At 42.8% G+C, this 71,004-nt stretch overlaps 4 protein-coding genes across 13 annotated transcripts in view; all 4 read left to right on the top strand.

The window, feature by feature from the left end:
* Positions 1–8,968, top strand: part of ALDH2 (aldehyde dehydrogenase 2 family member) — a 23,421-nt gene extending 14,453 nt beyond the window's left edge. Inside the window, exons 8-13 of the mRNA XM_059676357.1 lie at positions 678–780; positions 1,337–1,521; positions 4,501–4,665; positions 5,350–5,507; positions 7,110–7,224; positions 8,601–8,968. Coding sequence (XP_059532340.1) covers positions 678–780; positions 1,337–1,521; positions 4,501–4,665; positions 5,350–5,507; positions 7,110–7,224; positions 8,601–8,633 — 759 coding nt within the window. The 3' untranslated portion in view covers positions 8,634–8,968. The remainder of the gene's footprint in view (positions 1–677; positions 781–1,336; positions 1,522–4,500; positions 4,666–5,349; positions 5,508–7,109; positions 7,225–8,600) is intronic.
* A 9,339-nt stretch (positions 8,969–18,307) lies between these two features.
* Positions 18,308–41,210, top strand: MAPKAPK5 (MAPK activated protein kinase 5). Of its 10 annotated transcripts, none has more exons than XR_009450088.1 (16): positions 18,308–18,442; positions 18,724–18,844; positions 24,221–24,294; positions 24,751–24,826; positions 25,717–25,814; positions 27,265–27,373; positions 29,053–29,142; positions 29,860–29,955; positions 30,749–30,829; positions 32,799–32,986; positions 34,797–34,917; positions 37,441–37,571; positions 38,005–38,120; positions 39,172–39,276; positions 40,786–40,933; positions 41,021–41,210. XR_009450088.1 is itself a non-coding variant. In XM_059676363.1 (15 exons), the coding sequence occupies exons 2-15, from the start codon at positions 18,746–18,748 to the stop codon at positions 41,113–41,115; spliced, it is 1,479 nt and encodes a 492-aa protein (XP_059532346.1). In that variant the 5' UTR covers positions 18,308–18,442; positions 18,724–18,745; the 3' UTR covers positions 41,116–41,210. The 10 variants fall into 10 exon arrangements, 7 of the variants coding, with proteins under 7 accessions (XP_059532346.1, XP_059532345.1, XP_059532350.1 ...); XR_009450087.1 differs by having other exon boundaries at positions 38,005–38,126; positions 40,786–40,918; XR_009450086.1 differs by having other exon boundaries at positions 38,005–38,126.
* A 3,182-nt stretch (positions 41,211–44,392) lies between these two features.
* Positions 44,393–55,346, top strand: LOC132221852 (disintegrin and metalloproteinase domain-containing protein 1-like). Its single transcript, XM_059676360.1, has one exon. It carries the CDS (start codon positions 45,285–45,287, stop codon positions 47,874–47,876), a length of 2,592 nt encoding a protein of 863 aa, XP_059532343.1. The 5' UTR covers positions 44,393–45,284; the 3' UTR covers positions 47,877–55,346.
* Positions 55,347–55,350: 4 nt separating this feature from the next.
* LOC132221853 (disintegrin and metalloproteinase domain-containing protein 1-like) lies at positions 55,351–58,563 on the top strand. Its single transcript, XM_059676361.1, has one exon. It carries the CDS (start codon positions 55,873–55,875, stop codon positions 58,405–58,407), a length of 2,535 nt encoding a protein of 844 aa, XP_059532344.1. The 5' UTR covers positions 55,351–55,872; the 3' UTR covers positions 58,408–58,563.
* Positions 58,564–71,004: the final 12,441 nt, after the last annotated feature.

The raw sequence follows: 71,004 nt of genomic DNA, 5'->3' as shown, positions 1-71,004 counted from the left end.
CCACACTGCACAGATCGTGGGAGGGAGGCAGGGTAGTGGGTTTGAGCTCTGCTAGACATGGGTTGCCTGAGTGTGAATTCTGACTCCATGTTAACCAGCTGTGTGACCTTGAGTAAGATGCAGCCCGAGATGCAGCTCCCACACTTTTTAAAAAATATATATTTTTATTGACCTCAGAGAGGAGGGGAGAGGGAGAGAGAGATAGAAACATCAATGATGAGAGAGAATCACTGATAGGCTGCCTCCTGCACGCCCCACACTGGGGATTGAGCCCGCACCCCTTCAGACCGCAGGCCAATGCTCTATACAATGACCCAAAGTGGCTAGGGCAGCTCCCACACTTCTAAATCAAGGAACAGGGTCGCGCCTACCTCTGCGGCCATTGTGAGGATTGAACTCAGTGCACACAAAGCACTTAGCACAGTGCTTGGTATGTAGGTGGCGCTCGGTATAAAAGCCACCCAGCAATAACTGCTGTGTCATTACTATCTCTGTCATCCTAAGAGCTCAGGGTGGGGCAGCGATGGTACGCGGATGGCCAGATTTGGCGACATTCTCCAGGTCTCTTATAATCTAGCTTCTCACCTGAGTTGTGGGGTCCTCTGTTGTGTGTCTGTGAGAGCATCTGGTTGTTTCTCCCGCACTGAGAGCTGGTCTCTCTTTCTGCTTCCCGGCAGGTTGGCCGCCTAATCCAGGTCGCTGCGGGGAACAGTAACCTCAAGCGAGTGACCCTGGAGCTGGGTGGGAAGAGCCCCAACATCATCATGTCAGATGCTGATAGTGAGTTCGCAGGGCGAGGAGGTTTGGCCATGAATGGAGCCACTAGCTGCCATGCTGTGTTCCTTCCCTCTGGCAGTCCCCGTCGTCCATCAGATCCATTTCCGGGCCAGGGCCTCGGGGTGAAGGCCAGGCTCCAGCCAGCACGACCCAGCCTCTCCCGCTTCTCTCTGCTCCCTGTAATCCAGCCAGCTGAGCTGCTAGTGCCCAGCCGTGCCCACGCTTTCTCAGACCAGACCACTCTTCTTCCATGACATCCTTTCTCCTGGTCCTACTGAGGAGCTCCCAGACCTGCCCTTCCCGAGGGAGCCTTCCCTGCCCGCCATAGGCTGGCTGGGCTGGTCCCCCAGCTGCCCCTGGTTCCGTCACCACTGTGATCATGGCTGTCTGCCACTTGGTCTCCACACACAGAAGGGAGAGCTCTGGTCCCTCTTGTCCTGGCACATGGTCTGGCACCCAGCAGGCGCCATGCTGTCGGTGGCATGAAAGGGTTGAGGAGGTAGGCAGCCACTGGGGCCAGGGTCCTCCTCTCCTAAGGGTCGTCTCTCTGCCTCCCCAGTGGACTGGGCCGTGGAGCAGGCCCACTTCGCCCTGTTCTTCAACCAGGGCCAGTGCTGCTGTGCGGGCTCCCGGACCTTCGTGCAGGAGGATGTGTATGCCGAGTTTGTGGAGCGGAGCGTTGCCCGGGCCAAGTCTCGGGTGGTTGGGGACCCCTTTGACAGCCAGACTGAGCAGGGGCCGCAGGTAAGCCGCAGCCACAGGTGCGTCTGGGTGTCTGGAACCAGCATGGAGAAGTAGAAAGGGCCTCGGGCTCAGAGTCAGGCAGGAATGGCTTAAAGTCTAGGCAGTGATGGCGAACCTATGACACACGTGTCAGAGGTGACATGCAAACTCATTTTTTTGGTTGATTTTTCTTTGTTAAATGGCATTTAAATATATAAAATAAATATCAAAAATATAAATATATTTTTTTTTTACTATGGTAGCAAATATAAAAAAATTTCTATGTGTGACACGGCACCAGAGTTAAGTTAGGGTTTTTCAAAATGCTGACACGCCGAGCTCAAAAGGTTCGCCATCACTGGTCTAGGCTTTGCCATGTACTAGCTGTGTGTCCGAGAAGCCACATGCCCTCTCTGAGCTGCCGTTCTCCCATCCTTAACACCTGCCCTTCATAATTCAAGGTGGCTGTGGAGTGGAAATTAATGACAGAAAGCACTTTGTAAATTACATATACATAGTAAGTACTAGCAGTGTCTGTGCAAAAGGAAATGCTTGCTTCCTAGACCTTGGCCACCTATGAAATGCATCTACCGGGACACACGGATCTGTTAACCATGGTTATTTCTGGAGAGTGGGGTCGTGGGTCATGACATGAGAGGGGAGGGTCTTTACTTCACTTTATACTCTTCTGAGCTGTTTGATTAATTTTTTTTAACCAGGAGGATGTGTTCATTTTAATCAATAAAACTCTAGTCAATGATAATTATAAGAAAAAGAAAACAGCACCTCTCTACCATTTCCTCTGCATCCTGGTCCTTTTCCCAGCGTTGTCCTTAGACCCAACCTGCCCTGGGCTCACTCTCTACAGGGCCCTGCGCTGGCCTCCTCCAGCCACCCTGCTAGGGACAAGGAGTCTGCAGGGTCTGGGACGCTCCCTGCTCCCGCATGGCCCTGAGCCTACTTCCAGGGCCCATGGTGCCTCTCTGCAGGCTCCATCCTCCTGAGGGAGGTGTCTGTGCTGCAGGTGTTCACTCCCCAGGCGCCAGGACGGCCAAGGAACCTTTCAAAAAAATTAACAGACTATAAAAAAACTACAGAAAAATGAGCAGAAACTATAGAGTTCCCATATGCCCCTTAACTCCCCGTTCACCCCCCGCCCAGTTTCCCGTTACTAATATCTTGTATTAGTGTGGCACATTTGTTATAATTGATGAGCCCATATTAATGCGTTATTATTAACTAAAGTCTAGTGTACCTTAGGGTTCACCCTTGATGTTTCACATTCTGTGGTTTTGACAAATTATAAAGATGTGTCCACCATCACACTATCATACAGGACAGTTTCACTAAAAATCCCCCGTGCCCCTGCTCATCCCTTTCTCCCGCCCCCTACCTCTGGCAACCACTGATCTTTTTTCTTCTCTACAGTGTTGTCGCTTCCAAAGAATGTCATGCAGTTGGAATCATACAGTATATTTTCTGGTGGGCTTTCCCCCTCAGATTGGCTCCTTTTACTTAGCAATGTGCATCTAAGGTCCTCCCTGTCTTTTCCTGACTTGATAGCTCATTCCTTTTCATGGCTGAATAATATTCCATTGACTGGATGTGTACCACGTTTTGTTTATCCACTCATCTACTGATGGACCCTTGGGTGGTTTCTATTTTTTGGCTATTTGAATAGGGCTGCTAATGAATCTCAACATCTCTTTTTCTCTCATTTTTTTGTGTGGTTTGTGGATATTTAATTATTTAGTATTTACTATGTATATGTAATTTATAAAGTGCTTTACAAATTTGTATACAAATTTAATAAAACAAATAATAGGGGTGGGAGCATATGCTGGGGAGGGGGGCAGGAGCAGGCAGGGAGAGGTCAATGGGGGGAAAGGAGACATATGTGAAACTTTCAACAATAAAGAATTAAAAAAAACAAACCATGGTACATTTACACACACACACACACACACACACACACACACACACAATTTAATAAAGTATTTAAGTAACATGTAAGATCCCCCTCCTCCTTGTTCCCTTTCATGTCTATTCTCCATAGGTAACCACACTCACACAGTTAGGTTTCTATATGTTTTAACAAAAATAGGATTATGTAATATGTATTGTTCTACAAGCTTTCTCCCCTCTTTACAAAATACCTTAGGCCAGGGGTGGGCAAGAGGGCCACAATGGGTTCTTAAACTGGACCGGAGGGCCGGAACAAAAGCATGGATGGAGTGTTTGTGTGAACTAATATAAATTCAAAGTAAACATCATTCCATAAAAGGGTACGGTCTTTTTTTTTCAATAGTTTTATTCATTTCAAACGGGCCGCATCCGGCCCTCGGGCCGTAGTTTGCCCACGGCTGCCTTAGGCTATCTTTCTATGTCAGTCAGTTCACAGATCTATTATTAATGAAACACAATATATGGATGTACCTGAGTTATATTAACCTGCCCCTCTACTAATGTATACTTAGGATTATTTCTGTTTTTTGCTTTTACAAAATGCTCCCCAGTGAATGTCCTTGTTTAGGTCCCTTTGTCCTATATAGAATGAATTCCTAGAAGTTTAAATAGTTGGGTCAAAGGGTATGAGCATTTAATTTTTGACTGATATTAATAAACTCCTTGCCAAAAGAGCTATGCCAGCTTATAGTCCTCCTTTTTAAAGATTGAGATATAAGTGACATAGAACATATTTATTAGTTCTAATAATGTATGGATATTAGTGTGTTTGACATATCTTTGCCATCAACGTATTTTCTCACTATTTTAAATTTTTAGTAATTTCATAGTTGAGAAATAAAACCAGAGGGTTTGCTGTGCAGTTTGAGGGCCAATGAGGTTGTTTGAACTGTTTTCTTATATTTATTGGCCTTCGTATTTCCTCTGAGCCTTGCTTATTCATTCCCCAGTTGTCTCCTTGTCAGTGTGGTTCCAAGCCTGGAGCTAGGCGGGTATGGCTCTAGCATCTCTGACTCTGGGCTCCTTCGCCTGCAGGTGGACGAAACTCAGTTTAAGAAGATCCTTGGCTACATCAACTCTGGGAAGGAGGAGGGGGCGAAGCTGCTGTGTGGTGGAGGGGCGGCTGCTGACCGCGGCTACTTCATCCAGCCCACTGTGTTCGGGGATGTGCAGGATGGCATGACCATCGCCAAGGAGGAGGTTAGCACGGGGCCAGAGCTCTGGGGAATGTTCTTGGAAGTGGATAATTCAGTCTAACATCTTGACACTGTGACTCAACAGCTGGCTTTGGCCAAATCCTGGCTCTGTTCCTAGGACAAGTTATTTACAATTCACATCCGATCTCGTCACTCTCCTCTCAGGGCCACTGATGACGTTTTGACCACGTAGATTCCCCAGTGCTTCCCCCTGAGAGGGCTGAGCGCAGCCACACCCGACAGCAGCAAGCGCACTTAGCTCCCGCAGCTTGGTTTCTAAATCCCATTCTTCACACAAAGGAACAGGATTCCTTGAAGAAATGGCTAATTCCAGGGAAAGTACAAGATAAACCTGGAATGCCCTGAGAGCAGAGACTGTATTTTGTTCAGTTGTTTCTTCAGCATCTAGTGTGTGCCTTGCTGAATGATTGACTTAAATTTTAGACATTAAGTCTATGTGTAACATGCCAGTAATGCAAACATTGCAGAATTGTTTAGAAATAGTGTACATATGTCAAGCACGTGGCACATGGAAGGTAACTGACCCCATTAACTTCCTTTTGGGTTTCAGTCAGCTTGGGAGCTGTTGTCTCTGGGACTATCAGGGTGCCTCCGGGGACTCTGTGAAAGCTGGATAGCAGGTGGTTCCATGTCTGCCACGCCCTCCCACTCTGCTCTTTCACCGCAGATCTTTGGGCCGGTGATGCAGATCCTGAAGTTTAAGACCATAGAGGAAGTCGTTGGGAGAGCAAACAATTCCATGTATGGGCTGGCTGCAGCTGTCTTCACAAAGGACTTGGACAAAGCCAATTATCTGTCCCAAGCGCTCCAGGCTGGCACTGTGTGGTAAGAGCCTCCCAGCAGCCCCTCACACCCAGGCAGGGGTTCCCAAAGCCAGGGTCTTTCAGAATCCAGTGCCTAGATCCCAGAATTTGGGGTACTGGGCTCAGTTGCTCTGGGCTCAGGGAGTGTGTGTACAGCAGACAGTTGGAGCTTCCCTGCCCCGCTCCAGGAGACTCAGCTTCCCTCCAGTCCACATGCTCATGCAGTCCTTCTTGGGCAGCAGATGCATGACCGGGGGCTCGTTACCACACTGTAACAAGGGTGGGGGACCAGAGCTAGGTGCCCTTCACAGGATCTTAAACGTTTAGCATCTCCCTCACACTCATTAGGATGGCTGAAATTTCAAAATCCAGAAAATACCAAGTGTTGGTGAGGATGTGGAGAAATTGGAACCCTTGCACATTGCTGGTGGGAATGTAAAATGTTACAGGCACTATGGAAAACAGTCTGACAATTCCTCGATAAGTTAAACATAGGATTACCATAGGACCCAGCAATTCCACTCCAATGTATATACCCAAGGGAAGTAGAAATATACATCCACATAGAAAAGTGTACCCAAATGTTCATAGCAGATGGTTCACAATAACCAAAAGGTGGAAACATCTTAAAAGTCCATTAGCTGAACAGGTAAACATAATGTGGTTTGTCCATACAGTGGAGTATTATTTGGCCACAGACAGGAAGGAAGTGTTGACAAATGCTACAACATAGATAAATCGTTAAAACATGAAACTAAATGAAAGAAGGCAGACACAAAAGGCCACATCCTATATAATAAAACCCTAATTTGCAAATTGACCGAACAGCAGAATGACTGGTTGCTATGATGCACACTGACCACCAGGGGGCAGACGCTCCATGCAGGAGCCAGGCTCACAGCTAGCGAGCGCAGCAGTGGTGGCAGGAGCCTGTCCTTGCCTCCGCTGCAGGCAGGCAGTAAGGAATGAGGGGTCCTGGACTGCGAGAGCCCCGGACTAGGAGAGGGCACAGGCTGGGCTGAGGTACCTCCCGCCCCCCGCCCCCCCGGTCATTGCACCAGGTCTCTACTACTATGTGATTGCACTTATAGGGAATGTCTAGAATAGGCAAATCCATAGAGTCAGAAAGTAGATTAGTGGCTTCCAGGAGTTGGGAGGGGGGATGGGGACTGACTTCTTATAGGTACAGGGTTTCTTTTTGGGGTGATAGAAATATTCTGGGATTACTTAGTGGTGATGGTTTGGACAACACTGTACATATGCTATAAAACACTGAATTGGACCCCTTAAAATGGTGAGTTTTAAATTCAATTAAAGTTTTAAAAATTGCAAAAAAAAAAAAAAGCTTAGCATCTAATTAGCAAAAAAATGGGTTAATAAAATGAGATGCTGTCACGTGGTGTTCCCTGTTACACTGACATCCATCTGTGACCATGTCACGAAGGATGAAGATGGCGTACGGCTTTATGTCATGTAGCTTGCTTTCAACTCCTACGTGGCTGGTTATTACTATTCTTCTTCCCATTCCTTTTTCCTCAGTGAAATTTTAGAGCAACAAAGGAGGTCTGATGGGTATGACACATATCCCTGAAAAGTTATTTCTGAAATCTTTTTTCAATTATAGGATCAACTGCTATGATGTGTTTGGGGCCCAGTCACCGTTTGGCGGCTACAAGATGTCTGGGAACGGCCGGGAGCTGGGAGAGTATGGCCTGAAGGCGTACACTGAAGTGAAAACCGTGAGTTCGGGCACCTTCTCAGCCCTCTCCATCATGACAGACCGTCAGTGTTTATTATTAATTTCTTGTTTTAAGCTAGAGAAGCTACAAAATAGGATAAAGACCCATGAGAAAGAACTAGAGACTGGACTACTAGACTACTACTCTGCCTATAGTCTTAAAAAAAAAAAAAATAAGGGAGAGAGAGAAACATCAATGATGAAAGAGAATCATTGATTGGCCGCCTCCTGCATGCCCCCCACTAGGGACCAACCCCAAAACCTGGGCATGTGCTTTTTAAAACAAATTCATTATCTTCTCTTTGGTGGTGGTGGTGGGGGGTGCATGTGCTTTTGTAGAAAGAAGCGGCAGCACTTGGTTCATCAGCCAGCACTCATACTGTGCCAGGCACTGTGCTTAGTGCTTGTGATAAACAGTCCTCTATTTTGAATTTGGAACTCAAGTGATGATACTAACAAAAATAGGGATTTTTCAGGATAGGAGTCAAGTTTGCAGGGAGGACCAACGAGAAAAAAATCTTCTTTTAAACTCATTTTTACTAAGTGCTTATGTTGTGCCAGAGTCTATGCTAGACTTTCTTAGGTACGTCACCTCATTTAGTGCTCACGGCAACCTCATGAAGTAGATACTGTTATTAGCCCATTTTACAGATGAGAAAACAAGGCATGTAGAAATGAAGTACTTGCCCAGTAGGGGGTAAGGTTGGGCTTAAACCCCAAAGCCATCTGAATTTAGAATCTTCCCACTTAACACACTGAGACAACTGCAAGCTTCAGCACATTGTTTTTTTCCCTTTGATTCTTTTGGGGAAAATATGGATCTAGATTGGGGTCTCTCAACCTCGGCACTGTTATATTTGGGGCTGGATAATTCTTTGTCGTGGGGCTGACCTGTACAGTATAGGATTGTTGGGCAATATCCCTGACTTCTACCCTCTAGATCAGGGGTGGGGAACCTTTTTTCTGCCAAAGGCCATTTGGACATTTTTAACATCATTCGCTTACTATAACTCACTCAATATAAATTTCTATTGCTATGAGGAAAGCTCCTAGATTTACTGAATTTCGAGTCCCACCTGTGGTTGCCTTGGCAGAGTCAGACCAAATGATTTTGCGGGCCTTATGCCATGGTTCCTCCCCTCTCCCTTCCCTGCCCCATCTAGATGCTAGTAGGAATTCCCCCTCCCCGCCTCCCATGACAATCACAGATGACTGGGTTAAGGAAGGCAGAGTGCGATCTCATACAGAACACAGCCCTAGTGGATCCTGGGTTTGGCCAGATGGTCGTTCAGATGTTAGAAGGAAGGACGCCCTGCCTTCTGCAGGTGCCTACGGGTCAGCATGGAGATGTAACAGCTTCTCTGCATCCCCTTACAGGTCACAGTCAAAGTTCCTCAGAAGAACTCATAAGAGCCACACTGGCTTCCTTACTTATCCAGTGACTGGGCGTTCCATGGAATCAACAACAAACCAAGAAAAGTGACCCTACACCCTAAGTCTCAAGAGAGAAATTCTCCCACACAATCTCTTGGATCAACAAAGGCCCAGATTTTGAATTCCTTTTGGGTGAGGGTGGGGTGAAGAGGTTATAGTTTTTCAGAAATAGCCGGAAATGTCTCATCCCATCTGTCTGACACACTTTTGTAACTTGCCTTTAAGGGGGAAGGAAGCCTTTGTTCACAGCTGTACTAGCACCTTGTTTTGTATTCTGGGCTAAAACTCATTAAAAACAATGCTACTCTTCACTTTTCGGGTCCTCGGTCTCAGTAACCCAAGAAAATGCTGCCACACAGGTATGTGTCCCTGTGTTTGCATGTCACACTGTTTATGACACCCCTCCCCTACTGTGGGTAAGTAGCTTTTGTTTGTGTGCTTTAACTGACACACCTATGGCCTGTCCCCCTGCGGCAGGCTCCCTGCTAGGCACTAAGGATGACACCTACACAAGACTCCCAGCCCCTGCTCTCAGAGAGGGGGGTGAACCAGGAAAGAGACACTTCACTCTGAGCTGGTTCTCTGTGCTTTAAGTTGAAAAGCATGATCGGATCAAAGGAGACAGAGTCTTGCTGGACCCATTTCACAAGACTGATTTGGAAACCAGATGTCAATGTACTCATTTTCAGGGAGGGCTGTATTTCCTTTTGAATCTCCCATCCAGAACACTGCCTTTCTTCAGCCAAGGGATCTGGCAAAATTTGTATTGTTAGTAAATTAGGAATCACAAGATTCCTTGGCGAGCAATGGAATCGGAGCAAAATGAGTGGAATCGCAGTAGTAGTTTGTGAAGTCAGTGATCACCTTTGGATCACAGAGTCCTTTAAGAATTTGTGGAAAAGTTTGCTCCTCAAGAAAAATAACATCTGTGTAATTTTTGCAGACAGTGTCAGCAAAGTAATGAAGCTCAATGGTTGACCCCGGCCTTCCATCACTCAAGCTAAGCCACATCTTGATAAATGATCCCAGTCCACTAAGAATAATTTGACTTATTTGAATAGCATGTCACACTTTTTGTCATATGTGCATATACCTATACTATTATTTGCTTGCTTTATCAACTCATTCGGATAAAATTTTAAAAACCCACCTTATTGTCATATATAAAAAACAGCATTTAACTGCAATCAATAGAAGGCATTATATAAATGATGAAAACAAAACCATGTTACTAAATTTAAAATAAGATACAAATAAGCCTTATCATTTAGATTATACATGCATATGCAAATAAATGCAATTATTCTACAACTATTCATACCTGAAATAAGTGTTTCAGGGAGGAAACCAGGATTTTATTGACAACAGCAGGCTAGTTCAGTTCATGTTGCTTCTCAATGAATGGGGTTAAAACCAAACCCATATTCTAGCTCTGATGATGACTAACAACAACGCAGCAAAGGATAAAACTTTGAACTCCCTGTTCTCTTGTCCTGCTCTGCGGCCTCCTCCCAGGCTTGGGGTGGCACCAGGGACAGACTGGTCAGCTGAAATGGCTGTCCCTGCCCTCATGGCACTTGCAGTCTTTCAGTATATTCTATAGGCTAAAGAAAATGCCTCTTTACTTGAGAGTTAGGGTGATGCCTGCCCCATGACTGACCTTACCACCAAATTAATGCAAAATCTCATGATGTTGGGTGAGATTACTTCTGGGAAGGTTTTTTTTTTTTTAATACAAATAGTGTATTATTTAAGAATATTTTAGCTGTGTTAGAAAACTAAATTTAAACCAGTGTGAAAAAAAAAAAAGATGGCTCCCATATTCCAAAATCCTGGGATCTTGGTTTTGGCCATGGCTTGGTTCAGAGGTTCAACAAGTTTCCATCTGTTGGTTCTACCTCTGTCACGTGGGCTTCATTTTCAGGCCATACCCATCCATTTTGTTTCTGGCGGGTCTAGATCCTTAGAAGAGCCAACTCCCCTTAAGAGCTCCAGTCTCACACCCCGTCAGGCTCAAGTCCACTGGCTGGAGAGAGCTCCTTTTTGCTGGCTCAGGCAAAGACCTTGAGGTTCATACTGATTGATGTGACATCCCACCTCTAACCCCAACCAATCAGTGGCCAGAGGGATGAGATGTGGTAATTTACTTACATCTGAGTCATGTTCAACCTTGTAGAGATGAACATTATCCATGTTCATCTCTTATCCACTGAGATAAGAGATGGGCCCCCGACCACCGCCCCCCCCCCCACCCAATTGGGGCTTTTGTCTAAAGGAGGGGGGCATGGGACTGGAGAGTCCCCTACTGACCTTTTGCCAATATTTTAGTACTCCAAATAACATTGCCAAGAACCCTCTTAGGAGTGAATTGGAAATAACAAATGCAATGTTTCTCCCCCCACCCCAGCTCTGTGAATCAGACTCCCTATAATTTTAAGAGAATCCACTCCTTAAACTGATGCATACAAAGGAAATGCTAGCTAGGAAGAAATGTCTATAATGTTGGTTTGACATGCTAGACACTTATTAATCTTGTGTTTTCAGTGACAGGGACCAATCAGAACCTTAAGAAGCTATCTGAAGCAAAAAAACAAAGTTCTCAGGTTCTGAACCACCTAATCTCTCTGGGTATTTGGATGTAGGTCAGTCACAGGAGTATTGGGTGTAAAGCTGCTTGTTTCTCCCTTTAGTCCTGCAGAGTGCCCAAGAGAAAATGCTCCCACTTCTGGCTGAATACACAAGGAACTTCTCATGCAGCCTGGAGAACCTGGCTAATGAGGTCTATTGCTAAGTGTAGGCGCCACCTGGTGGTCAATAAGCACAACTACAGCGCTATCCTCTTCAAGAGCTGATGGACCTACCTGCTGGTGTTTTTCAAAGACAGTGTTACATACAACACAGTCAACATTTGGCAGGAAATGCAAAAAGGGAATAAAGAGGCCATCGTGACATACCCCAAATAATCTTAAACCAGGACTCCAACAAAAACCTGTGCACAAATGTTCACATCAGTATTATTTATAATAGCCAAAAGGTCAAAACATCCCAAATGTCCCTCAACAGGTGAATGGATAAATAAAATGTGATCTTTCCACATAATGTAATATTACTCAAGCATAAAAAAGCATGAAGTACTGACACATGCTACAGCATAGATGAACCTCAAGAAACATGCTAAGTGAAAGAAGCCAGACACAAAAGGCCACATGTATGAGTCCATGTATATATGACACGTCCAAAATGGGGTAAACCCAAAGACACAGAGTAGATTGGTGGTTGCCAGGGACTGGAAAAGTTACTGCTTAATGGACACAGGGTTTCCTTTTGGAACTGGACAGAGGTGATGGTTGCACAACATTGTTAGTGTACTGAGTGCCACTTGAATTGTCCACTTTAAAATGATCAATTTTGCCCTAGTTGGTTTGGTTTGGTGGAGGGAGCATCAGCCTGCGGACTGAAGGGTCCCTCATACCCTGGCTCTGAACCAGAAAAAGGTCCCTCACTCAACCAGGCTTGCGCTCTGATTTCAGATTTCTAGTCTCCAGAACTGTGAGAAATTTCTGTCGTTTATAAGCCACCCAATCTGTGGCATTTTTTTCATAGCAGCCTCAACAGACTAAGACAGCACCTGACCTTCGCTCATTTCTAACTCCTAACTGCCTCCTCTATTCAATCCCATTGCCAGGGATGGGGTTAAGAATATCAGTGCTGTATATTACCTGGTATTAGTAGCAGTAGTAATAATAATAAATAATGATCAGCTGAATGTTCAATGGTATATTATAAAAGCTACATCAAAATGCTATATACCTGCACATTTGCAATAATTCATTTCTCAGCTGGAAAGTGTGAATCAGTTGTCAAATGAGATAGTATAACTCCTTGGGAATTTTGCCTTTTCAGAATCCCACTTTCCACTTGAGCTTCAAAAGGCTACCAGGTGAAGTTGATTAATGTGTAAAGAGTTGCAGTTTTGCAAGATTAAAAAGTTCTGGAGATTGGTTGTACCTTGCGAATGTATTTAACATTACTGAGTAATATATACATCTTAGAAATGGTTAAAATGGTTATACATGTTTTGCCACAATAAGATAGTAATTTTTCAAGAAGGCCACCAAGTAAGGCATCTGAGAAGCTATCCCAGGAGACAGATGACACTTCTGTTGCTCCCAGGGGAGAGACCCAAGCCAGCCAGCGAACGGTGAGGGGGCAAGCAGGAGTCCTCCCGCAATGGGCAGAGAAGGCTGCGTGTGGGACAGCTTAGGCCAGGCCACGGGAGGTGTTCCAGGAAGCCTGAGCAGCCCAGCAGGGGCGCTGTAGAAAGGCAGAGCTGCACTGTGGGCATGGGCCTTGATGATTGCAAGGGTTCCTTCCAACTCTGAGAGGCTAAGTTCAGCAAATGCTAGAACTTTCTATTCAGGGACTGCCAATTTTACTATGATATATTCTGAGGAGCAGATTTAGGTAAAAACCAACCAACCAGTGCATGCTTTCACACTATAGGAGAATGTAACTTCATATATTCTTGGTACCTTTCCAGTAGGAATCCGCTGCTAAAGATTTATCCAAGAGGACAACTGGACAAGTGTGCAAAACATGTTAGGAAAGAGCACTATTTATTTTAAAATATATTTTATTGGTTTTTTTACAGAGAGGAAGGGAGAGGGATAGAGAGTTAGAAACATCAATGAGAGAGAAACATCGATCAGCTGCCTCCTGCACACCCCCCACTGGGGATGTGCCCGCAACCAAGGTACATGCCCTTGACCAGAATCGAACCTGGGACCTTTCAGTCCACAGGCCGATGCTCTATCCACTGAGCCAAACCGGTTACGGTAAGAGCACTATTTTTAATAGCAGAAAACTTCAAACAACTTACATGTTCATTAAAAAAAAAAAAAACAGTGACCGCTCCGCGGCATGCAGACGTCACTCTTAAGTGTCAAATGAAAGGAAGATGTTTGGAGGGTAGGGGAAGTGGGACAGGAAGTGCAGAGAGAGACAGGAACACTGCTCCTTTTTCCTCTCCTCCCTCTGAAGACTGACTCTCCCCACTTTAATATTCATGAGGCCCACAGTGACTGCCTCCGCCTGGACAACACGATCCACGACTGGTTTAATGTTCCAGTCTCAATTCGCAGGAGAGACTTACGGACCAGCTTGGGTCTGATGTCCATTTCCAAGCCAGTCATCTGTGGCTGGAAGATGGAGGTCACATGACACTCACTTGTAGCTATACCCATGCCCTAAGCAGCAGCCGCTGGTGATGGGCACCCTGGAGATGTCTACAGTCGTTCATCAGAGTCGTCCAGAATCAACGGGCATCAACTGCATCACCGGGCAGCTGCTGCTGCTTTTTAAAGATTACCTTTTAAAAAATAATTTTATTTGAGAGAGAGAGGAGAGACACTGATTTATTGTTCCACTTACGTATGCATTCATTGGTTGATTATTGCATGTGCCCTGACGAGGGACTGAACCCACAATCTCGGTGTACTGGGGATGATGCTGAGCTACCCGGCCAGGGCCCAGGGGCTTATTCTTGGGCCTTCAGATCTAATGGTAATCACCTTGCTGGGTTTTGGACTCGCTTAGGACCCACAATCCGTGCCTTCCTTCTAATTTCTCCCTTTTTAGACTGAAAATGTCTATCCTATGCCTGTCCCATAATTGCATTTTGGAAGCACATAACTAATCTGTTTCACAGGTTCACAGCTAGAGAGGAATTTTGCTTTAAGATGACTCATGCGTAGAGTTTCACGCACATTTGACTTAGATGATATGTAGATACTCTGGACGTAAGAGTTGATGCTGGAGAGTTAAGACTTTTGGAGTGTTGGGAATGTGTTTTGCATGTAAGAAGGACATGGTTTTTGGGGGGCTGTTCTGTTACAGCAGCCTGAGCAGACTAAGACAGACCGCATTTTCCTGGTGGTGTCCTGGGTTTGACTTTGCTTGAAAGCCACTGCTTAATTTCTGTACTGGCTGCCACCTAGAGACTTAAAAATTTCAAAACTACCAAGTTCTGGCTCCTTATTGTTTAAAAAGTCATTTCTCTCCTCACATTTTACAATAAGCCGCAAGAATAAACCAGGCAGCACCTTCAGCTTAGAAATTGCCTTAGATTACTCAGTTCATTAGAAACACTTTCTCTTTCCACATACACATGACAGTGTTGCTAAATCTTTTGCCACTATGCAATAAGGGTCCTTTTCCCTCCAGTTCCAATAATGTGTCCCTCACTTCCTTTTGAGCCCTCACTGGCAGCATCCTCAAAGTCCAGATTTCTAAGTTTCTTCAAGATAATTTGGGCTTTTCTAACACACTCCTCAAGATCTTTCCAGTCTCTGTCCATAGCCTGGTTCCAAACCACCCTCACATTTTAGGTAGTTATGACAGCACCCCACCTCCAGGAACCAAAAATCTACATTATGTTATCTATGTTATATGACAAATTACCCCAAAACTTCGTGCCTTAAAAGACTTATTTATTCTTTTTGTTGTTGTTGACACTATTACAGATGTCCCCATCCCTCCCTTTGCCCTTCTCCACCCAGCCCTTGGCAACCTTCCAAACCGTTGTCTGTGTCCTTGGGTTAGGGTTATGCATATATGTTCTTTGGCTAATCCCTTCACCTTCTTTCATCCAGGGAGAAGGCAAGAGACACATCTATCTCTCTAAATAAAAGGCTAATATGCAAAGTGTCCCCTTGGGAGTTCAGCTGCTCGCTATGACGTGTGCTGACCACCAGGGGTGGCGTGGAATGAAGGAAGGCTCCAGCCGGAAGGCCCCAGGCCTAGGGAGCCCCTACCCATGCACAAATTTCGTGCACCAGGCCTCTAATCAATGATAAGAGAGAATCATCGACCGATGCCTCCTGCATGCCCCCTGCTGGGGATGGAGCTTGCAACCTGGGCATATGCCCTGAGCGGGAATCTAACCAGTGACCTCTTGTTTCCTCGGTTGACACACAACCACTGAGCCACACCCACCTGGGCTCCAATAGTCTCTCTCTTTTTTTTTAACATAACATTGGAACTTTTTATTTTCTAATTAAAATTCAAGTTGCTAAAAGTGGATACAGTAGACAGTTGGACAGCCAATTTGGCAGAAGCTTCATTTGAGAAAAAACAAACCATTTCTTTACATGACTGCTTTGGATCTCTTCTCTCAGCCTTTCTCAGTGCATCAAGTGAAACTTTACCTCATCCAATAGCCTCTTTTAAAAAAAATATTTTTATTGATTTCAGAGAGGAAAGGAGAGGGAGAGAGAGAGAGAAAAACATCAATGATGAGAGAATCATTGATCCGCTGCCTCCTGCACGCTGCCCCCTGGGGATTAAACCTGCAACCTGGGCATGTGCCCCTGACCAGAATCAAACCCGGGACCTTTCAGTCTGCAGGCAGACATTCTATTCACTGAGCCAAACCAGCCAGGGCTCCAATAGCCTCTTAATAGCTCCCTTTGTCTTCATTCCTGCTTGCCAATATTTCATTCTGCATACAGGAGAATGATCTTTTAAAACATAAACATGAGCACATCACTCTTTACTTTAAACTCTTCCAATGGCTTAGAATAAATTCCAAAATCCTTACCATGACTCCTAAGGATACATATGATACATCCCATCCACCTCTCCAATCTCATCTTTTTTTTTTTAATATATTCTATTGATTTTTAAAAAATATATATTTTATTGATTTTTTTTTTTTTTTTTTACAGAGAGGAAGGGGGAGATATAGAGGGTTAGAAACATCGATGAGAGAGAAACCGATCAGCTGCCTCCTGCACATCTCCTACTGGGGATGTGCCGGCAACCAAGGTACATGCCCTTGACCGGAATCGAACCTGGGACCCTTCAGTCCGCAGGCCAACGCTCTATCATCCACTGAGCCAAACCGGTTTTGGCATCTATTGATTTTTTTACAGAGAGGAAGGGAGATTTTTTTACAGAGAGGAAGGGAGAAGGAGAGGGATATCGAGTTAGAAACATCGATGAGAATGAAACATCGATTCAGCTGCCTCTTGCACGCCCCCAACTGGGGATGTGCCCGCAACCCAGGTACATGCCCTTGACCGGAATCGAGCCTGGGACCCTTGAGTCCACAGGCCGACGCTCTATCCGCTGAGCCAAACCAGCCAGGGCTCCAATCTCATCTTTTATCACTCTCTCCTTCTGTTCTCTGTCTCCAGCTACACTGACCTTCTTGCTGCTCCTGGGACACATTTAGCTTACTTCCACCTTAAGACTTTTGCACTTGCTGTTCCACGTGCCCAGAAATCTCCTTCTCGTAGCTCCAATGGACAGCGCCTTCCAGTTCTCCAGAGCTCTCAGCTTCACTGTTACCTCCGGAGAGACCTTCCCTGACCATCTAAGAGGAAAGAGTCCCCACATCCAGCTATTACCTAACCTCAGTATCCTGTTCACTTTCTTCTTAGCGCCTCAAACTGTGTTTTTCCCTGTTTATTTTCCGCTTTCTTTCCCTACTGTTTCCCCAGCGTCCTCAGGCCTGGCACAGCGTGGTGTTCAGGAAATCGGTGAGTGAATGAAGAGCCGCCAAGAGGAAAAGCTCCTGCAAGGCCCTTTGATCGGTGGCTGGCAAAAGGGAAGGAGCACAGCCTGCACCACGTCTCAGCCGTGCGCGGCCCGGCTCTCAGCTGTTACCCAAGCTGCAAACGGGGGTAAGAACCTACCCGGTTTGGTCCCAGCGGCGAATGCCCACTCGGTAAATGGAGGAAAAGAGCTTCCCGACAAGTAACGCTCGTAGGTACAACTACGGCAGCGATTGCTCTGCACGTCCTGTTCTCTTACCGCGGGACCGCTCGGGGCTTCGGGGTCCTCTTCTCCTCCGCGAGGCGACTTCCCCGAGTCCTTCCCGCACGAGGTTTCCAGCGACTTCAATCTCCGCGGCGTGGGGAGGGCAGCGGAGGCGCGAACGCTCGAGCCGCTCCTCCGGCCCCGCGGCGTCTCCCCGGCCCCGCCCCGCCCCGCCCCGCCGGGCGGCCCGGCGTCATCAGCGCGGCGCGGGCGCGGCGGAGGCCCGGGGGCCTGGCCCGCTGCGGCGCTTGGGGAGGCCCGGCAGGCGCCTGCCAGTCCCCCGCGCGGCCGGGCGGCGGCTCGGAAACCCCGGCGGACGGCGGCGAGGGGCGCGTGGAGTCGCGGGCGCGGGGTCGGGCGCGGGCGGGCGGGGCTGCCCGGAGCTCAGGCGGGGCGCGGCGCCGGCGGGCGGGGCTGCCCGGCGCGGGTGTCCCGGCGATGTGTGGCGCTGAAGCGGCAGCGGGAGCAGCAGCGGCGGCGGCGGCGGCGGTCTCGGCGTCGGCTTCGCGGCGGTGCCGGCGGCGGCGGCGGAGGCGCAGGCTCCTCCCGAGGACCTGGCGAGCCCGGGCCTAAGCGGCGGCCCCGCGAGGCCCCCGCACAGCGCCCCGGGCCGGGGCCCTCTCCGCCTCGCCCTGCCGCGGGAGCCGGCGGCCCCGGCCGGGGATGAGGCCGGGAAGCAGCCGCGCCGGGCCCAGCACAAAGGCTTGTCCCCAGGGGCCGCCGCCGCCGCTGCCGCCGCCGCCAGCCTAGAGCCGCCTGCCGCCGCCGAGCCGGCGCCGGGGTCCTCATCCCCGCCGGTCCCGGGGCGCGGCTGCTGCCCCTCTCCCCGAGGCCCAGGGGCCCGGGCGCCAAGCCCCTTGCTCCCTTCGCGGCGGTGGGACCGGGCCGCTGCGCAGCCTCCGCCGCTCCCGGCCGTCGGGGCGCCGCGGAGCATGTCGGAGAGCGACATGGAGAAAGCCATCAAGGTAAGGGCAGATGCCTCGCTCCTCCCCGCTCTGCCCTTGCGGCGTTCCTCTCGGCTCCGGCCTCAGGAAACGGAGGGAACTTGGGGTGAGCGTCCAGCCGCTCCCGGGTTTCGGTCTCCCCCGGACCCCGCGGCCTGCGTGGTGCAGCCCTGGGGCGAAGGGCTTGTGGGGGGCAGGGGGCGGGACCTGTGCTCCCCCGGAACAGAAGATGAGTGGCGTGGCGATACTTGGGGGAGTGGGGTGGAGGGGTCTCACTGCTCTACTCTCGATCTCTCCCCAAGTGCCGCCAGCAGCTGCTTCCGGATGGTCGGCTTGCTGCCACAGCACTTGGAGACTTGGACTTTACCCGTCCCTCCGCTTTGTTTGAAACTAGCCTCTTGGAAATCTGCAGTTCAGAAGGAGGTGGTTCGCCTTCCTACAAACCCAGTCCTTTGGCGAATAGATTGTGCTCCTTTTCCAGTGTGTTCCCCTCCACGTTTCCTCTCCCCTCCTCCTAGGGAGCACTGCGTTCACTTAGGAAGAGCTAGCGGTGTCCTGTGACTTACTGCTCTGTTAACAACAACCAAAAGCTACTACGTGTTCTAAAATGACCCGAATAAAATGACAGTTTTTCTAAAACCTGATTTACTTTTTTAAAAAAAACCCTCTTTGAGGCATTAAGAGAACATTATCTAGCTATGATTAGGAAATTAGAGTCTTGTATAAACTGAACATGAAGCTTAACGTCTAATTGATGTTATTTACTATTTTACAATGTTAAGTCAACATGTTTAAGGATTTCATCTCCTTTTGAAGGACAGGAATCCATTGGCAATTAAGGGTTACTGTATTTTCCCTTTCAGGACACAATCTCCATGACCAATAACTGATAAAGAACTTAAACTTCTAACAAAGTTTTGGATGGTAAAGCTTATAGAAATCATCAATCATTACCAAGAAACTTCACCTTTTAAAAGATACATCAAAAAATAATGTATACATTAAGGGAGATCAAATTTTTCGTAATAGAAATAAAGGTTCTAAAAGATTGCTTTGACAGATCAGTATCTCCAGAGAGATAAACACATGTTTTAAGTGTTTTAGAAGAACTTGAACTTTGCTCATTAATAAAGTGAAAACCACAAGGACTCACCCTGTAAAGAGGATGGCACTTGTCCCTGAATCATGGGGCCAGTCGGGCATATCTGCAGGCTACAGTAATAAGTTGCTAGCTGGAGAGAGAAGGCAGAGCACGACTGCTTTTCAAAGCTGTTAGCATCTAGCACCTACGAAGGAACATGACGGGGTGAACTCAGCTGAAAAGGAATCAAGATCATAAACTATTACATATCTAGTATTACAGAGTTTTGGTTCAAGGTTTCCATCATATCAACTCAAGCTCAACTTAATACAACTACATTAAAATTCAGAAGACACTAAAGGCAGATCCTATGCATGTGAAAGTAGATTTAAAATCAACATTTCAGCTAACACTAGAATTTACTCTCTATACTGTCATGTATATATAGAAATATATACACACACAAAAATAATTACGATTTTCAGTTAAAAAATAAAGACTGCCTTGAAGTATCCATTTTTTCTTTTAGTTTAGATTTTATTGATATAGGGTCAAGAATTGTTTCCTAAAGTTACTAGTATATGAATGGGTTGTGAAATTAGGCAACATGTGGCAGATTTTTAAAATCAACTTTGTCTCATTTGTCCCCAGTACTGTCTGAGGCACTACTGGTGCAAAGCCAGCCTCCTGGGTGTCCCTGATCTCATGGAGCTTATATTCTAGATGGTGGAATTAGGTTATACACATTGTCAGGTTGTTTTAAATAAGAGGTATAAAAGGATGGGAGTACTGTTTTAGGAAGGGTGGTCAGAAAAGACTCTGAGGAGATGACATTTGCATAGAGTTCTGAAGGGAAGGAAGGAGCAAAACTTCACTGTATTTGGGAAGACTATTACAGGCAGCCCTAGTTGGTTTGGCTCAGTGGATAGTGCTGGCCTGCAGACTGAAGGGTTCTGGGTTCGATTCCCGTCAAGGGCTCATGCCCTGGTTACTGGCTTGATTTCCAGTGGGGGGCATGCAGGAGGCAGCCAATCAACGATTCTCATTGATGTTTCTATCTCTCTCTCCCTCTCTGAAATCAATAAAAAATATATTAAAAAATATTACAGGCAGTGGGAACAGTAGGTACAAGGCACAATGTAGGTGCAGGTTCATGTGTGATCCAGGAACAGCAAGGTGGCTGGAATTCAGTGGGTCTGTATAGGTCAGTGATGGCGAACCTATGACACGCGTCTCAGAGGTGACACGCAAACTCATTTTTTTGGTTGATTTTTCTTTGTTAAATGGCATTTAAATATATAAAATAAATATAAAAAATATAAGTCTTTGTTTTACTATGGTTGCAAATATCAAAAAATTTCTATATGTGACATGGCACCAGAGTTAAGTTAGGGTTTTTCAAAATGCTGACACGCCGAGCTCAAAAGGTTCACCGTCACTGGTATAGATTGTTATAGATAGGTAATGGGAAGCCAGAGCATGTAGGGCCTTGTAGACCATTGGAATAACTTTGGCTTTGACCCTAAAAAGAAGGGGAAGTCTGGGAGAGTTTTGAGCAGAAGGACATAGCTCTAGTAGAGAGATATAAATGGGGAGGCAATGTTACCTAGTGGTTACAACAATTTCTCTAGGTAGGCTCATGGGTTGAAATCTCAGTCTTTGTCCTTAAGTCAACTTCACTCTTTGTCCCTTAGTTCCTCATCCAAAGAAAAGAGGTAAAAACACTCTCCAACTCACAGGGTATTTTTGAGGATTTAATAAGCAAATAATATCTAAATGTGCTTATGACAGTAGCTAACATTTAGTAAGGGCTTGGTGAATATTAGCTTATAGCAATTTAAGAGAGGGTTAGAAAGAGATGCTGTTTTCTTCACGTGGTCATTATTGCCCAACGTAAATTTTCTTGTTTTTTCTTTAGCCTTCACATACTTTTCTTTATATATATTATTGATTTCAGAGAGGAAGGGAGAGGGAGAGAGAGATAGAAACATCAATGATGAGAGAGAAACATTGATTGGCTGCCTCCTGCATGCCCCCAAATGGGGATCTAGCCAGCAACCCGGGCATGTGCCCTGACCAGGAATCAAACCTTGGCCTCCTGGTTCAAAGGTCAATACTCAACCACAGCCACGCCGGCTGGGCTAGCCTTCACATTCTTGACAGGTCATTGGTGAATCTTCCTACTAATTTGGGTGTGCCTAACCAATACAAATTAGTGAAGCTAAAAATAACTGACAACCAGCACTGACTAGGATGTACTCCCCCAGAAGTAAACTGGCATCACATCCAATTAAACGTTTGGTGTGTGGCACTGTGTGTATTCATGGTTTTGCCTTTTGAGGCTGCCCCTCAAGTGGTGAGAACTGAGGTCAGCTGGGAAAGCCATTTTCCTGGGCTCTAACTGTAGCACTTAAATTTAGGCTCCTGACTACCGAACAGGCTGATTGGCTTTTTGGCAGGGATTCCCTTGAATCTATTAATCGGTTTGGGGACAGTTGCTCAAATTGTCCTCTAATCCATGATTAAAAGTTTATTGAAACTTATGATCTGGCATATGTTTTATCCTGGAGACTATTCCATGTGCCCTTGGGAAGAATGTGCATTCCCCTGTTGGATGGAGTGCTGTGCAGACATCAGTTAGGTCAGGTTGGTTGATAGTGTTGTCTTCTCTACACTTGCTGATTTTCAGTCTAGCTTTTCTATCTATTAGTAAGAGTGGGGAGTATTGACATCTCCAAGTATTATTTTTGAATTTTCTATTTTTCCCTTAAATTCTGTCAATTTTTGCTTCATTTGTTTTTGGATTCTTGTTAGGTGCATGTATATATGTTTGTAATTGACATTTCTTCCTGTTGACTTGACCTTTTTATCATTATCAAAAGTGCCTCCCTTTCTCTGTTAACATCTTTTGTTTTAAAGTTTATTTTGTCTGTGGTCAGTATAGCTACTCCAGCTCTCTTATGGTTACTTGTGATATATCTTTTTCCATCCTTTTACTTTTTTTCTTTTTTTTTAAATTGTAGTAAAATACATACAACAAAATTTACCATCTTAACCGTTTTTTTAAAAATATATTTTATTGATTTTTCACAGAGAGGAAGGGAGAGAGATAGAAAGTTAGAAACATCGCTGAGAGAGAAACATCGATCAGCTGCCTCCTGCACATCTCCTACTGGGGATGTGCCCACAACCCAGGTACATGCCCTTGACCGGAATCGAACCTGGGACCTTTCAGTCCGCAGGCCGACGCTCTATCCACTGAGCCAAACCGGTTTCGGCGACCGTTTTTAACTGTATAGTTTGGTGGTATCAAATACATTCATAGTGTGGTGTAACCATCACCACCATCAATATTCAGACTCTTTAGCTTGTAAAACTGAAGTTCTGTATTCATTAAGCACCAACTCCCCCATTGTCTCTTTCCCGCCAGCCCCTAGCGAACAGTGTTTTAGTAATTCATTCCAGGATTGTTGAGCATTGCTATGAAGGCTATTCTAAGCTTGTTTTATACGCTTGCGTATTCACTAGGCAGAAGCTCTGTTTTCATCTCTGAACTTAGCCCGGTGTCTGGCACATACTAACTGCACAGTGAGTGTGTTTCATGGACAAATAACCTGTTCTCAGACACTGGGAATCAAGATTCTAGTATAAATATAGTCTATCAGATTTTCATTGCAACAAGACAATTTTTTTAAAAATATATTTTTATTGATTTTTTACAGAGAGGAAGGGAGAGAGATAGTCAGAAACATCAATGAGAGAGAAACATCAATCAGCTGCCTCCTGCACATCTCCTACTGGGCATGTGCCCGCAACCCAGGTACATGCCCTTGACCGGAATCGAACCTGGGACCTTTCAGTCTGCAGGCTGACGCTCTATCCACTGAGCCAAACCGGTTTCGGCGCAACAAGACAATTTTAAAGTCTCATGAGTTTTGCCTAATTTCTCAAGGTCTGCAGTTAGTTTCCTATTCTGTATGTGGAACCCTACATGTGGAAAAATGAGTTTTATAGCTTTCTTGCCTATAGGCAACAGAAGCTCAACATAACAGTGACCAAACAAGAATTCCATGAAAACTTGTATTAAACTGTAGAGAATCTCTCTGGAACTATTGAAAACTGTTGAAAAATATAAAAAGTATAGTTATATAATTAATATGACAGAATATCTTTGTACTCAAAATGGTGCTGTTGAAAATTATATAAATTTACTATGATATTTATTGCTATTTTATTTGAAAATTTAAGTCTTGATTTATTCAGTTATTCCAAAAATTTGGTCAGTTTGTTCTAGGATATAGGCCTCTATATCATAGGAGCATAGATAAGACTAGTTTTTCTGGAATCTCAGAAAATATTTGACCATTTAAGCAAATAAATATCTAGTAGTGCAGCATTTTGAAAGGATATCTTTCCCCTACACTCCAAAGACAAAACAAGACATTGAGTGGTTCTACTCCAGTGGACCTTGTAGATGAGCTGACAAATTTTTTGTCCTCAAGTTTTTGCTTTCGCTCTTGTTGGAAAATATGCCTAATCTAGTCATTGAAACAACACGTCTAATTATAAAGCCCTACAGAACACAAAGTTTTGTTTATCAGATTCTCTCAGAAGATGAGATATTGAGTGATAAGATCTTCTGTTGTCCCACCTTTGTTTAATTGTTCAGCTTTTTAATTGGAGAATTGTTCTCTGCCCCCTCTTTTTTATTTTAATAGGAAACCTCCATTTTAGAGGAATATAATATCAACTGGACTCAGAAACTGGGAGCTGGAATTAGTGGTCCAGTTAGGTAAGAGACCCATGTGCAAACTATGACAGAATTGCTCTGAAAAGGGCCATTTGAAATGCACCTTAAATTAGAAGCATCAAGGGTGCCAGAATTTAACAAGTAGAGGTGTTTAAACAAGTTAGGCTATTTCTCATCGATTAGAAATATACTTAAGTGACCAAGTCACATGTTCTGTAACATGGAATCATTGAAGATGTTGATCCTGTGGAGCCACTGAGAGTCACCTGTAGCCAGCAGAGGCCTCACGCTGGCATCACCTGGCTTAGGAGCTGAGGCCTAGGAAGAGTGGATGAGATCCTGCTCTGCCTTTCCACCTGCTAGGCTTGGGGGCAAGTTTGTTCTGGTGCACCTGGATATAGTCTTGATTAGAAGTACAATTCTCAAAGAACAAACCTGTTAAGTTAGTTTTTACTGTAACATCGATGATTTCTGATTGAATTTTTTCTCCAAATCTAGAGTCTGTGTGAAGAATTCTACCCAAGAACGGTTTGCACTGAAAATTCTTTTTGATCGTCCAAAAGCTAGAAATGAGGTATGATCCTTTATTGCCATGTCTTGCCTAAATATTGAAGTGCCTAATGATTCATTTTATAAGCAGGGCAGCTTTGTACATAGATGCACAAAGAATCTTTAAAAAAATTTAAGTTCATATTTACCCCTTTTTTGCTATTCATCTTCTATAATAATAAAAGCATAATATGCTAATTAGATCAGACGACCTTCTGGACAACCTTCTGGATGAAGCTGTGGGCTGCAAGGGAAGCCCGGGTCCCAGGTGCCAGAAGCCAGGGGAAGGAAGGCCTACTCTTGCATGAATTTCGTGCATCGGGCCTCTAGTGTTATTATAAAAGCAGTCCTACATCTATCAGTACAAAGGCTGTTAGTAGAGTCTTGTTTCAGTTAATGTGATTCTTATACATAGTTGAGTATTCAGGTTTACTTCCTCTTTTGCTTACTGGAAAACGTCCTAGAAGAGTGGAGAGAAAATAATACAGGGAAGGGTCTGGTGAAAAGTGTCTTGAAAGTGTGCTGTAGGAGGACTCTGAGGATGTGTTTCTAGTTTTTAAAAATAGACATTTGTTTTGAATGATCTGGACTGGTGATGACATGTTAGTAAGAGTGCAGTGATTACAGATGTATGAATAATACCTGAAAGAAAATAAATTGTTTGCTAATTCATTTGCTAATGGATAGGACAGGAGCAAGTAATCTGTTGTTGGGGTTTCATTCATAGAAAGAGCATTAGGAGATAATCTGTGTGTGATCCCCTCTTTTTTTTTTACGTTATTCTAGGTGATAAGGTTTTTACTGTCATAGGCTTAGCCTCTTGTGCCTAATGTTGTCAGTTTTTTGTGGGGGTGTTGGGAGAGAAAATTGTTGGCCTCCCCTATGAACAGAAACATTTCCTCTCTTCTCTTTAAGGTACGCCTGCACATGATGTGTGCCACACACCCGAATATAGTTCAAATTATTGAAGTGTTTGCTAACAGTGTACAGTTTCCTCATGAGTCCAGCCCCAGGTAAGACTACACAGGGTCATCATACTATGCCCACCTCTCCATATGTAGGCCAAGGTGTAGTGGGTTTTCCTCTTTTGTGCCCTCTCTCTCTCTTCCCCTTTCACTCCCCCCCCCCCCCGTCTGCCTCCCTCCCTCCCTCTTTCTCATTCTTCCCTACATTTTGTTTTGGAAAATTTCAGACGTTTGTGAAAGCAGACAGAATTATGTAATGAATCCCCAGGTATCCATCACCCAGCCTCAGCAGTGATGAGTTCATTGCCAGTCTCGTTTCATCTGTACCTGACTGCTCGCCTGGCCTCTCTGATCATTGTGATTGCTTTCTCTTTTTTTAAAAAAGCAAGTAATGTGGAATTAAAACAGATTCTATTTCAAATTAGCAAAAGGAAACCAAATATTATTCTAGGCAATGTTTTAGAGGTTGATATGGCAAAAAGCCTTTATTGCTTAGTCTGACATTCCTTTTAAAGGGAGAAACCAACATCATTCTTTTAGCTGCCAAATGTTTGGCAAGCCCATTGAACGGTGTTCTAAGTCTCTTCCAGGAAATTAAAAATTAAAATAAGAAAGAAAAAAGAATTAAAATAAGGTTTGTTTTCTGTTGGAGGGAATGAGCTATAAATCTGCCATCATAGCAATGGGATAGGCACCAAGGAGAGGCATCCATAAAGTACTTTGAGCTTACAAAGGAGAGCTGCCAGCTGTAGGCTGGGGAGGTGAGTTGTCACAGAGCTGTTACATGGGAACTAGGACTTGAAGGGGGTAGGAAGAAGTTTTCCAGGTGGAGAAAGAAGATGGGTTTGTAAAAACAAATGGGAAATGAATGATTATTTCTTACAACTGTGCTCTGTTGGTGAAAGCATTTGGATGGAAGCTGGAAGCATTTATATCAAAGGATGGTAACCAAAATTCAAAAAAAAAATTTTTATTACATGAGAACTTTTGTTTTTATTTAGTAATTGTGTAACCCTTTCCAGCTATCTTGCTGGGTATCCTCTGGGTCACATGAAAAAAACTAGTGGAGTGTGTGTGCGGCAGGGAGTAGATACATACACAAACACAGAATGAAAAACCAAGACAGCTCAGTACCCAGCCCAATGACTTGAAATTCATGTCCTACACAAAGTCATATTCTGTTTTCAACATATTTTCATTCTAGCTGCCCTAAAATGTATATACAAAATATGTCACTTAAGTGTAATGTTCTCAAAAGGATCATTATTTTCAAAACTAAATCTTTCACTCCCACTTTAGCTTCTTAGAAAGTGTTAGGCCAGGGATATGCCTTTATGCACAGTGTCCATTTGGTAGTGGACACTCAAAGGGGCTTGGTAGGACTAGACTTAGGAAGTAAATGACACACTTTGTAGATGAGGTATCTCTTTAGATTAGCTACTTGATGTTTCAATTCTTTTTTTTTTTTAACTTAACAAAATCAAATGCTTTCAAACAGGGCTCGACTCTTAATTGTAATGGAGATGATGGAAGGGGGAGAGCTATTTCACAGAATCAGCCAGCACCGGCACTTTACAGAGAAGCAAGCCAGCCAAGTAACAAAGCAGGCAAGTTAACCCCGGGTACAAATCAAACCGCCAACAATGTTGGTTAACAAGCACAATTTCATTGGGGGGGAATAAAAGAAAGCTTGCAGAAAAGCTCTATTTGCTCTCTCATTGCCTGCTTTGTTATGTGACCAGAAAAGATGCTTTGACAGGAGAAATGTGACACCTTTTATGCTTTGGGGGAGGGACTGTATTCTTAAGTTGTTGTCAATTGTTTGTCTATTATAAGATGTAAATAAACTCTGGAAGGAAGGTAATCTTAACTCTTGTAGATTGTAGATATCTTTAGACATGGCTTTCAAGCACTGTTATTGAACTTTGAGATAAAATGTTGCTGATACCACTTAAAAGATTGTATAGTGTAAAAATATGTTCTGACAATTGATATAAGATAATTTTTGCTTATGAGTCACCTTTCTTCAGATTTTAGTAGTATTATAAGGTCTTTGTAATTCTGGGTTATTCCTCGTTACAGTCTTTCTATTTTGATGCCACTTTTAAAAATTAATCCTCACCAGAGGATATTTTTTCCATTTTAGAGAGAGTAGAAGGGTGGGGGTGAGACAGAGAAACATCGATGTGAGAGACACATCGATTGGTTGCCTCCTGCACTGGCCCCGACTGAGGGCTGGGGCCGGGGATCGAACCTGCAACTAAGGTATGTACCCTTGCCTGGAATTGAACCCATTACTCTTCAGTGCATGGGCCGACGCTCTAACTACTGAGCTAAACAAGCTATGGCTTACTTGATATCACATTGCATTGCTAGAGAAATGATTTATGTCACAGGCAATACTAGGAAACCAACTGGAAATAACATCTTGAGGAGATCAAAAGCTAAACCCTCAAAGCTAATCTTCATGTCAGGCAAGCAAGGCAAAGAAAAGCAGAAAGCCTAGCACAATTGGTTCTTAATTAAAAAATCCTTCAAAATTTTCCATGAGCATTTTTTGATGCCTCCTTTCTGGTGCGGTGGAGCTGATACTTGGAATGCTAAGACATTTCCATACTGAGAGTTGAAGAAAAGGCAGAATTTGCTCTTGCTATTTAATTTTAAAAATTATACCTTGTATTTTTCAAATACTAAGACTAAAGGGTGAGCTCTGATAATCTTCTGTAAAACAAAACCCCTTCACATCTACCTAAACAGGCCACATTTCACCAAGTGGGATAAGCACATTGGAATATCAGGTGGAAAAATCCAGTTAGCTGCTTTCCATTGTTCTTGAGGGCAGAGCTTGAAAGTTGAGCTCCCTGGAGAGTGCAGCTCCCTTCTGAGCCACGTGTCAGTGCGGCTGCCCTGCTGGGGGAGACCAGGTCTGCTGTCTGCGCAGTGTTCACTCTGCAGTGCTTGTCACATGGCAGATGAATGCAAGTGGAAACATTTCATTTCCCTCACTGTGTACAGGATTTAACCATCAGTTCATTCTGATAAAGAATCATTTTACTGTTGTATTTTTTCTTTTTGCTTAACAAAATACACGTTGCAGGTAAACTAAGTTCATTTCTATTTCTTGGTACCAAAAGTTTTACTTAATTTCTGCTTTAAAATTGAAGACCAGCCATAGTCTTGATGGACTTAATTAAGGATCATTTTTTAATATCCTGAGTTCTCTAAACTAGGGGCACTAAAGAGTTAATTTTTCTAAGATGTGGTTGCTCATTATGTCCTTTTCCAGATAGCTCTGGCTCTACAGCACTGTCACTTGTTAAACATCGCGCACAGAGACCTCAAGCCTGAGAATCTGCTCTTCAAGGATAACTCTTTGGTGAGATGCCTTGCTTTTTTGCATTTTAGTGCTGCCATTCACAGCATAGTTCCGAAGTGGGCGTGGAGGTGTGTGTGTATGTGTTTGGAGTGCTCTGAACCCAACTGAAAAGGCTTTAGGCAGCTTATTTTTTCCCACTTATTTCCTTGCTGGAAGCCCAGAGAAACACCCCTCGCATGGATAGTTTTGGATGATCCTTATATGTATTTGTAGGACTTAAGATTTTGGATATTATTTGGGGGGACTTCAGGATGGGGCCAGAATCTATGTGCTGTTTTATATTACCTTAAAACTTAACAGTTGTATTTGCTGTTAACCCTGATAAGGTGTGTTTTTCTCTCCAACCCTACCTTCTGACACCTATACCATGTCCCATCAAATAAGTTATTCTGGCTATCATAAAATGGATGTTGGTGAGGAGTTATGGGCCAATTTATAGAGCCAGGGAGCTTTTGAGTAAGATTTTGATTTTAGTGCTGACTTTATAAGTTATAAAACAAGGCTAACTGTGAATCGGTAGGAATTGCTTACTTCTGTGTTACTAAGAACAATTCCTCAATATGAATCATTGTCTCCAGACCTGAGGATATACTACTCACAATCTCAGGTCTCAGTCAGAAACTTGTGAGTGCTCAAGGTAACATGCCGTGCACTTGGATTTCCCTCTAATGTTTCCTGAGAACTCTGGAGCAATAACTTCCATTTATTTTATTTCAGGATGCCCCAGTGAAGTTGTGTGATTTTGGATTTGCCAAAATTGACCAAGGTGACTTGATGACACCCCAGTTCACCCCTTATTATGTAGCACCTCAGGTAAGCATGTTCTGTTTCTGCCATTGGCTGTGCCACCAAGCTGCCTGTGCACTCACATTCCTCCTCTACCACACTAGTAGGTGTGCATTACAAATGCACGGGGAGTGCTCAGTTTCAGAGACCTAAAAGCTGCTTAATTTGATTTAGGCATTTTATTCTTTTGGAATCTACTTTATTGAGGTATGATTTATATATAGTAGTTCTACTTGAAGTGTTGTTTGATGAGTTTTGACAAATGGATACTCCTGCAAGATCAGCATCACAATCAAGTTATAAAACGTTTCCATCACTTCAGAAGCTGTCCCGTGTGCCTTTCCAGTCAGATTGCTCCCAACTTAACTCCTAGCCCCAGGCAACCACTGACATGCTTTCTGTTATTATTGGTTAGTTTTGTCTGTTGTAGAATTTCATAAAAATAGAATTTATGTATCTTTTGTGTTTTACTTTTACTCAGCATATTTTTGAAATTCATCCATGTTGCATGTATCAGCATGCTTTTACACAGGCATGAGGGATGTCCCCAGGAAAAAGTCATCTCAGATGCCTCGATGGGCAGGAAGAATAGATAAATCTCCTCCAGGGACCTGACCTTAATGTTCTTGACCTGGGCAAGCACTGATAGATTGCTGGTGATAAGAGGGGGAGAGGGGGTGTTGAAAGTACTGTGTTTATGTGGAGTTTTTTTTGATTGCTGACTGCTAGTGTGGACCCTTTTTAGCCTTCCAGGAGTCTCTCAAGTTCTGTGTCATTGTGTGATTTTCAGTAAACTGTTCCTTTGGTCTGACTCTGACAGGTACTAGAGGCACAGAGAAGGCATCAAAAGGAGAAATTTGGCATCATACCTACCTCACCAACACCCTACACTTACAACAAGGTAGAGGAAGAGATATTTATCTTCACCCCTGGGGTAGCCTCTTTTCAGTGAGCTATTTGTGGCCCTCTGGGAATGTGGCTCATTCCATTCTTATCCCTTAATCTTCTGTGCAAAAGGCTGGAAGCAGCCACACAAGCAGAAGAGTACTTGGAATTCAAGTTTTTGTCTGATGAAATATAAAGTAAGGTTCTTATCGATTTAGGTTTTGCAGCAGGAGCTAAGGGCTATGGTCTTCTGGAGGTTATTTATTTGGCTAGCTGTATAATCCAGTGACCATATTTAAAAGATAGGGTTGTATTTAAATTTACTTGCTAAAATCTCAGCATGAATGCAATGAATTTCCTGAATGATGTAATTTCCCAATATTTTTTTCTTCTCTTCCTTTTCCATTTCCAATCTAATGGTGCTCATGAATTAGTATGGCATTCATCAAAATTACACTGCAGATGAGTAACATGTTGAAAAAAACTTCATATTACTTTTTTAAAAAAATATATTTTATTGATTTTTTACAGAGAGGAAGGGAGAGGAATAGAAAGTTAGAAACATCAATGAGAGAGAAACATCGATCAGCTGCCTCCTGCACACTCCCTACTGGGGATGTGCCCACAACCAAGCTACATGCCCTTGACCGGAATCGAACCTAGGACCCTTTAGTTCGCAGGCCGATGCTCTATCCACTGAGCCAAACCGGTTAGGGCTCATATTACTTTTGAATGTGTATATATGTTGGTCTAAGTAAAAACTTTATATTGGGCAACTAAATGAACACTGAATGCTACATTGACAAGTCATTTTTAATAAAAATATGTAATAAGATATAATTAAATTTTTGAAAATTAAATAAATATATCAACCTTAATTAAAGAGAGAGAGAGAAGCAGGCTTGGCCCATGTGGCTCAGTTGGTTGGAGCATCATCCCATGCACTGAAGGGTTGCAGGTTCAAACCCTTGTAGGGACACATGTGGAAGGCAGAGCCGATGGATGTTTCTGTCTCCCTCTCCCTTCCTCTCTCTGTAAAGTCAATAAAAACATGTCCTTGGGTGAGGAGTAAAAAAAAAAGGGGCGGGGGAGGAGCGGGCACAATGAGTCCTTTGTGGCCAAAGAAATGCTTTTATTATTTTATTTTATTTTTTAAAAATTTTAGGGAGGGAGGGAGGGAGAGAGCAAGAGAGAAAAGGGGAAAAAGAGAAGAGGAGAAAAGAAAAGGAAAGGAGGGGGAGGGGAAGGGAAGGAGAAGGGGAAGGAGAAGGAAGATGGATATGAGATACATTGATCAGTTGCTTCCTGTATATGGCCTGACTGGGAATCGAACTTGCAACCTAGTGTGCCTTGATCGGGAATCGAACCAGTGACCTTCCAATGCACAGGACCAACTGAACCATACTGGCCAGGGCCAAAGGAATGAATGCTTTTATTTTTTTATGTATTTATTTATTTATAAAATATGCTTTTATTGATTTCAGAGATAGGAAGGGAGAGAGAGAGAGAGAGAGAGAGAGAGAGAGAGAGAGAGAGAGAGAGAGAGAGAATCATCAATGGTGAGAGATGCTGATGTGTGTCTATGTAGTGTAGGTAGTACATAAAAAATATGGAGTGAAGCCCTAGCCGGTTTGGCTCAATGGATAGAGTGTCGGCTTGAGGACTGAAGGTTCCCAGGTTTGATTCCGGTCAAGGGCACATGCCCAGGTTGTGGGCTGGATTCTCAGTGTGGGGCATGCAGGAGGTAGCCGATCAGTGATGCTCTCTCATCATTGCTGTTTCTATCTCTTCCTCTCCCTTCCTCTCTGAAATCAATTAAAAAATATTTTTTTAAAAATGGAGTGAAAAGTTAGACTTCCTGAAACTTTTCCAGTCCCTGTTAAGTGATTCTTGGATAGCTCAGCCTGTGCATGTCGGCCAGCCATGGAGGCTTTATGTTGGAGCTGTGCCTCTGCTAAGAGTGACCATTTTCTCTTTGCTTTCAGAGCTGTGATTTATGGTCCTTAGGAGTGATTATCTACGTGATGCTGTGTGGATACCCTCCTTTTTACTCCAAACATCACAGCCGGACTATCCCAAAGGACATGCGGAGAAAGATCATGACAGGCAGTTTTGAGTTCCCAGAGGAAGAGTGGAGCCAGATCTCAGAGATGGCCAAAGATGTTGTGAGGAAGTGAGTTCCTGGGCCACTGGGCGGGGAGACCAAGGAAGCCTTAAGGTGCTGGAACACAGGGAATGTTGGGTAGAGAAAAGTCATTTGTTTCTTAGGCATGTTCGTTCCTATTTAGCAGCACAGAAATCTTACCCCTGGAGCCTGAGATGAGGGCTCTCAGTGTCCACCCTCCGTGGACATGGAGCTTTGCTCCCTCCTGTTGCATTCCTGGAATTTATCCCTGGGTTGTGGACCCAGGTCCTTCAGTAGCCAGTGTCTCTGTGAGCATTAATTCAGGGCCTTAGTGATAATCTCTACTCCCTGACCCCTGTGTGCCCTCTTGTCTGTAAGCCCATCATTTGGGATGGACGTTAGGAATGAACTGGGGTATTAAGATGATAACAATGCTTTTGGCTTTTCATTTCTTGGCTGCTGTGGGAGTATGTGATCGATGGTGCGGGGCCTGGGCCCCACCTCCAGCCTTCTTTCTGCTAGTTGGTTGCTCTGACATATATGAAGATGGGAAGAGTTAGAAGAATTAGGGCTAATAAGTAGATGAGGGACAGTTGACATTCAGACCCCTTTGGTAGCTGGACGGTAGGTAAGACATCAGACCTAAAGTTGAGGCATATGTGGGAGGCTCAGCTGCCTGGGTCTTGGGCACTGCTCTAGTATTCCTATTGCTTGATTTCACTCAGCAATTTTTCCTTTTTTGGTTTCAGTTTCTTCATTTGTAATGTGATAAAGATAAGCATTAAAGGGGCAATATCTGGGAACTGTCTCCTGACAGTACAGTCCTTTCTCTATGGAAATTACTCCCTTTCATAAGTGAGCTTGTTCAGATGATTAGGGGTCTGTGTATCTAAAGAGGGGCTAGTTTCTAAAACATGTAAGCAAAAGTTTTTTAGGAAGGTGGAGGCAGTATTTAAATCACCACCTGTCTTCCCATGCTGTCTTTTCGGCTACTTAACCAAAATATCAATATCCTTTAAGTGGTTCTTTATCAGTTCTGTAGACTATCACTAGAGCAATATGAATCCTTTCTTTAGAATCTGAAGCTGTTTGTTCAGAATGATCCAGAATAAAAGAGCAAATAGGCATGTTGTCCTGACTGACATTTGGAACGGGAGGATATGTAGTTGGAAGGAGGTGTTGTAAATAGCCCAAGGAGCGTGCTGGGATGAGCTAGGAATTGCATCAGCATGAATACATACTAGTAAGATGTAAAGAAGTTGGATCAGAGCAATACACTAGGCTTAGAAGGAAATGCCATCCCTTCTCAGAGTTTCTAGGTATTTAGCTTTAGAATGTTTCTGGAATAAAAGGCTCATGTCCTGCCATATGGTAACATCGAGATTTTACCACAAGTAGCAGCCTGGGTTTTCAGAACCTCCTGACCGTTCAACTAATTTTATAACCACTATTAGCCAAAAGAGCCCTCTCAGTCCATTTTGGGAATTAGAGCTCACTACCCTAAAAACATCAATACAGAGACTCAGGGTCTCGGGAACTATGAGCGATATGTAGGATTATTTTATTAATCCTACATATGGGATTAATTACTGGGCTGAAGTATATCTGGGTTAGGTTTTTTCCTACCACTTTTACCTCACTTTGTTTGTACAGATGGAAAGGACCGCCTAGGGACACAGAGCCCTCACAGCTGGTGGTTAGGGACTAGAACCCCAACCCTGCTCTGCAGATGGAAAGCCTAGGCTTGTATGAGTTGGAAGAAAGTCAGAAACTAGAGCTGGTTAGTGTGAGACCCCAGAGCTTCCTGGTTGTCTGGAAGCAACTGAACATGGCAGCCCTGTTGGCCTTTTCTCCACAGGCTCTTGAAGGTCAAACCAGAGGAAAGACTCACCATTGAGGGAGTGTTGGACCACCCCTGGCTAAACTCGACTGAGGCCCTGGATAATGTTCTACCCTCTGCTCAAGTGATGATGGATAAGGTGTGTTTTTGTTTTTGTTTTAATTCTTTATTGTTTAAAGTATTACATAAGTCTCCTTTTTTCCCCATTGACCTCTCCCCAGCCGCCCCCACCCTCCATGCATAAGGGTTTGAATGATACTTATTTTGTTGGCAGATTGGGTTGAGTTGAGAAGGAATGCTAGGAACTCAACTTAGTGAGGGGTTAACAGCAAAACAATGTAGAGCATGCAGTCTTTTCCAGAGAAGTATCTCTGGTTTCCTGAAAATGAGGGTTGGAAATAAAGGGCTTCCCATAAAAGACCCAGATCAAGGCCTGGTAACTATACACTAAGGGAGCACAACACTCAAAGGAATATCCTCCTTATGATCGGCAGTGGGAAAAACAACCTAACTTCATTAATGGGAAGTCAGTGAGATGCATGTGACAGGACCAGGCTTTGAAAGTAGACAGGTCTTACATTTAAAAAAAAAAAATATATTGATAGCAGAGAGGAAGGAAAAGGGAGGGAGGGAGAGAGAAACACCAATGGTGAGAAAGAATCATTGATCAGTTGCCTCCTGTATGCCCCCTACTGGGGATCAAACCTGCAACCTGGGCATGTGCCCTGACCTGGAATTGAATACTGACTTCCTGGTTCATGGATTGATGGCCAGGCTAGTCTTACCTTATTAGGATGTAGCTGAGAGTCCATTGTAGAAATTTGAGATGTTTGCATAGGGAAGGTGTTTAGGAATGGTTAACCAGACTTGCAGACTTGCCAACTTAAGACTTCTGTGGTAATTTAGAATCTGAGGGGCGGCTCTGAGAGCAGAGAAGTAGAGATGAATGAATTGGCTCAATACTTTTGAGGACAATTTTCTACAATTTTTGGTGACTGACTAGATATAAGGGAACAGTTGGATAGCACATCAGGTAGTACCATTGACAAATAGAGGAAAACCAAGAATGAGGCTAGTTTGAGTGAAGGGAAATCTTTTAGGCTTTAGATATTGTTTCAAGCGGTAGATAGACACTCAAATGAGATTTGTGGTCCGGAAACAGTGTGGCTGAGAGGCAAAGGCAGTGGCAAACAGGCCAACCTGGCCAGGGAGAATGCTACCCTCTTAAAAGGGATGAGGTTAAAGTGTGACAAAGAATGAGTGAACAGGAAAAGAGAATGCTAAGACCTCCCTTAGTTTATGGGAGAGAAAGGAGAGCTGGAAGGAACAGAATTCTCTGTCATCTCAGATTTGTGTACGGTTACCTTACTGGTTAGTAAATATGCCCAGTAGTGCAAAAATGGTTTGGTCAGTCTAAATCCAAAGGGATTATTTGTATCCTCTGTTTGTCAGTACATGAGTTTTCAATGTAGCTTTCTTCAAAATCTTGGACATGAAGAAATAATTGCCTTCTGTAGTTATTTTAAAATTAGTGCATAATGAAGCCAAGTATGGATTTGGAGAATCTTGTTAATGAGAAAAGGTGGCACTTGGCCTATAAGATGGAACTTCAATGTGCAGTGTATTCCTGTTGTTAAAGAATGATGTGGTCATGATGTGGGTAGATCAGCTTTGGAAAAATGGCCACATATGCAGATGTTGAATAGTGTCCATCTAAGCCCTGGCTAGGAGATGGAGCCTGAACTTGTGCCCTTGAATTATTCCCATCTTTCTGGTTTGGCCATCACTGATGAATAGATAGATATGAGGGTCCAGAGGGGGGTAGCCAGGGCAACTGTTTATAGTTCCTGTAAACTCTTCGTGATCTAAAAGCACGCTTACAAGGAACTGCTTTTTGTTTTTTTTGGAACTGCTTTTTTAAATGGTCAGAATTTATTGTTGAAATTCATACAGAGCAGAGATATATAAAATAAAAAGCAAAAGTTCCCTTCCTTTTATTTCCTTGCCTTAATCTCACCCCTCAGAAGTGAGCTAATCTATGGTGTGATGTATCCTTCCTGATGTTTTTCTGGGGAGACCCTCACACACTCAAGAATTTGTCCTTTTCAAAAAAATACCAAAAAAAAAAAAAATGGGATCATCTAGTTCTTACAAAGCTTTCTGCTGAGTATTTGCCTTCCCTCATTGGTTTGCCTGTAGTGAGAGCAAGCATTGGTCATAAAGACACAGATTTCAATAACTACACTTTGTGACAGTTATTTCTCATTATAAATTAATTGACTGGTGTATAGACCAGTGCTTGAGTGTTTACCACACTCAGTGTGAAACAGTTGGGGTTCTGAGCCATCGGGGCCTCTCTACACTTTGGAGGCAAGCTGGGAGGCTTCTTAGGCAGTAGCTTGCCAGCCTTTTCTCTGATGTACATGTTTGCCTCTCTGTATACTTGCCCTTGCCAATGACTGTGAGCATGAGCCTTGTTAATATTTCTTCTGGGCCCTACTGGCCCATGGGGAAGAATCTCTGCTTTATCAAAATTTATATACGGCCAGCATAATAGTGAAATTGCCTTCTTACTTCCTTGAGCTCCTTCCCATGCTCTTAGGTAGGTTTTCTAGGTACTCAGAAATGAATATGAAAAATTGACAACAGTGTTTGTATTCAGGCGGTGGTTGCAGGAATCCAGCAGGCTCATGCGGAACAGTTGGCCAACATGCGAATCCAGGATCCGAAAGTCAGCCTCAAACCCTTGCACTCTGTGAACAACCCCATTCTGAGGAAGAGGAAATTACTTGGGTAACTGAGCTTATTTCATTTATTCTCGTTCATGGTTGGGTGGCCCATTTTCTGCCTTTTAAAAAATATATATATTTTTATTGATTTCAGAGAGGAAGGGAGAGGGAGAGAGAGAGAGAAACATCAATGATGAGAGAGAATCATTGATAGCCGCCTCCTGCATGCCCCCCGCTGGAGATTGAGCCCACATCCCGGGCATGTGCCCTGACCAGGAATCAAACTGTGACCTCCTGGTTCATAGGTTGATGCTCAACCAGTGAGCTGCCTCTTAAGAGGGTGGGAAGAATGAGCTGTTTAAATAGCATCAAAAGTTGGAGATGCTCTATTGTTAATTTTCTGAAAAATCTGTTGCTTTATGTTTAGAGTTAACATCTGTTGAGTGTTAGGTTTTTGGGTCTTACCTTGTTATTATCTCTCCCCCAAACTTTTAAAGCACCAGGCCAAAGGATGGTGTGTATATCCACGATCGTGAGAATGGAACCGAGGATTCAAATGTTGCCTTGGAAAAGCTCCGTGATGTGATTGCTCAATGTATTCTCCCCCAGGCTGGTAAAGGTCACACCATTTACAAATGCTGTGTGTGTGTGTGTGTGTGTGTGTGTGTGTGTGTGTGTACATGTGCATGCATGCACATGACAAAAGGAGTGGTTTAATTTGAGGTTGTCTGTTTCATCTTTGTGTATAAGAAAGTAAGTACATTATATAAATCAGTCTTTACCCATTCAAAAGAGTGGATGATGGGTTAGGGTAAATTCTACCCTTCCTTTGTTTTTTTGTGACATTTGTAATTTAGGTTTAATTGCCAGTGCCAGGTGCAGCATATAATTTTATATTTTCTTGGTTTATTAATGAGGGCATGTGATGGAGAATGGAGACTGTGGACAGGGTCAAGTTCAGTGTTGAAAAGGTCAGGAGACGCCATTTCCAGAGCCGTTAGAGTTCAAGGCTTTATTAACTTGTGAATATAAAGAGAATACGCCCCCAGGTCAGAAGTGGACTCTGCTGCTACTCATGTGATGGGCAGAGTGTGACTTACATGTGGATTCTTTTGAGTGAGAGTTTGCTTTCAATATGTTCTTTCCCCACTCAGTGGGGTGTAATGGGCTTTTCTCAGCAGATGAAAGAGATCCTTCAAGTAGTAGGCCAGAAAACTGTTGGGTTGACCTGTCTTCCTACTTCTTGCATTTTCAGGGAACTCATATTTAGTGTACCGCCAGTAGCCTTCCAGAGTAAGAAATGAGCTTAGGAGAAAGAAGGTAGCCCGCTCAGCTTTGTTCTTCCTCTATCTCTTGGTCCATTAGGTTAACCAGAGACCTAAGCTGTTTTTGCTCAGCAGTAGCCTGACACTGCCTATTCCCATCCCCCAGTGCGAAGACGCTGGGGCCATCAGAGGATTTGTGTGAGGCTGTCCCAGTAGACGAGTTCAAAGACCAGAAGTGGTTTATACATCATGTAGACATTAGCAGGAACAGCGGTGGCTGGTGAAGTTTGTACCTTTAGTCATCACTTTTCAACACGTTGAACATCATGTCCTTCCATCTCTGACACTAAAATCCCATAATGCTGCAGGGAAATGCAACTTCTTCATCTTTATCAATAGGCGAGAATGAAGATGAAAAGCTGAATGAAGTAATGCAAGAGGCTTGGAAGTATAACCGGGAATGCAAACTCCTGAGAGATACTCTGCAAAGCTTCAGTTGGAATGGTAGGAGCCTTAATTACTTCTTTCCCCAGGAATACAATGAAGTGATTGTTTAGAATGGGTAGGAATCTCTGCAGGCCTACCTGGAGCTATTTTTTTATTGTTGTTAATTTTCACCGGAAGATATTTTTCCATTGATTTTTAGAGAGTTTGGGAGAGAAGGGGAGAGACAGAAACATCGATGTAAGAGAGACACAAAGATTGGTTGCCTCCCTCACATTGAGCCTGCAGCCAAGATACATGCCCTTGACTGGAATCAAACCTAGGACCCTTCAGTTTGGGGGCCAACACTCCATCCACTGAGCCAAACCAGCTAGAGCCTGACTTGGTTCTTGGACAAGAGAAATCCAGTGATAGCCTGGAAGAAATTAGCTTCCCTGGTATGTTTTTTTAAAAAAGATTTTGAAATATCAATACAGAAAAGTGATCACATTTGAAGTACGTACTGTTGATGAATTTTTACAAAGTGAACATTCCCTATAACTAGTCCCTAGAACATGTAGTGGACATGGACTCTGTTCTAGTCACTACCTCCCACCCCCAAGGGTTATCACAATCCTGATTGCTAGTACTATTGATTTATATTTTATATAAATGGAATCACACATGTCTGTGTTCTTTTGTGTCTGGCTTCTTTTAGTTAACATTATATTTGTGAGATTCAGCCTTGTGTGTAGCAGCAGATCATTCTCATTCTCTCTCTCTCTCTCTCTCTCTCTATATATATATATATTCTCAATATCTCTCTCTCTCTCTCTCTCTCCCCACACACACACACGGATGGGCAAAAATAGGTTTACAGTTGTTAGTATGCAAAAGTTTATTATTTTATTATTTATTGATTGTATTATGTATTTGCATTATTATTTCTTATTCTTTTTTTGTATCCTTACTTCTGATAGTGGTGGCTGGTAATTTAACCTACTTTTGCCCACCCTTTGTGTGTGTGTGTGTGTGTGTGTGTGTGTGGATAGGTAGTCTACTGTTGGACATTTTGAGTTATTTCCAAGTTTTGGTAATTAAGAAAAGGGCTGCTATGAATGCTCTTGTGTGTTATCTTTTGAAGAATGTTTTGCTGAACTAATTTCTCTTACCTCTTATATATCTAGGATTGGATTGCTGGTTCATGGAGGTATTCATCTGTTTGGCTTTAGTGGGTACTGCTAAGAGTTTTCCAAAGTGGTTATTCTGGTTGATACTTCCACTAGTAGTGTTTGAAGGTTAACTTACCCTGCTTCCACATCAACTCTCGTCTATCTTTCTATTTATTTTAGTCATCTGGATAGATTATAGTGGTATTACAATGTCATTTTACTTTGCCTTTCCCTAATGAACTTTAGCACTTTAAAGATGTTTAGTGGCCATTTAGATTTCCTCTTTTGTGAAGTGCCTATTCTTTTGCTAGTTTTTCTGTTGAGTTATATCTTTCTTATAGATGTATGAGTTCTATATATATTCTTGATACGAGTCCTTTGTCAAACATATATATTACAAAGACCTTTCTCTTCATAGTTTCCTTGTTTGCTGTTGTACTGAACATTGGATTTTTACTGCCAGGTTAATGGAACTGCTTAATTGCTAATTGCAAAATGGGGGGTCATAACTGCTTTTGATCGGTGTTGGGGATGGTTCCTCCATTGTGAAGGTGAATTGGACACTGGTAAGGTGTATCTTACTGGGTTCCTGTCAAGAACCTATCTCCTCCCAAACAGTTTGGAGATTGATCTTTTTCTTTCTTGGCTTTCAGGTCGTGGATTCACAGATAAAGTAGATCGACTAAAACTGGCAGAAATTGTGAAGCAAGTGATAGAGGAACAAACCACATCCCATGAATCCCAATAATGACAGCTTCAGACTTTGTTTTTTTATAATCTGAAAAACTATTCTTTAATGTATAAAGTAATTTTTATGTAAATTAATAAATCATTTCATTTTCACATTGCTTAAAGATGCTGTATAGATTTAGATAATGGTATTTACTAATAGTATAGTTCATTTGTTTGTTTTTAAGAAAAGCTTAGCTCCTAGAAATATACATTATTTTAGGACTCCTTAGTCATGTTTGTAAAATGACAGATATTATATCAAGCAAGATTGTTTTATTTGTAATAAAGTATATAAAAACCACTTGTCAGCGGTAGACAAAGGACCAACTATACTGATCTTTCTGCTTAGTAAACAGTTGAATCAAATACTGTGGAATTTGGTTTTAATTGCCCTGTGTATTTACTCTCTGCACTATTGGTAGATTAGCCCTGATGCCAAGAAATGTTTGTGGATCCATGTTGCAGACTGCTGAAATTCACAAGATGTTGGTTCCCATGATGGGAGAGGCAGGGAGCTGAGCCTTCATTTTGTTGTCCCTAATTCCTAAGAGAAAAGTGGTAACACTTCTGTTTTTATTGGCCATATTTGTTAAAAGGAATTGGTGTGATTCTTAAATCTAATGGATTATCTTTTGAGTTTATTCTTTTTATGTTTAATCAAAATTTCAGTTTCCTTTCCCCTGAGACCCTACTTTTCCTCTCTCCTTCCTGGCAGCCCTCACCAGCTCCATTGCTTCCTATGTCCTTTCCCTGTTCTTCTGGCCCACTTAGGGGGTGGTTTTTCTGAGAAAGTAACATTTTATGAAAAGTGGACTTTTGGATTAGCATCTAATAGGGTCCAGGTTTTTTTTCCTCATAAAGCTGCCCTTTTTTTCTGTAATGTTTCTGCCTAGGTTTCATGTCGGCATCCTCTGGGCTGCACTTATTTTGTTCTGCCACCTTCATTATCGGGAAGCATGCTTCTGGCCAAGTTCAGCTGTTTGAACGGAAATCAAGGCTGGATGCTTTTCTGTTTGTTTGTTTTTTTGTTGTACAAATGGACTTCCATAACAAATCATGTTTAAAAAAATTTTTTTTAGAAGTTAGGCTGTGTTCCTAAGAAGAGCTAGCTAATAGACAAACTCCAATTCGCAGAGTAGAGGGAAAGGATCGGTAGGCTCAGATATTTAGTTTTATTCTGTCACATTCTCTTCAATCAAAATCTACCCCACAGAGCTAACTCATTTTGCTGAGAATGTCATCTAGGTGACATTTGGTTAGTATGGCCTATATATGTATGTAACTGTGCAAATATATTATAATAATACAGAGTATCTTTTAAGAATTACCTTTTTACATTGGTTGCCTTTTATTTTGGAGAATTTGTAGTTCAGGTATTTTTTTAGGTAAGACTCACTAATATTAGGTGAATGGATACCCTGTAAGGAATATTCAGTACTTTTAAACATGGCAAAATTTAAGAATTAGGCAGCAGGGAGATGTTTTATTTGCTGACCATAAAACTTAGCTAAAAGTTGAATTAAGGGTTGAATTATATTCTATTTTTCAGTGAAATGCAATCTTACAAATCACTTCTTGTAATCAGGAAAAACTGCACTTGTTTCTCGAACAACTGACTACCTGTTGTTTTTCTTATCTTAGGGCACAGGTTCAGTATTCACTAGGGATACGTTGCTACTCTTCTTTTTCTTCAGAGTAACTTTCTAGCATGCCCAGTCTACCATGAACTTCTCAAATTTGTTGTTGATGTGTCTTCTAATGGCTCAGGATGATTTTTTTCCCCTTCAGGGTGTGGTGAATTTTGGGCATGAGTGGTAGCTGGGTATCCCAATGGCACCTTTGGGCTCAAGTGGTTTTGCAGGGTATCCCAAATGATGCATTCTGTTTACTTTGAGCAGCAGTTGCCCATGTATCAGTTGTTTCAGGGTGAATTAATCTGGCCCCCAAATGTGCACTGTCTCCAGACATGTCCAGATGAGCCCCAAGCTGGAAGTCTGTGAATCCCCTGCGGACGCGAAGGCTGTCATAACTCAACAGTGGGTCCTACCCTGTCAGAGCTCCGCTGTTCGGTGTTCCGAGTTTTCTCTGTGGAGAGAGTTTGTAGGCCAGTAGCCAGTACTGCCGTAACATACCAGTCACGTTCACTGATAAAGCAAAATTTGTAACTGAAAGTGAGACAAAAATTGTCCTTGTCTCTTCTGGCCTGTCTCTCTGATGCCCCTAAACTTACAGAAAGTTCATATTGTCAGAACAGTTTTTGTAGGCAGAAGGTTAGAGTCTCTAGTTTTGCCACATGATTTGCTAACCTCTGCTTACTAAAACCATTACTTATCACTCAGATATCTCTAGACATTACCATAGTTATAACTCTGCTTGATGTAAAACAACCTGTTTATCTTCCTGGCTAACATATTGTATAAGCATAGGAGAATATCTGCCAGAAATTTATTGTTTGAAACATAGGAGGAACTTCCTCTTAAACAGTTTTGTTCTTGTATTTATTTGAGAAAGAACAAGTTGAAGGAATTATTAGTTAAAGAAGAAGTCAAATGATTTAAATCAGACCTTGTGTATGAATGCTTACATGTGTGTTATTTATTGAAGAAAATGTGTTTCAATTTGGGAACTGGAAACTTGGATATTTAATTTTAATTATATTTTTATTTATTTAAAAAGTAGAGGTTTTCTTTCATTATTGATTTAATTCTTTCATCCCATAAAATGACTTAACCTAATTTGCCCTGCCTGTTTTGGTTAAGACACAGGGAAGCACCTTAAATCTGATAATTTCTAAATTACATAATTTTAAGAGGCGTTCTTTCCACTTATATGAACTACAAAGAAAAAAGAAATCCAGCTAGAAATCATTTCACCTTTTTGCTGTAAAATTTTAAAATAGGTTTGTGACATGACAGTATAAATTTTCTTGCTAGATGCTAATGATAAATTTTATCATCTATATGAGGACTTAAATATTAATTGGGGATAGTTAATGAGTTGATCTGCTCATGCTCATATTTGAGATCTTGTGGTATCATATTCTGAGATAGGGTAGTTTCCCATTTTTTGTGTGTGTTAAACTTGTACTCAACCCTTATTTTATATTGTAAATATTTGACTTAATATAAATTATTTTTATGCAAAGTTAAGGATCTAGAGTTTTATTTAACTTCATCTTAGTATGCCCAGGAAAATAACTGGACAAAGGTTGTGGATAGGGCTTTTCCCTGCCTTTTTACCTTTTAAATTTGTACGGTTGAATACACCAGGATATTAAGATAAAACCTGTGGACTTGTACAGAGATTAGAGTTTAATTTTAGTTACAAAAGTGAAGAAATCTTTTCAAAGGTCTTATAGAATACACTTTTATTTTCTTGATGAAATAGTATCTAGGTAGTTGGTTAATAATCAGCTTGTTTTTGTGTTGGGACAGTTGAGAAGAAATGAACTTTGATCCCAGTCACTTAAACTACCTCCATGGTGAAACTGAACTCATTTCATTTAATACTTAATGTCTCTATGTTAGGAGAACTTCTTAGAAGATAACAATTATGTTTACATTTAGATATAAAATGTCTAACTTCATCTTTTATGAACAAAGGCTAAGGAGGGAGAATTTGTGAATCTGCATGTGATTTTTTTTTTAATTAAAGGCAAAAAATGATACTGACAGTGAAGGGCTGGACTGAGAAACAGTACCCTGTATTACAACAGAAATGAGGAAAAGAGGTAGTGGGCAACAGAGAACTTTGTCCTGCTCATAGATCCCCCAAGAATCCCTGTCCCCTTCCCCCCAACCTCCTGCCAGAATGTTGGGTTTCAAAGAATGAGCAGATTAACGGATATCAGGGAGTTCTGTGGCCTGGACTGAGGATAAGGATAATTTGTCAGAGTTAAAGTACTGGCTGAATCATTAAAGACTTTCTACTTGGTATATGTCTCTGTGAGGATAAAGAGAACTTAGACAAGGAGCATTAAAGCTGTTGCTGTTTGGACAAAGGCAACAACTGAAGATCAAGAGGGAAGCAAGAGTATAAAGACAGCCTCAAATTTGTAAGACCGAGTTGGGAAGCAGTCACCCATAAGGGAGCCAGATTAGATCTCAATCTCCAAGGTTCAGCATGCCAAGGAAAGCTGCTGCTGATGGACACAGGCCCTGCATCATCAACTGATTCACTAGGGCCATGTCAGTGGCCACCTCTATGAGAGATTCTGCCTCTATACGGCCTTCTCTATGGAAAAGCCAAGTGGCCTTGAAAAAGGGTAAGATCAAGTTTCAGACTTGGGCTCAGCAGAAGAGGGACTTAAGGCTGGGGCCAGTGCCAGGATCTTCATGTATCCGTTTGGGAATTGTGATACTATTGGTGGTTTTCCTGCCAAGTATGTACTGTGACCTGGGATCAGTATATTATACTTTCTATGAAATAATTATTCCCAAGGGGCTGATACTTCAGGAAAGGGATGGCCAAGAGAAAAATACATCCTACATGATATTTATGCAGGGCCAGAAACAGCTGATTCACCTGAAAGTGAAGACAGACTATTTTATCAAGAACTTTCCAGTCTTTAGCTACCACAATGGCACCCTGGGACAAGAAATGCCTTCCATCTCACATGACTGTCACTATGAAGGCTACATAGAAGGACTCCCGGGTTCTTTCGTTTCTGTCAACACCTGTTCAGGCCTCAGGGGCATCCTGATTAAGGAGGGAAAATCCTATGGCATTGAGCCCATGGGCTCTTCAAGACGGTTTGAACATGTGTTGTACACCATGGCTCATCAAGCACCAGTCTCCTGCAGTGTCACTTCCAAAGACAGCCCAGTGGGGTCCACCAGCCAACAACAAGGGAGCAGGAAGCCTGGCGGTCTACAGGAGCTGTCCTACTTGTGGTCACTCACCAAGTATGTGGAGATGTTTGTTGTGGTCAACAACCAGCGGTTCCGAATGTGGGGCAGTAACGTCAATGAGACGGTCCAGAGAGTGATGCACATCATTGCCCTGGCCAACAGCTTCACTAGGGGAATAAACACAGAGGTGGTGCTGGCTGGAATGGAGATTTGGACCGAGGGGGACCTCATAGAGGTCCCAGTGGACCTGCACGTTACACTCGGGAATTTCAACAGCTGGAGACAAGAGAAGCTCCTCCATCGTGTGAAGCATGATGTTGCCCACATGATTGTCGGACAGCATCCTGCACAGGGTATGGGACAGGCATTTCTCAATGGTGCCTGCTCAAGTGGGTTTGCAGCAGCGGTTGAATCCTTCCATCATGAAGATGTCCTGCTGTTTGCAGCGCTCATGGTCCATGAGCTTGGGCACAACTTGGGTATTCGGCACGACCACTCAGCCTGCATTTGTAAAGACAAACCCCTCTGCCTCATGCGTGACAATATCACTAAAGAAAGTGGCTTCAGCAACTGTAGCTCTGAGGACTTCTACCAGTTCCTCCAGGAACACAGAGGGGCCTGCCTATTTAACAACCCTCAGCGGCACAAAGGCCGCTTGCGTAGGGATTCCTACTGTGGAAATGGTGTGGTGGAGGGTGAGGAGCAGTGTGACTGTGGTTCTGCCTGTTACACTGACCCGTGCTGTGACCAAACATGTAGCCTGAAGGGGAGTGCAGAATGTAGTGATGGACTCTGCTGTTTTGGTTGCCGACTGAAGAATAAGGGATTCATGTGCCGTTCTGCTTTGGGAGAGTGTGACCTCCCAGAGTATTGTGATGGTACCTCTGCAGAGTGCCCCACAGACACCTATAAGCAAGATGGGACGTCGTGCGGTAGAGTGCATTATTGTGTTGGGGGTCAATGCAGGAACCCTGATAATCAATGCATGGCTATGTATGGGGACACTGCACGGTCAGCCCCAGAAAACTGTTACATTTCAATGAACAGCAAAGGGGACCGGTTTGGAAACTGTGGCCGTCCCACCTCGGCAATGTCAAGATATGTTAAGTGTTTTGATGATAATGTATTTTGTGGGAAAATTATATGTACAAATATTAGACGGGTCCCATCCATCAAACCCCATCACACACTGATCCAGATTCCTTATGAAGATGACTTCTGCTGGAGCTTGGATGTCTATAACATTACTGATATCCCTGATGAGGGAGATGTGCACTCTGGCACTGCTTGTGCCCCAAACAAAGTCTGCATGAATTACTCCTGCACTGATCATGCTGTGCTCAACTATGACTGCAGACCAGCAGAAATGTGCAATGGGAGAGGAGTCTGTAACAATGTAAGGCACTGCCACTGTGAGGCTGGCTATGCACCCCCTGACTGCACGACTCCAGGAAATGGGGGGAGTGTGGACAGTGGTTCCCCTGCTAAACCAACTGTTGAAAATCTAAGTGAAGGTGAAGGTGGCAGTCCTGCTAAACTTAAGACTGAATTTCAAAATCTTGGTATTATAGTTTTCATACTCCCTTCATTTCTTTTACTATTATTGATATTATTAATATGTTGCATTAGTCTTAATGCTGGAATTGAGTCAGTAGAGACCCCAGGGGCCTCCACAACATTGAGTTCAGAGCATACCATTTTTGAATCAGAGAATATCCCATCAGAGGAGGGCCTCCCACCAGAGGAGCCCCCACCACCAGAGGAGCCCCCGCCACCAGAGGAGCCACCACCACCGGCGGAGCCTCCCCCACCTGAGGCGCCTCCCCCACCTGAGGAGCCTCCCCCACCGGCGGAGCCTCCCCCACCTGAGGAGCCTCCGCCAGCGGCGCCTCCCCCACCTGAGGAGCCTCCTCCACCAGAGTCATAAGTGATGGTAGCAATGGAAGCACAGAAATAACCAAAAGTAGAAGAGTAGTTGAGGAAGAAGCCAAAGAATATCAAATACCTCAAGTACTGAGTAGGAATGGAAGGTTAGAAAGGCAAAGAGAAAGTGAGAATTGATGGCTCTAGTAGTGCTGATGGGGCTGTGTAATCTACAGAAATACTATGTAGGAAGAGAACTCCTGCTTTCAATATTTACTTTAGTAATTTGATTATATATTCATATATGAAATCGTACATGAAACATTCTGTATTTTTGCTTTTCCCCATTTCATGAAACTAAGTTTTTCTCATGGATCATTGCTAGTTATTTCATTTAGGCCACTTTTTGATCTGAAATTTTTTTCACGGGGTACCATCTTCCATCTACATTGTTTGACATAATGTATTATCTATACCTATAGTAATATTACTATAGGTACAGATAATACCATTTTCCATCTACATTGTTTGAATAATGTATTATCTGTACCTATATTACTGGATTATTCAAACCAGTGACAACAATGCATTATTTTAGGAACATTATCTATTGAGTACTTTGATTTGCCCTAACCGTTTCTATTCCTGAAAGAGATAATTTAAAATAAAGAAATAAGCAAATAAATACAAGGTTATTTGCAGATTAAGCATCATTTCAGACTCCATGCAGCCTAGTACTTGGGGTTTCTTTAATTTGGGCTTTCTGGAAGGGGTTATATCTGATCCAGGGTGGTCTGATCACCCTGGGTCTGGGATAATTGAGGTAAGTGCTGAGATCATATTTGTGGTATTTGTTTTTTCCTTAAATTCTATATTGAAGTTGATATTTTGTCTATTAACAACTCATAGGAATGTTTCTGTGTGGTACTTATTTTCGTGTGGTAGTTATTTGCTAAGACAGCACAAAATATATGCAATAATATTACCCATCCTGGGCAAGACACTATGCTAGATAGACACTTTGCATTTGTTGTCTTAATAAATCCTCTCATTCACCCTATGAGGCCTTCATCTTGTACACGAGGAAACAGAGACCAAAAAGCTGGTACGGGGTGGGGCCTGCACCCCACCCCAGGTATGACTGAAAGTATGTTCTTCACTGTCTCATGAGCTTTTGCTTCAGTAAAGAAAAAAAGAAAGTGACCAGGGAGACATTTGACATGTTTTTGCTTGCCCAGAACATGGCTTCTTATTTGGTGACACTAATGAAACAAAAGCCACACTTTGTAGTCATTATCAATGAAAGTGTCCTTTTCCTATTCCATTCTGACATCATGGCACAGCAGATTTGTATCTTGTTCAGCTCTGAGGGCCCCGCTCATTGTAAGTGCTCAGTAAATGTTGACCAAGTGAAGGATTTAACCAGAGCCAACCATAGGATAGGAAAGTAACCACTTTGGATGCCACTTGCTAGGTCTAGACATGACACAGCCAAAACCTTGCTCAGGTGCAGTGTTGCTACAGGTTGAGTTTCAGAGAAGTTCCTTAGCATCAGTCCCTGATGATCCATATGCTGAGTCCCTCTTTTAACTGCCCACCCTATGTGAGCAGATAAGAGCAAACAAAAGAATAAGACCTGGCTTCTGCTTTTAAGAAGCTTATGTTAATTATTTTGGTGTAACAATCCTAAACATCAGAGCAAAATCCAAAATCAAGCCTTCAGTTATATAAGTTTTCAAGTCACAAGATCTGCTGGTAACCAAATCTCAGAATGTTGTATGCCAGAGATCAAGATTCATGGAAAAAAATGCTGTTGGTCGTCACCCAAGAGCTCCAAGAACAAGGATAGAACGGGGTAACTGAGTGCCTCCAAATATAAACTTGTCATTAGAGACTTGGAAAAGGTGTGGAGGATTTCTGCCGAGAAGCACTTCAGTGACCAGAAGGGGTAACCTTCCTGACTGTGCACATGCGGATGGTGAGTATACTAAAAGATAATAAACATCACGTATTTTCAAAACTTAACAAACACAAGGGAATCATGATTTAGGTACAGGGTAATCATTCTTATCTAATTTAATGGCATGTGTTAAGGACCAAAAGTCAGGTAGATATTTGGGAATCCATCAGTAAGACCTATTTAGGATTTCACAATATTTGACAAAAATTTAGCAAATATAGAAATTGTATAGACTTTTTAATTTTTCATTGCTGTTCTTATGACTAACCCTCAGGTGTACAAGACCAGTCTAAAAGCAGGAAACAGCTCTTTGAATGAAGTCCTTTGAAAAAGTGACAAAATTGGACATATTTATATATTGCAAGGTGAATCTTAAAATATGTGAAATCCCCAAACTCCAGGGATTGACAGTTGAAGCTCTTTAGGATAGACTATACCAGGGAAGTGACTGTTTTTTGTTATTGTTAATCCTCACCCGAGTATATTTTTCCATTGATCTTTTTTTTAAAAATATATTTTATTGATTTTTTTACAGAGAGGACGAGAGAGGGATAGAGAGTTAGAAACATCGATGAGAGAGAAACATCAATCAGCTGCATCCTGCACATCTCCCACTGGAAATGTGCCTGCAACCAAAGTACATGCCCTTGACCAGAATTGAACCTGGGACCTTTCAGTCCGCAGGCCGATGCTCTATCCACTGAGCCAAACCAGTTAGGGCTCCATTGATCTTTTAGAGAGAGTGGAAGGAAGAGGGAAAGAAGAGAGAAACATTGATGTGAGAGAGAAACATTGATTGGTTGCCTCTTGCACATTCCCCGACCAGGGCCTGGCCCCGACCAGGGGATGAGCCTGCAACCAAGATATGTGCCCTCGACTGGAAACAAACTTGGGACCCTTTGGTCTGTAGGCCAATGCTCTATCCACTGAGCCAAAACAGCTAGGGCGAGAAGTGACCAATTTTTAAGTGGGCAGGAGAGAAGGTAGGATAATTGGGTCTGGAAGTGCCAGGTTCGCAGTTCAGTGTTCTGTATTATGTGTAACTGCTTCTATGCAGTGCGGACTCTTTCACCTGATTCCTCTCCCCATTATGTCTGGGTGATTCTGAGGGATGCTAGCTTACAGGTTCCAATAATCTGTGTTGCTAGTCTCTCAAGTCCCAGCCAGTTGCTGCCCCAGGAGACTCTGACAGTGACTGCTTGCTGTCCTTAATCTGCCTTCCATGGGTGGCTACTGTCCTCTCTGTGCCTGCTCAGGCCATGAAAACCCAGACCCTTCCCTTATTCTCCAAAGTATAGCTCAGTCCAGGCTCTAGATTTTTATCCAGATTTGTGGAAACAAAGGACAATTACAAAGTTGAAAAGAACAAATTTGATGTTACCAATATTGTTCCTGAAGTCCAGAAGTCATGGCCCTCCCTGGGAGACTTGTACAGGTCCCTTTTCTTTGGATGTCCCCACCTGACATCTTTTCTTGTCCCTGTAGGACATGCTTTTTAGTGTTGTTCTTATAACTTGCAATCAAACTCTACTCTCTTCTCTAGGGCTCAATGGAAGGAAAAATAAAATATTTACGTTAAACAGGGATGACATTATCAATGTCAGAGGGACGCTAAAGTTTTACATTACAAAGTTGCAAAACTTTTTGAAAACGTACATAATTTTTTTAAAACTTCTGGTGTTTATGAACGTAATATCAAAGAGAATTTTGGTGTTTCCATTGGGCAAATATGTTCACTGACATGTTTTTTTAAAAGCAAAAGCAGACTTCTACCAAGAATGTTTGCAAAATGCTGATGCTTTAAAATTAATACTCCCCTTGCTTCTGGACATTAAGCTTTACATATTTAAAAATGTTTTTCATTGATTTTTAGAGATAAAGGAACAGAGAGAGAGAAACATCATTGTGAGAATGTAACATCGATTGACTGCCTCCTACTAGGGATTTAGCCCGAAACTAGCCTGGGCATGTTCCCTGAACGGGCATCAAACTGGCAACCTTTTGGTGCATGGGATGATGCCCAACCAACTGAGCCACACCAGCCAGGGTAAGCTTTACATTTTTAGAACTATGGAAGAATTTTTGAAAAAATCCATTACCACCTTTCATATTTAATAAAATTATGGAAGTCTTGCATGAGGTTATGCTAGAATGAAATAAATGAGGATATGAAGTTTTTGAATCAATTTGTGTACAACAAGGCCACAGTGGCTCTTCTTAGAAAATATTAAATTATTTAAGAAGAGAACATCAGAGATGGAATCATGGCTGATAAAGTGTTTGCAACCTCATGCTTGGTTCATTTAACTGGTCTCTCTAAGGTTCTTACTTTCAAATCAGTCTCTCTGTCTCTCCCCTTTCCATTTCTCTCTCTCTAAAAATCAATAGAAAAATCTTTTTTTTAAAAAAGTGGAAAGACAGAATGAGAGAAAATATTTGCAAATCATATCTGATAGAGACCAGTACCCAGGAAATATTTTTAAAAAAATATATTTTCTTGATTTTTTTACAGAGAGGAAGGGAGAGGGATAGAGAGTTAGAAACATTGATGAGAGAGAAACATCCATCAGCTGCCTCCTGCACACTCCCTACTGGGGATGTGCCCGCTACCAAGGTACATGCGCTTGACCAGAATTGAACCTGGGACCCTTGAGTCCGAAGGCCGATGCTCTATCCACTGAACCAAACTGGTTAGGGCCTCAGGAAATATTAATGAGTCTTAGAAGTAAGAAAAGGACACCCAATTTTATAAGGGAAAAGATGTAAATAGACATTTCTACAAAGATGATAGTGACCAAAAAGAATATGAAAAGGTGTGTAACATCGTTAATTATTAAGGAATTGCAGATCAAAACTACGAGATATCACTTCACATCCACTAGAATGGCTATAATTTAAAAAGTAGAAAATAACAAATATCAGTGATAGGAGGAATTGGAAGCTGCATTCATTGCTGGCAGAAATGTGAAATTGTGTAGCTGCTTGGGAAATTCCTTCAGAGGATAAACAGAGTTCTCACATGACCAAACAATTCCACTCCTAAGTATCTACCTAAGACAAATGCAAACATATGTCCATGCAAAAATTTGTACTCAAATGTCCATAGCAGTATTATTCACATTAGGCCCAAAGTAGTAACAACCAAAATGTTCATCAACAGATGTATCTAAAAGTAAAATGTGGTATATCCACATGAAAAGAACATTATTTGGCCAAAAGAAAGGGAATTTTGATGCAATTTTCCTCATGGCTAATCCTTGGAAACGTTATGCTAGGTGAAATAAGCCAGCCACAGAAGATTCCCACATGTAGGATTCCACTGCTATGAAGTGTCTAGAATAGACAAAATCATTGAGTAGAGTAGTGGTAGCCATGAGCTGTGGGGAGGGGAAGATGGGGAGTGACTAATAATAGATACTAGTGTTTTGCTTAGGGGTGAGAAAATGTTTTAAAATTGATTTTGTGACACTTGTATAATTTTCTAAGCACACTACAATCTTCTGGTGTGTACACTTTCAAGGATGAGTATTATGTCAATTATATCCTAACAAAGGTATGATTAAAAAAGCAAATAAAATTTAAAAATTCTGTGATGCATGTTTAGGAAGCAAATTGAGAAAGAAAAGTCACAATGTAGTTACCATAAAAGACAGAGGCAGGATTATCTCTGAAGCAGGAGGACATGTGATTGGCAATGGCACATGGGTGACTTCGAGCTAAAACTATTGATTACTTGATCAGAGTTGGACTTATGTAGCTTTCTCTTCTCTCTCTCTCTTTCTCTCTCTCATATTCATAATATAAAATTAACCCTCTTTACTATTTCTAAGTGTATAGTTCAGTGGCATTAAGTACATTTACATGGTTGTGTAACTATCACCACCATCCACTTCCAGAATGTTTTCATAATCTCAAACTGAAACTGTCTTCACGAACCAGTCTTATTACTCTTTCCCCAGCTTCTGTAACCTCTACTTCTTCACTTTCTGTTTCTACCAACTTGACTACTCAAGAAGCATCATATAAATTAAGTCATAATACATGTGTCCTTTTCTTTTTTTTAAAAAAAAAATGTATTTTTATGGATTTCAGAGAGAAAGGGAGAGAGAGAGATAGAAACATCAATGGTGAGAGAGAATCATTGTTCGGCTGCCTCCTGCACACCCCACACTGGGGATCAAGACCACAACCTGGGAATGTGCCCTTCACCAAAATCGAACCCGGGACCCTTCATTCTGCAGGCAGATGCTCTATCCACTGAGCAAAACCGGCTAGGACACATGTATCCTCTGTGCTGAATTGTTCACTCTTAAATAATTTACTGAAAATATATTTATGTTTTATTCACATTGTGTGACTGTACTATGATTCAAAATTTAAATTTCAGAAAAGAAAAAGTAGTGGTGCAAATTGGAACAGAATGCATATATATATTTCCAGTTTCAGTATGAAACAGAGAGGAGATACTGGATGTCAACTGGAGAGTGATGTGGGCTAAGAGTGATGGTTTGATAAAGATAAACCTTATAGCATATAATGAGATTAGGTCCAATGGATGAACAGATGTTTCAGATATAAAACACAAAAGGGACAGTTGGAATAGTTAAGTCCATGAGAAACTGTTAAGGGAAGTAGACCCCACACACAAGCAGCAAATTGGCCTTAGATTGGAGTACGGACAATTTATCTACCAGAGTCAGAGGAAAATTTAGATACAGGCAACTCAAGTGGTGCCTCCATGTGAAAGTACTTTTGATTGCTTTTTTTTCTCTCAATAAAATATGAGGCACGAAGACATTAGGAAAGTGAACTGACCAGCAAAATGTAGGAAGAGGGAGATACATTTTGAGGTCATGAATGTGCCATTCATCAGCATAATTGTGGGTTTTTCTATAGACACTTTGACTCTTTCAGGACAGACATGAAGTGAGCACAAACAAATAACATACAACAGATGATACATTATAGCATCATTACCCGAGAGTCATTTATTCATTCAATAAGTAATTGTAGTTAATCTCTTTTTTTAAAAAATGTTTTTACAAAGAGATAAGAAAGAGATAGAAACATCAATGAGAGGGAAAAATCAACATGGATGGGCTCATGCACGATGTGGGCTGGCCATCGTGCTTGAAACCAGGGCATGTGTCCTGATCCCGAATCCAATCAGCAACTCCTGGTGCATAGGTTGACACTCAACCAATGAGCGACCCTGGCCTGGCTAATTCTTCTATTCTTAAACTTGGATGTACTAGTATAAGGATGAAAACAGAAGTGGGCATTGAACAAATGTAGGTCATTTTCAAACACAGGGGAGACTTTGTGATACCTAGTCTTCAATTGGCATTATCATAGGATACTGCTATGTCTGGGCCATCCAGAGAAGGGTGTGTACCTGGAGTTACCAGCCAATGTGCCCATGAAAATCACACATAAGAGAAGGCTACTCTGTTGGCCTCTCCCAACACATTTTTCGACAGTGTTATAAATAGAAGTTGAGAGACTGAATTTTGATTATGTTAAAAAAAAAAGTGGAGTATTGTCCCTTGCCCCATGATCATCAACCCATTTAGGTCTACCCTGAGGCACAGGACAGCCACCTCCTGTCTTTTCTAACAGCCTGTCTTCAGAGATGTGCATAACACTATAAAGCCTCATTGAGAGATCAATAAGATCCTGAATTTGATGCACATATGTTACAGAGCAAGAGTTTTAGAAGAGGGGAAATGGGCAATGGAGTGTGCCCACCAATGATCTCCAAGCCCCCTGGTCTGGAACATTAGTAGTTAGCTGAGCAACGGACACAGGAGGGGTGGAAGTTCCGTGTGGCACAGTTGAGGAAGGCACAGAGTTTTTGTTTCCTCTCCCAGGGTTTAGAGTCGTTCTTGGTAATTACATCACCACAATATCAAAGGACTGTAGCCAAGGATCACTGAAGCTAATGCTACGGAACGAAGCCACAAAAAGCACACTATCTGAAGGATAAAAGAGGTCAGAGAGACTAGAAAGGACACAGGCAGAGGTAGGCAGTACCCACCCTTTATGCAGCCAGCCAACACCTGCAGCTAATCCCAGTGCCTAACAGTCTGCATGTCAAGGAATGCTTCTGCTTAAGGACACAAGCCCTGCATCAGCCACTGATTCATTGGGGCCATGTCAGTGCCCACCTACTCTACAGAGGAACCAAGAGGTTATGTATGAGACTAGCAGAGTGCTTCAGACCTGGGCTGCCCAGATGAAGGGCCTGGTGCTGGTACTGGTGCCTGGATCCTCACCTGTCAGGTTGGGGATTGTGCTGGTGTTGGTACTGAGTTTCCTGCCAAGTTTGTGCAGTGACCTGGGATCAGCATATTACTCATCCTATGAAATAGTCATCCCCAAGGCTCTGACAGTTGAGGGAAGGCAAGACACAAGGCAAAAGGCATCTTATGTGATATCTATGCAGGGTCAAAAACAGGTGATTCACCTGAAAGTGAAGACAGACTATTTTATCAAGAACTTTCCAGTCTTCAGCTACCACAATGGCATCCTGGGACAAGAAATGCCTTCCATCTCACATGACTGTCACTATGAAGGCTACATAGAAGGACTCCCCGGTTCTTTCGTTTCTGTCAACACCTGTTCAGGCCTCAGGGGCATCCTGATTAAGGAGGGAAAATCCTATGGCATTGAGCCCATGGGCTCTTCAAGACGGTTTGAACATGTGTTGTACACCATGGCTCATCAAGCACCAGTCTCCTGCAGTGTCACTTCCAAAGACAGCCCAGTGGTGTCCACCAGCCAACAACAAGGGAGCAGGAAGCCTGCCGGTCTACAGGAGCTGTCCTACTTGTGGTCACTCACCAAGTATGTGGAGATGTTTGTTGTGGTCAACAACCAGCGGTTCCAAATGTGGGGCAGTAACGTCAATGAGACGGTCCAGAGAGTGATGCACATCATTGCCCTGGCCAACAGCTTCACTAGGGGAATAAACACAGAGGTGGTGCTGGCTGGAATGGAGATTTGGACCGAGGGGGACCTCATAGAGGTCCCAGTGGACCTGCAAGTTACACTCGGGAATTTCAACAGCTGGAGACAAGAGAAGCTCCTCCATCGTGTGAAGCATGATGTTGCCCACATGATTGTCGGACAGCATCCTGCACAGGGTATGGGACAGGCATTTCTCAATGGTGCCTGCTCAAGTGGGTTTGCAGCAGCTGTTGAATCCTTCCATCATGAAGATGTCCTGCTGTTTGCAGCGCTCATGGTCCATGAGCTTGGGCACAACTTGGGTATTCGGCACGACCACTCAGCCTGCATTTGTAAAGACAAACCCCTCTGCCTCATGCGTGACAATATCACTAAAGAAAGTGGCTTCAGCAACTGTAGCTCTGAGGACTTCTACCAGTTCCTCCAGGAACACAGAGGGGCCTGCCTATTTAACAACCCTCAGTGGCACAAAGGCCGCTTGCGTAGGGATTCCTACTGTGGAAACGGTGTGGTGGAGGGTGAGGAGCAGTGTGACTGTGGTTCTGCCTGTTACACTGACCCGTGCTGTGACCAAACATGTAGCCTGAAGGGGAGTGCAGAATGTAGTGATGGACTCTGCTGTTTTGGTTGCCGACTGAAGAATAAGGGATTCATGTGCCGTTCTGCTTTGGGAGAGTGTGACCTCCCAGAGTATTGTGATGGTACCTCTGCAGAGTGCCCCACAGACACCTATAAGCAAGATGGGACGTCGTGCGGTAGACTGCACTACTGTGTTGGGGGTCAATGCAGACACCCTGATAATCAATGCATGGCTATATATGGGGACACTGCACGGTCAGCCCCAGAAAACTGTTACATTTCAATGAACAGCAAAGGGGACCGGTTTGGAAATTGTGGCCGTCCCACCTCAGCAATGTCAAGATATGTTAAGTGTTTTGATGATAATGTATTTTGTGGGAAAATTATATGTACAAATATTAGACGGGTCCCATCCATCATCCCATCCATCAAACCCCATCACACACTGATCCAGATTCCTTATGAAGGTGACTTCTGCTGGAGCTTGGATGTCTATAACATTACTGATATCCCTGATGAGGGAGATGTGCACTCTGGCACTGCTTGTGCCCCAAACAAAGTCTGCATGAATTACTCCTGCACTGATCATGCTGTGCTCAACTATGACTGCAGACCAGCAGAAATGTGCAATGGGAGAGGAGTCTGTAACAATGTAAGGCACTGCCACTGTGAGGCTGGCTATGCACCCCCTGACTGCACGACTCCAGGAAATGGGGGTAGTGTGGACAGTGGTTCTCCTGGCAAAACAGAGGTTGAAAATCCAAGGGAGGATGAAAAGAACAGTTATAGTGTTGATCATGAAAATTTTGGCAAAGGTGGTGAGAATAGAAATGAAAATGACAGCAAGGATGTGTTAATGTTTGTATTCCCCTTTTTTGTTTTAGTAATATTTATTTTTTGTTTGTGTATCTTCTTTTACTGTTTTTTATTTTTTGTAATATTTTTCGGTCTAATTATTGGTGCCCGTCTTGGGGCTGACGAGGATTTTTTACAGAACTCACAAGTGGTCCCCAAAAGAAGAGAACACTTGCATAAGAAGAGGATAACGACATTAAGAGAGGAAGGGTCAACAACAGAAAATGAGTAGTGATAGGAAGAAGTCTTCTATAGCAAGCACTTCAGACACTTGGTGGAAGAGGCTCAGTAGAGTAAATGTGAAGTGGGATTGACAGGCGAAGTGGCTCTGATGGGGACTGTAAAGACTATAGAAATGTGCTAATGTAAAGGAGGGATTTTCTTCTATCTTTTACTAATTATATGTGTATAAGTGAAATAATTTATAAAACATTTTATTATATTTTCCTTTTTCACATTTCCATTAAGTCATTTAAATAAACTCTTCTCATGGATCATTCCTATTAAAGTCTTGTCCGAGTTGGCCCAATTTTTTTTTAATATACTTTATTGACTTTTTACAGAGAGGAAGGGAGAGGGATAGAGAGTTAGAAACATCAATGAGAGAGAAGCATCGATCAGCTGCCTCCTGCACACCCCCTACTGGGGATGTGCCAGCAATCAAGGTACATGCCTTTGACTGGAATCGAACTTGGGACCCTTCAGTCCACAGGCTGACACTCTATCCACTGAGCCAAACCCGTTAGGGCAGTTGGGCCAATTTTTGAGTTACCAGTTTTTCAGAGAATGCTACCTTCCATCCTGTTTTTGACATATATATCTGTGCCAGTCTTTTTTTCATCCAAATCACAACTACAGATTGTATTAGGAAGGTTGTTTATTTGATTTGTAGTTCTCATTGAACTGAATAAGTATACCCATGAAATAAAAATATTTTAAATAAAAAAATAGCCCTAACCTGTTTGGCTCAGTGGAGTAAGTGTCGGCCTGCGGACCAAAGGGTCCCAGGTTAGATTCCGTCAAGGGCATGTACCTTGGTTGCAGGTTCCTCCTCTGGTTGGGGCCCAGGTCCTGGTTGGGCATGTGCAGGTGGCAACCAATTGATGTGTTTCTCTCACATCGATGCCTGTCTCTCTCTCTCTCTCTCTCTCTCTCTCTCTCTCTCTCTCTCTCTCTCTTTCTCTCTCTCTTAAAATATATTTTTATTGATTTGAGAGAGGAAGGGAGAGGGAGAAAGATAGAAGCATCAATGATGAGAGAGAATCATTGATCAGCTGCCTCCTGAACAACCCCTACTGGGGACCAGGCCCGCAACCCAGGCATGTGCCTTTGACCGTAATCGAACTCGGGACCCTTCAGTCTGCAGGCCGACGCTCTATCCACTGAGCCAAACCAGCTAGGGCTTCTCTCTTTTTCCCTCTCTCTTCCACTCTCCCTAAAAATCATTGGAAAAATATCGTTGGAGGAGGATTAACAAAATATATAAATAAAAAAGTAAATAGAAAGTAAGTAACAGTGTTCACATAAGGCATCAGTTAGGCTTTCTGTGGCCTATAAACCTTAGATTTGGGACTCTTTGGAAGGGCTCTATCTGATCCAGGGTGGTGTGATCACCGTGTCTGAGTACATGGGAGAGAGTAAGCAACCTAGGCAAGAGGTAAGCTTGTCCACTGCTGAGTCTAGTTGGAAGTATTCCTTTTTCCTATTTCCTTTTTTCTACTTTCCTTATTATATTTATTTCTGATTTCCATTGTTAAGTTAATATTTTATTGCCTGACAATCCAAAGGGACAGAGCATTGGAGGGTTGTTAATTGTTTGTAGGAGAGCACAAAGGATGTAAAATAATATTATCAATTGTGTGCAAGACATTATTCTTTTTTTATTAATATATTTTATTGATTTCTGAGAGGAAGGGAGAGGGAGAGAGAGATAGAAACATCAATGATGAGAAAGAATCACTGGGCATGTGCCCTTGACCAGAAGCATACCTGGGACCCTTAAGCCCGCAGGCCAATGTTCTATCCACTGAGCCAAACCAGCTAGGGGCCAAGAAATCATTCTTAACACTTTATGTTCATTGTCTTAATTTAACCCTCCCATTCACTCTATTAGACCATCTTCTTCCAGATGAGGAAACAAAGACAGAGTTTTGCTTAGAGCTAGTAAAAGGTGGAACCTGAATCCCACCCCATCTATGACTGAATTACCTTCTCCACTGCCTCATGAGCCTTTTCCTTCAGTTAAAAAAAAAAAAAAAAAGTGACCAGGAAGACAACTGACATGTCTACTCGCCCAGAACATGGCTTTTCCCTTATTGACTCTAATGAAACAAAAGCCTTACAAATGGATGCTGCTTTCTACCACATTGTATAGTCATTATCGGTAAAAGTGTCCTTTCCTCATTCCATTCTGACATCATGGAGTGGCAGGTTTGTATCTTGTGTTCAGCTCTGAGGGCCCTGCTGATTGTAAATGCCCAGTAAATGTTGACCAAGGGAAGGATTTAACTAGAGCCAACCTTAGGATAGGATGCAATTCTGCTAAGTTTTACATTACAATGTTGCAAACATTTTTTATTTAAATATTTACATTTTTTAACTTGTCATGTTTACAAACAATTTCAGAATAGAATTTTAGTAATGCACTGGACACCAAATTTCTCACTGACATGTGTTCTCAAAAGCAGGATCAGACTTCTGCCAAAAATGTTTGCAAAATGCTGACTCTTTAAAAACTTTCTTAGAAAGATCCAATACCACTTTTGTTACCTAATAAATATTTAGAAGTCCTGCATGAGGTTGTGCTGGAATGAAATAAATGAGAATATGAAGGTCTTGTATTAGTTTGTAACTTACAATGCCATGGCGGCTCTTCTCACAATTAGAAATTTTTTTTTTAATTATTTAAGAAATGAACATCAGCGGTGGAATCATGACTTACAAAGTGTGTAAAAGCTCATGCCTCTTTCATTGCTGTAATCACCTGGGCGCTCTCAGGTCCTGGCCAAGATAACCCAGAAACTGATTTTGTCTCCAAGTCTGGAGTTCAGGAACTTCCATTGCTTCCCCGTTGTCGAGAGTGCGCAATGTGAACTTGGTGTGGCAATAAAATCCTCTGACTATTGGGAGGTCCATTCCATTGAAATCACAGTCTCCTATGACTTTTGTTCAACATGACCTCAGGCATTTCTGGCCTAGGAACGCCTTCCTCTTTCAGCACTAGCTTTTCCAGTGGCTTTATCTCTGCAGAATGCACACTGATCCTATTCCAGAGGGGCTTTTCTTCCCATTCCTTTCCCTTTCCTGCTCCATGGTTTCCGATGATGTGCTTGCCCCAGGAAGACAGTTGCCTTCTCATTTTCTCTTTTATTAAAAACTTTAAAAGCAATATAAACTAATTATGAGGGGTCCATTCCATGTGCCCCGTCAACCTTCTGCATTTTTTCTAATATCTGGAAAACTCTGGCTAGTTGAAAGTCCAGTTAACCACAGGAATATTTTCTGCAGCCTGGGGATCTACATGTGCATATTTCTGGTAATCCTGAAAGATTCATTCTTGAAGGCAGAGGGATCTTCATCTACTTTCTGTCGAACTGCCTGTATCATATGCAAACTCTTTTGTTTGGGGACCCCCTTCCTGAGCCCCCCTACTATACACTTCTGATAGTGTTCAAGTTGTTTAGTTTAAATTAAACTAGGCTGGACAAGCAGAGTACCTTGAGCAGGGTCTGGGGTGTGATTCGGGCCTTTCTCATGTAACTGAAGTGCTTCCTCTCTGGCCTTACCAAGCACTAGTCTCTTTTCATCCTCAGTTAAAAGGATGTTGAGCAGAGCCTGAATATTGGCCCCATTGGGGTTATAAGTGGCAAAGATGGAATCTACAAACCTGTAATTTTTAAAGGGTCATCCCAGTAAGAGGGGTTGGAGTTTTTCCAATTGAGTAGATCTGAAGTAAAGAAAGGGGAACGGGCCCAGTAATATCCTGCTGGGTGCCCATCCCCTGTGTTTCCCACTGGTATACGGCCCGGAGGGGAAATTGCCCTGCTAAGGAGTTAGCCTTATCCCCTCCAAATTCAGTACCCACCTCATCTTTGAGGGGAAGGGGTTAACCGTCTCAGGCTTTCTCACAGGGTCTACAGCATCTGAGATTCCAGGATAGGGAGGGAGCTCCTTTGCTGTTGGGAGCACTTGGAGCCTGTATATCATCCCATTCCTGACACCAGAGGACAGCCTTAACAATGGACCCTAAAGCAGCCTCCTCCTGTTCCTGTTCCTCCTCTCCTTCTCCTCATGTTCTCTACTTTTTGGTATGACCGGTACCTCATCTTTTCTCTGAACCATCAGCTTAGTTCCTTCCTTATTTCCATCAGAATCAAAATTATGCAATGACATAAAAGCCTGCACATATTGTATTTCTCCCCTTTTCCCTGAACCTTTTACGAAAAGATTCTAACTCTAATATAGTACAACTAGTGACCTGGTGCACGAATTTGTGCACTTTGAAAGGAAATTAGTTAGAAGGTGGCCAGCAGGGCAGGAGTGGGTGAGAGGGGCCAGACACGCCCTGGAGCCAACCTCCCGTGGTCCCTCCCTTGTGTCTGCAGAGTGAGCAGGATCCCTCTGGCAGGTGGGGTCCCTCGGCCTGATCTGAGGGGAATGGGCTGAAACCAGCTCTCTGACATCCCCCAAGGGGTCCCGGAATGCAAGCAGGCACTATGCAAAGTTGCTGTCATATAGGGTGTGGAATGCAAACTCAAGTGTGCAGTAAACCAGATTTGTGGCCAACAGTGCCCCAGCAAAAACATAACCCATGGCCAAAGGTGGAATCACGTGGCCCCACGAGGAATCTGGCTCCCTCCTCTCTGGTTTCAGGGTGTGTCACCCAAGAACTGCTGCTGCCAAGTCACTGCAGCTCAGCAGCTCCTAGGTTAAGCATCCGCCCCCTGGTGGTCTGTGCACATCATAGAGACTGGTTGGAAGGTAGGAGGGACACTTAGCATATTAGCCTTTTATATATACTAGAGGCCCGGTGCACAAATTAGTGCACAGGTGGGGTCCAGCTGGCCCCCCCCACATTGGGGGGGGGTGATCGGGGGTGGGGCCGGCTGGTGGAGGGGCCGTGGGCTGTTGGCCCGCCAGCCCCATTCCCTGGTTGAACTCCTGGTCAAACTCCCAGTCGAGGGGACAATTTGCATATTAGCCTTTTATTAGATAGGATATATATAATTCAAAGACCCATGTGGTGGCCACCTTTCCCCAGAATCTAACATATACATAAGTCAAACATATATGAATGTTTATTCCAATACTGCTGGCAATATGGCAGAGCAGCAGGTCATCCACAAAAATCTGCTCTGCACCCCACCATAAGCCAGCTGCTTATATTGGGTACATAGGGAAAGAGCCAAAGGGTATGCCACATGGGCAGTTAACAGGTAAGCAGGCTGGAGATTTACAAAGGTCTGCGGGTATGCAAAATAACTGGGGATCTTCAAAGGGCTTAGTGATATGCAAGGGCTAGGGTCTTTAAAGGACTGTGTGTAACTGCCAGCCAGGTTAGAACGTGCCTTCTTTAATCAGACCAAAACAATTACGGTTAACAGAGCATGATTAATATTTCTTACAATTCTAGCTGGTTCCCCAACATTCTATTTCTGCTCCCATCAATTGGATTTGGCAATGATTTCTCACATATGATACCAAAGGCACAGGCAACAAAAGACAAACTGGAGTTCATGAAAATAAAAAAGTTTTGTGGATCAAAAACCACTATGAACAGAGTAAAAAGATAACACAAGAATAAGAGAGAAGATATTTGAAAATCACATAGCAGGGAAAAGATTAATATCCATAACATACAGAGAACTCCTAAGCCTCCACAACAAAAAAACCAACAACCTGATTCAGACAATGGGCAAAGGACTCAAATGAGTATTTCTTCAATAAATATACACAGATGGCCTATAAGCACAGGAAAAGATATTCAACATCACTAATCTTCGTTGACTACAAATCAAACCTACTATGAGATACCACCTCACACCTTATAAAAAAACCCAACCCTCTCTCTAAAATCAATAAACATATTCCTGGGCCTGGCCAGTGATGTTTCTTAAATAACTAGTGTGAGAGAGGATCTGAAGAATATGGAAGACCTTGTGTACTGTTGGTGGGAATGTAAAACGGCACAGCCCCTATGGAATACAATATGACATAAAAAAATTAAAAACAGAATTACCATATGGTCCAGCTATACAACTTCTGAGTATATATCCAAAAGAATCTAAACCAGGGGCTTGAAGTTATGTTTGTATATCCATGTTCATTGCAGCATTATTTATAACAGCTAAAATATAAAGCAACTTAAGTGTCCATTGACAAATGAATGGATTAATAAAGTATGGTATGTACATACAATGGAATGTACTCATCATTAAAAAGAAAGGAAATTCTTTAATATGCTACAACATGAATTGTGATGAATTGAATGTCAGTAAAAAATTTTAACAAGGATGGGGTCAAGGATAGGTAACCAGGCATAACTCCAAGTCTCCCACTCCCAGACATCGGCGTCAAGGTCCTGATTAGACCCTTGTAACTGTAAATCAAGGACGTTTGTGGTTTCTGTGTATAAAACGTCGCGGAACACAAAGCTCGGGGCTGTTACAGGAGAAAGCCTCTGGCAGTCACTGGCCAGTTCAATAAATCCTCACTTGCTGTTTAAGACCAAATTGGAATTGGTGGTCTTATTCTTGCGAATGTTGGTCCACAACAGAATGAACCTTGAGGACATTATGCTAAGTAAAATAAGCCAGTCACAGAAAGACAGATACTGTATGATTCCATTGTATGAGGCACTCAGGTAGTCAAAATTATAGAGACAGAAAGTAGAATGGCAGCTGCTAGGACGGGGGAAAGGAGGCAATAGGGATTAATCAATACAGAGTTTGAATTTTACAAGATGAAGAGTCAGAAGATGGCTAGCGGTGATGATATGTATTTAATACCTCTAAGCATACACTTAAAAATGGGTAAGATATAATTTAATATCTAAGTTTATTTAACACAAATAAATTGGGAAAAAATGGAATACTTCTTTCTCTGGCCAGGTTGCTCAGTTGGTTGGAGCATCGTCCCATACACCATAAAGATTTTGGATTCAACTGCCTGTCAGGGCACATACCCAGGTTGGACTTTAATTCCCATCTGAGACGTGTATGGGAGGCAAACGATCAATATTTCTCTCCCACATCCATTTTTCTTTCTTCTCTCTAATATCAATAACATTTATCTCTGGACCAGGCCAGTGATGCTCAGTGTTTAAGCTTCGGCCCATGAACCAAGAAGTCACAAATGAGGTTCCTTATCAGGGCACATGCCCAGGTTGTGGGCTCAATCCCCAGTATGGGGCATGTAGGAGGCAGCCATTGATGTTTCTCTCTCATTGAAGTTTCTATCTCTCTGTCCCTCTCCATTCCTCTCTCTAAAAATAAATAAGAAGATATTTTATACAAAACATATTCTTGAGTGAGGATTTTTAAAAAACTTAAATACTTCTCCACTATAAGAGACATCTTTTTGTTGTTGTTTTGTTAATCCTCACCCAAGGATATTTTCCCATTTATTTTAGAGAGTTGAAGGAAGAGGGAGAGACTGAGAGAAACACTGATGTGAGAGAGACACAATGATTGGCTGCCTTTTGCATGCAGCCCAACCAAGGCCAGGGAACCTGCAACCGAGGTACATGCCCTTGACTGGAATCAAATCTGGGACTCTTCAGTCCACAGGCTGATGCTGTATCCACTAAGCCAAACCAGCTAGGGCAAGATATCTTTAGGAAAGTGAAAAGAGAGTTCACAGAATAAGGGAAATGTTTGCAACTCATATCTGATAGGAACTAGTAACCAGCAAACAGTAACGAGTCTTACAACTCAACAAGAAAAGGACACCCAGATTTATAAGGGCAAAGGATGTAAATAAAAATTTTTACAAACAAGATATAAATGACCAAAAGAAACATGAAAAAGTGGGTAACATAATTAATTATTAAGGAATTGCAGATCAAAACTAAAGTAAGATACAACTTTACATCCACTAGAATGGCTATAATAAAAAAAAGTAGACAATAACAAATGTCAGTGATGATCAGGAGAAATTAGAGGCCTCACTCACTGCTGGCAGGAATTTGAAATTGTGCAGCTTCTTTGGAAATAGTTGAGCAGTTCCTCAAGAGGATAAACATAGAGTTCTCACATGACCAAACAATTCTACCCCTAAGTATCTACCCAGGAGGAATGAAGACATATGTCCATGCAAAAATGTGTACTCAAATATCCATAGCAGTATTATTCATAATAGTCCCAAAGTAGGAACGACCAAAACATTCATCAACAGATCGATCTAGGAGAACCAAGATGGCGGCATAGGTTAACGCCGGAGTTTGCTGCTTTGAACAACTACTTCAAAAGTGAAACTAAAAGACGGAACGGACATCACCCAGTGCCGGGAGCCGGTCCATCCTTGCTGTTTCAAAGGACCTGGCATATATGGCATACGGTTCTTAATATGTTTGCTCACCTTCTTGGCGCTGTGTTTTAACCAAGGTCACCTCTCTGAGAAAGGTTGAATCCCCAGGTAGGGATTTTCCCCTGAAGTTAGGGAGGGAATAAAACCCCTCAACTAAGTGCCAGGCGGGTAATTAATCCCTTTAACTACGAACAATCATGCTTAAACTACATAATCTTTTCTCCCTGGAATGGAGATAAGAAACGCCCTAACCTTTGTAATAGAGATTGATAGGATTGAATCAACTGGTATAAATACAGTTGTAACAAGACAGAAACACACAGAACTTATAAGATAGAACTTCAGACACAGGGCTTGGAAGACAGGACCAAGAGAGACAGAGCCTAGGCACAGAACCTACACAGAACGTTCTCTAGGGACAGAAAAACTTTGCTGGAGAGAGCATGCCGGAGGATCCTGGAGAGGGACTGGCCTCGGAGCCTAGAGACAGAGCCTAGCGGGAGAACATGGCAAGGGATCCTGGACTGAACCTGACTATAGAACATGGCAAGAGAACCTGATTAGAACCTGGCTACTGAACCTGGCTAGAGGAACCTGGCTATGATGATCAACTGAACGTTGTCTCCGTGTCATTCCTTCTTCGCCGACTCCGTCCACACCTTTGGGGACCCCTGGACCCGCTGGGGTTGGACCCCGGCAACCCAGAACCACAGGAACACCGGCTGAGTGGAAGTCCTACAACTAAGAGGAAAGAGAAACCCATACGGACACTCAGAGGAGGCGCAGTGCTGAAGTCAAATTCTGAGGTGCGGACTGCGTGGAGCGGGCTGGCGGAGGAGGGCGCGGTTGGCGTTTTCAATCAGGAGGGAGTCGCAGACTCTGAGCTCCAGATACAGGCGAGTCTTTAGGGACCCAGACTCAAACGGGAGAAGCGGGACTGTCTGGCTTTGGTCAGAGCGAGTGCAGCTTTCTCTCCCAGCTTTGCAGCGGGTGCTGGGACTCAGAGAGGCAGAGCCCCTGGGGACAGGACTGAGAGCCACCATAACTGCTCTCTCCGGCCCACCCTGTTGATCCTGTGGGACCCGCCCTGCCCAAGCCCTGCACAGAGGCATTTGCTGGATAGCCTCAGGCAAAGGCTAGATTAGCACCTCCCTAGAGGACAGAAGTTCTCTCACTGCTGACACAGCTGATTCTCATAGCCACTTGGCCTGGAGGTCAAACCCTCCCTGGTATTAGCTACAACAATTAAGGTTTAACTATAAGACTGCGAACAAAGACCACTAGGGGGTGCACCAAGGAAGCATAACAAAATGCGGAGACAAAGAAACAGGACAAAATTGTCAATGGAAGATATAGAGTTCAGAACCACACTTTTAAGGTCTCTCAAGAACTGTTTAGAAGCTGCCGATGAACTTTATGAGATCTACAAGAAAACTAATGAGACCCTCGATGTTATATTGGGGAACCAACGAGAAATTAAGCACACACGGACTGAAATAACGAATATTATACAGACGCCCGACAGCAGACCAGAGGAGCTCAAGAATCAAGTCAATGATTTGAAATGCGAGGAAGCAAAAAACACACAACCAGAAAAGCAAAATGAAAAAAGAATTCAAAAATGCGAGGATAGTGTAAGGAGCCTCTGGGACAGCTTCAAGTGTACCAACATCAGAATTATAGGGGTGCCAGAAGATGAGAGAGAGCAAGATATTGAAAACCTATTTGAAGAAATAATGACAGAAAACTTCCCCCACCTGGTGAAAGAAATGGACTTACAGGTCCAAGAAGCTCAGAGAACCCCAAACAAAAGGAATCCAAAGAGGACCACACCAAGACACATCATAATTAAAATGCCAAGAGCAAAAGATAAAGAGAGAATCTTAAAAACAGCAAGAGAAAGAAACTCAGTTACCTACAAGGGAATACCCATACGCCTGTCAGCTGATTTCTCAACAGAAACTTTGCAGGCCAGAAGGGAGTGGCAAGAAATATTCAAAGTGATGAATAGCAAGAACCTACAACCAAGATTACTTTATCCAGCAAAGCTATCATTCAGAATTGAAGGTCAGATAAAGAGCTTCACAGATAAGGAAAAGCTAAAGGAGTTCATCACCACCAAACCAGGATTATATGAAATGCTGAAAGGTATCCTTTAAGAAGAGGAAGAGGAAGAAAAAGGTAAAGATACAAATTATGAACAACAAATATGCATCTATCAACAAGTGAATCTAAGAATCAAGTGAATAAATAATCTGATGAACAGAATGAACTGGTGATTATAATAGAATCAGGGACATAGAAAGGGAATGGACTGACTATTCTTGGGGGGGAAAGGGGTGTGGGAGATGCGGGAAGAGACTGGACAAAAATCGTGCACCTATGGATGAGGACAGTGGGTGGGGAGTGAGGGCGGAGGGTGGGGTGGGAACTGGGAGGAGGTGAGTTATGGGGGGGAAAAAAGAGGAACAAATGTAATAATCTGAACAATAAAGATTTAATTAAAAAAAACAACAGATCGATCTAAAAGTAAAATCTTGTATATCCACAAAAAAAGAACATTATTTGGCTAAAGGAAAGGAAGAATTCATGCAATACACTGCAGGACTAATCCTTAGAAACATTATGTGAGGTGAAATATGCCAGTCGCAGAAGATTACAACATGTAGGATTCCACTGTTATGAAGTGTCCGGAATAGGCACAATCATTGAGCTAGAGAACAGACGAGTGGTATCCTCGTCAGATGAGCTGAGGAGAGGGGACAATCGGGAGTCACTGGTAATAGATACTAGAGTTTTCCTTGGGGGTGAGAAAATTGATTTGATGACAGTTGCATAATTTTCTGAACACACTACAAACCACCACTATGTATACTTTAAATAATGAATGTTAAGGTATATGAATTATATCTCAATAAAGGTGTGATAAAAGGCAAATAAAATAAAATTACATAATTCTGTGATGCATGTTTAGGAAGCAAATTGAGAAAGAAAAGTGACAAAGTAGATACCATAAAAGAAAGGGGTCATGAGGACCTGGCAAAGGCACATGGGTGACTTCTATGGAGCTAAAACTGTTGATTACTTGATCAGAGTTGTACTTACACAGCTCCCCTCCCTCTGTCTCTCTCTTCAATATTCATAAGATAAAATAAATGCTCTTTACCATTTCTAAGTGTACAGCTCAGTGGCATTAAGTACATTTACATTGTTGTGCAACCATCATCAACATCCACTTCCAGAACTTTTTCATCATCTCAAACTGAAACTGTCTTCATTAACCAGTCCTATTACTCATTTCCCAGCTCCTGTAATCTCCACTTCACTTTCTGTCTCTATTAACTCGATTACTTGAGGAACCTCATATAAATTAAGTCATAACACGTGTCCTTTTGTGTGTGACTGAGCTGTTCTCTTCCAAATAATTTACTGAAAAATATATTTATGTTTTATTCACATTTTGTGGCTATGCTATGATTCCAAATTTAAATTTCAGGAAAGAAAAAAGTATGGGTGCAAATTGGAACAGAATGGATATATATATTTCCAGAATTTCATTATGTATGAAAGAGATTTTTTTTCTTTATTGATTAATGTATTACATATGTGTCCTTATCCCCTCATTGCTCCCCCTCCATCCCCACTCATGCCCTCAGCCCCCTGGTGTCTGTGTCCATTGGTTAGGCTTGGTTGATCTCTCCCCCTTACCCCCACCCTCCCCTACCTTCCCTCTGAGGTTTGACAATCTGATTGATGCTTCTCTGTCTCTGGATCTGTTTTTGTTCATCAGTTTATGTTGTTCATTATATTCCATAAATGAGTGAGATCATGTGATATTTATCTTTCTCTGACTGACTTATTTCGCTTAGCATAAGGCTCTCCAGGTCCATCCATGCTGTTGCAAATGGTAGGAGTTCCTTCCTTTTTATAGCAGCATAGTATTCCATTGTGCAGATGTACCACAGTTTTTTAATCCACTCCTCTGCTGATGGGCACTTAGGCTGTTTCCAAATCTTAGCTATTGTAAATTGTGCTGCTATGAACATAGGGGTGCATATATTCTTTCTGATTGGTGTTTCTAGTTTCTTGGGGTATATTCCTACAAGTGGGATCACTGGGTCAAATGGGAGTTCCATTTTTAGTTTTTTGAGGAAACTCCATACTGTGGTCCACAGTGGCTGCCCCAGTCTGCATTCCCACCAGCAGTCCATGAGGGTTTCTTTTTCTCCGCATCCTCGCCAGGACTTGTCATTTGTTGATTTGTTGATAATAGCCATTCTGACAGGTTTGAGATGGTATTGCA

Source organism: Myotis daubentonii, chromosome 19 (genome assembly GCF_963259705.1).
Source record: "Myotis daubentonii chromosome 19, mMyoDau2.1, whole genome shotgun sequence".
In the NCBI taxonomy this organism is placed as follows: domain Eukaryota; kingdom Metazoa; phylum Chordata; class Mammalia; order Chiroptera; family Vespertilionidae; genus Myotis; species Myotis daubentonii.
This window is presented reverse-complemented; position numbering and strand designations above follow the sequence as displayed.

Bases quoted from the DNA above. Each gene is read 5' to 3' on its own strand.
- MAPKAPK5 (XM_059676362.1), top strand. From the start codon at position 18,746: ATGGTCGGCTTGCTGCCACAGCACTTGGAGACTTGGACTTTACCCGTC. The intron at 32,987-34,796 runs GTGAGTTCCTGG...TTTTCTCCACAG, and splicing joins GCCAAAGATGTTGTGAGGAA to GCTCTTGAAGGTCAAACCAG. The intron at 34,918-37,440 runs GTGTGTTTTTGT...GTTTGTATTCAG, and splicing joins CTCAAGTGATGATGGATAAG to GCGGTGGTTGCAGGAATCCA.
- LOC132221852 (XM_059676360.1), top strand. From the start codon at position 45,285: ATGTCAGTGGCCACCTCTATGAGAGATTCTGCCTCTATACGGCCTTCT.
- LOC132221853 (XM_059676361.1), top strand. From the start codon at position 55,873: ATGCTTCTGCTTAAGGACACAAGCCCTGCATCAGCCACTGATTCATTG.